The sequence below is a fragment of the Bos grunniens genome, chromosome 8 (genome assembly GCF_055505025.1).
Source record: "Bos grunniens cultivar Pamir isolate PY7600 chromosome 8, Bosgru_T2T1.0, whole genome shotgun sequence".
Lineage (NCBI taxonomy): Eukaryota > Metazoa > Chordata > Mammalia > Artiodactyla > Bovidae > Bos > Bos grunniens.
In genome coordinates, this window is record NC_141172.1 from 69,929,502 (window position 1) to 69,999,903 (window position 70,402).

The 70,402-nt window shown below is 49.4% G+C and overlaps 3 protein-coding genes and 1 long non-coding RNA gene across 17 annotated transcripts in view; all 4 read right to left on the minus strand.

The window, feature by feature from the left end:
• Window positions 1-2,998: 2,998 nt before the first annotated feature.
• On the minus strand, window positions 2,999-3,542 carry LOC147367375 (uncharacterized). Its single transcript, XR_015170042.1, has 2 exons — window positions 3,455-3,542; window positions 2,999-3,333 (listed from the first exon to the last, which is right to left on the minus strand). It is a non-coding gene; the product is annotated as an uncharacterized LOC147367375 (long non-coding RNA).
• A 6,374-nt stretch (window positions 3,543-9,916) lies between these two features.
• LOC147367376 (liprin-alpha-1-like) lies at window positions 9,917-27,543 on the minus strand. Its single transcript, XM_086416438.1, has 9 exons — window positions 27,418-27,543; window positions 25,356-25,502; window positions 23,830-23,964; window positions 22,556-22,639; window positions 20,613-20,836; window positions 18,565-18,796; window positions 14,188-14,339; window positions 13,165-13,340; window positions 9,917-11,878 (listed from the first exon to the last, which is right to left on the minus strand). The coding sequence occupies exons 1-9, from the start codon at window positions 27,541-27,543 to the stop codon at window positions 11,817-11,819; spliced, it is 1,338 nt and encodes a 445-aa protein (XP_086272564.1). The 3' UTR covers window positions 9,917-11,816.
• A 47-nt stretch (window positions 27,544-27,590) lies between these two features.
• LOC147367377 (liprin-alpha-1-like) lies at window positions 27,591-31,332 on the minus strand. Its single transcript, XM_086416430.1, has 3 exons — window positions 29,673-31,332; window positions 29,037-29,201; window positions 27,591-27,944 (listed from the first exon to the last, which is right to left on the minus strand). Exons 1-3 carry the CDS (start codon window positions 29,697-29,699, stop codon window positions 27,591-27,593), a joined length of 546 nt encoding a protein of 181 aa, XP_086272556.1. The 5' UTR covers window positions 29,700-31,332.
• A 28,830-nt stretch (window positions 31,333-60,162) lies between these two features.
• The window catches only part of LOC147367378 (tumor necrosis factor receptor superfamily member 10A-like), a 38,821-nt gene continuing 28,581 nt past the window's right edge, over window positions 60,163-70,402 (minus strand). For 2 of the 14 annotated variants that reach the window (XM_086416370.1, XM_086416363.1), the window contains exons 3-10: window positions 69,949-70,062; window positions 68,845-68,956; window positions 67,946-68,019; window positions 67,770-67,862; window positions 67,228-67,328; window positions 66,684-66,744; window positions 65,421-65,487; window positions 60,163-63,537 (exon numbers count right to left, since the gene is read on the minus strand). In XM_086416370.1, coding sequence (XP_086272496.1) covers window positions 65,471-65,487; window positions 66,684-66,744; window positions 67,228-67,328; window positions 67,770-67,862; window positions 67,946-68,019; window positions 68,845-68,956; window positions 69,949-70,062 — 572 coding nt within the window. In that variant the 3' untranslated portion in view covers window positions 60,163-63,537; window positions 65,421-65,470. Of the gene's footprint in view, window positions 63,538-65,420; window positions 65,616-66,683; window positions 66,745-67,220; window positions 67,329-67,769; window positions 68,020-68,844; window positions 68,957-69,297; window positions 69,549-69,948; window positions 70,063-70,402 lie in introns of those variants that run through there. The other 12 variants (XM_086416371.1, XM_086416365.1, XM_086416364.1 and 9 more) reach the window with 9 other exon arrangements.

The following is a 70,402-nucleotide window of genomic DNA, read 5'->3' on the forward strand; positions in this document are numbered from 1 at the left end:
GCCCGATCACACGTACAGACTCATTCTCTGATTTCCAGGACACAACAGTAAACATCAGTTCATGTTCAACAGGCCAAAAGAGAACAGCCATTGTGTGGTTATCTACTGTTGCACAGTGAACCACCCAGAACTTAGTGGCTGATAACAGCCACCCATTATCTCTCAGGCTGTGGGTCGGGGGGCTGATTGGGGCCTGATGTGTGGTTGATCTCCAGTGGGGACACTCCTGCATCCACAGTCAGCTGGTGGGTTAGCTGAGGTTGGCTGCTCAAGGGTAGCCATGGTTCATGATGGACAAGCTGGCTATTGGCAGGGATAATGATGGGAGTCTTGTCCTCCAGCAGGCTGGCCTGGGCTAGTTCATAGGGAAGTGGCCAGAGAGCAATGCTCTAAATGCCCTGGAAGCTTATCACTTTGCCTCTTTCTGTTGGCCAAGCCAAGTCACAAGGCCAGCCCAGAAGCTGTAGAAATATGCCATGCCTCTTGACAGGAAATGTTGCAAAGTAATGTGGCAAAGGGGGCAGTTACAGGCCAGGGCAGGAGAATCATGGCCTCCTACAATCTACTCCACGTGTGGTCTTCTTGACTTGATGCTGAAGAAGAGACTGGATAGAATGCAACATCTTCCCGCTGTTGTTATTGTTGTTCTGTTGCTAAGTCATGTCTTACTCTTTGCAACCCCATGAACTGCAGCACCCCAGGCTTCCCTGTCCTTCACTATCTCCTGGAGTTTGCTCAAACTCATGTCCATTGAGTCTGTGATGCAACCTGACCATCTCATCCTCTGTCTCCCACTTCACTGGATAGAACTGAACATCTTCCTGCTAAAAACTCTTTAAAAGCAAAACGGACAGCTTTGAAACAGAGTTAGAAACATCTATTTCAAGCCAAGGGCCAAACATCACACTGAATAGTGATGTGTTACAAGTGGTCTCATTAAAGTCAGGGACAAGTCAAGGATGTTGTGATCACCTCTGCTAATTATCAATGCTCTGAAAGTTCTAGAATGTGCTATCAGACAAGAAAAGTCAATAATAATGTAGTTGCTGAAAGAGGGAAATAAAATAGCCACTGATTGAAGATGATATGATGGCCTACCTGAAAAACTCAAAAGTATCAGCTGAAATATGGTGATAATAGAACAGCTCTGTCAGGGAGTCAGATGCTAACAACTCTCCAGAGTTATTGTTGGCAAAAGAATCAGTGTACCTGCTGGAAACTGCAGCGGAGAAAGGATGCAGTCCAAAAAAGGAAGGTGCTGGGAGAAATAGAAATACCCTATGATTAAACTTAAGAGGAATAAAATACCAATATGCACAAAAACGTAAAGTTCTCCTGAGGAATGAAGGATGGGAGGAAGGGATCGGGGGAGGGAGGAAGGAAGTTTGTAAAGATGGATGGATGGATAAATGAACAGATGGATGGATGGATGGATGGATAAATGAACAGATGATTGGACGGATTAATGAGTGGATGGGTAGATGGATGGATGGGTGGTTGGATAGATGCATGGACAGATGGGTGGTTGGATAGATGGATGGATTGATAGACAGATGGAGGATGGATGGATGAGTGGATGTAAGGATTAGTGAGTAGACAGATGGATGGACAGATGACTGGCTGACTGGATGGACAGATGGATGGATGGATGGGTGGATGGATGGATGGATAAATTACTGAGTGGATGGATGGACGGATGAATTACTGAGTGGATGGATGGATGAATTACTGAGTGGATGCATGGATGGATTAGTGAGTGGATGGATGGATGAACAGATGGCTGGCTGGCTGGCTGGCTGGAAGTGTGGATGAACGGAGGATGGAATGAATAAAGCAGATGTTTACACTTCAATTCTAGAAACATATTCTACACAATTGAGTAGGAGCTGGGCAATGATTGTTTTCTCCAAAACAGTGACAAGTGTTTGGAAAACGGCCTAAATGCTCATCAGTGAGGGGTGAGGTACAATCTGTGGACATCCCACAAGGAACAGCCCTCACCCTCCTTCCTGCCACCTTCCCCATCCCCAGGAGCTCATCAGGGGTTCTGCCCATGCCCCACCCTGAACCCCATCCTCACGGGGGGTGCTGCTTGAGTTCACCATCTGTTAAACTCAACTCATAAGAAGCTCCCTTTACTGAGATACTTTAATAAAACCTCCGGGGAGCCCTCAGCACCTTCATTTCTAAAAAGGTGGCTCTGGTGAACCCTCTGGGGCACAGAGAGCAGAGCAGGTACGCTGGGAACAAGCGCATCAGTGCAGGGTGAGTTGACCACCCTCACGCTCACACTTAGAAACAAGGAAGACAAACGGACGAGAAAGCCTTCACGCTTTTTGTGTAAAATAACTGTGAGCCTGAGTCAGGCTCCACCTGCTCCTCAGGGCAGGTACATCTGGGAGGTCACGTCTCCTCACCAGAGTTCCTCTCCAGAGTGGACACACCGAGCATGGGGACTGAGCTGTGTCCTGAGTCTGCACTCGAGAAATGAGGAGCTGGCCGGCCCTGAGCTCCTGGCAACAATCCACGTTTCCACCAGATTCGTTTTAATTTTTCCAACTAGGAGGACCCTCTTACAGGACTTTCAAGGACTTCCCACGTGGAGGAAACTTGGATGAGCACAATACGACTTGGTGTGACCTGGCAGATGTACAGACTCTTAAAACCCTGAAAGCCCAGGGTCTACAGCTCCCAAAAAGGAATCTGCCGAATAGGACAGGCCTGACAAGTCAAATGAGGGAAAAACAATGCAGCCTGGGGGCTAAGCCTTTTCTCTTTCACTTTCTTGACATTTATATTTACATTTCTTTTAATACATTTTCAAAAACTTCCTTTCTTTTTACACTTTTCACATTTTCAAAAGTCCCTTTTTTATGTTTTCAAAAACTCCCATTTCTCTATTACACTGCCACTGCAGCCCAGCTGTTACAAAAATAATCTGTCTGAAGTATTCAATCATCTATCTTTTAACAGCACAACTGCCGCAAATGAAAAGCTGTCATGGTTTTGAATGCTAGAACTTTATTTAAGCTGGAACAGTGGACATCTGTATAGAAAACCCCGCAAGCGACACAAACGGGGCGGGGAGGGGGGTGGCGAACTCTCCCTAGGGAAGGAGGGAGGTGCACCGTTCTGGACCTGGACGTGGGAGGGGCGGAGGGGCCGGTCAGGGACATGATCTCCTGGATCGCCAGGCGCAGCTTCAGCAGGTGCGGCGGGTTGCTGATGCCGATCTCACGCTGGATCTCCGTGTTACAGGGCAGACATGATGACACCGCTCTTCACGTTGGCTCGGCAAGCAGCCACCTACCAGGCCGGCATCCCGACCCAGACCTGGGTACGGGAGACAAGAGGCAGGAGGTTATGCGTGGCTGTGGAGGGACTGACACACCCGGCCCAGGAAGGGGGTGCGGGTGCGGGTGCGGGTGGGGGGGGGGGGGGTGCGCATACACACCTCCAGCCAGACCACAACAGTTGGCCCGTCCCACTGTGCAAAGGCACGCCTTGTCTCCCGGCTTCCTCCAGCAACTCATGCCTACAAGTAAGGAAACATTCAAAATTCAAGAATCACTACTACACACGGGTATAAAACAAGTTAACCTAAGTATTTATTCTCTTTATAAATTTGCAAAAGTGAAATAGTATGCATCTCATCATTTTCCTTTAATCTTCTAAACCATCTACTTAATGAGAGTTCAGACATATTACAAAGAACACCTGAGTCATGAAATGCTGAATGAGTCCCCACAATTCCTTATAGAATCACCTCCTTCCCTATGAAAGAGTTATTGCCAACCTTAAAGGATTCAGAAGTCGGCACATCCAAGGGAGGAGGGTAGTCAAGGAAAAACATCCACTCTTCCCTTTCTAAAGAGTGAGGACAGATACATAGAAGAGGAAACCACACTGGGGTCTAAGCAGAGGAACCTGTCCCTGAGAGAGCTTCAGGGATGCACAGCATTTCACAACAGACACACAAAGAGCAGCGCAGACTTTCAACACAGAACACTCTAACACAGCAAGCAAGGAGAGGGCTGGATGGGGGCTGTTTCTATCCTGCACAGCTGTTCAGCTAATTAGCTATGTGCTAAATTAAGATACTGGTCATTCTTTTTTGACTAGGCCGCTGTGTGGCTTGCGGGACCCTAGTTCTCCAACCAGGGATCAAACCCCAGGCCCCATGCAGTGGAAGTGCAGAGTCCTAGCTATTGCACTGCTAGGGAATTCCCTAAAGATACACAGTGGCTTTTCAATACACTCAAATGGTGTTAGACTTTACTTAAGATTGTGAAGTCTATGTATGGTTAAAGTTCGAAATGTTTCACATCAAATTTCAAGTAACTGTTCCTTTAAGTCAACCTTAGGTTTCCTAGAATAGTAAATATTCTATTTTCTAGGAATAATTATACCAGAAAACACAACAGGTATCTTAATAGCTCAAGAAGTGAAAGTGAAAGTGAATTCACTCAGTCGTGCCCAACTTTTTGCAACCCCATGGACTGTAGCCTAGCAGGCTCCTCCACCCATGGAATTTTCCAGGCAAGAGTACTAGAATGGGTTAGTTACCATTTCCTTCTCCAGGGGATCTTGGATCTCCCAGGGATCAAACCCAGGTTTGCCACATTGGTAAAGGCAGATGCTTTACCATCTGAGCTACCAGGGAAGCCCCTTAATAGCTCAGGGAGAGTTTTTAAAAAAGGCAAACTTTTTAAATTCCCATATCCCAGGGGAACAAGGCATGTATCACGTGCCTGGAGTTCTCGTCCCAACCACAACCACCATCCAGAAGCAAATGGAAGACTCGCTTGGCTTCTGCTGGGGTTTATTTCCTTCCTCGGCTATAAGATATTGCATCACTCTGCTGTCACTGGCTCACTCTCATCTGAAACCTAGCTTTACAGAGACAGCTTCAGAGACGAGCCTGGGGGGCTGCCTGCTCTGTGGAACGCTGTGATGACCCTGCTCGGGCTGCCCCGCGGGGCTACTTAGCTCAGACCTCCTCTTCCCCTTCGAGGGTCAAATTCGAGACCCCAAATACAATTCGTTAAAACACTTGCTTAGCAGTAAACTGACGTGGCATGCTTCCTTGCCTTAAAATTAGAGTCACAGGAGAAAGGCATTCGGAAATACGGTGAATTCTATGGGGAACAGACATGCCCGAGAGAGGGCCACACCATCTGTGGATGACAACGGGCACTTTAAAGCAGGACATGAGCACCACGGTCAAGCTGTCTTTCCTAACAAGATGGCTGTGTGAGCTTCTTCCCATCAAATGCTACACACGTGGCACCACCCAGACAACAGGTGTGGCCTTGTTTTCCGAGACTGACCGTCCGCACAGCCCAGCACCTCCTACGAGGGTTCGCTGGGCTCCCCTTCACCAACACCACGTCCCACTCCTGCAGCGCTGTTCAGCTCAGAGCCTGGAGCTGGGGACGAGCCCCATGGGGAGGCTTCAGGACACACACAGCTCAGCACACCTGCTGACTCGGCTTCCCCTGCGAGCTGGCGCGTGACAGTATCCACCAAGGGGAAGAGGAAAGACAGCATTTAGAGCAGGAGGTATGTGATGCCTGAGGGGAGTCCCCGCACACCCAGGACACTGCAATGACCAACAGGGATGCGGACGGTCCCGCGGCCTCGGCCTCCCCTCCTCACGGAGTGCGTCCAGCACCTGGTGACCCCGCAGTACTCTCCCTGGGAGTTTCCACGCAACGTGAAAATCTGAGATTCACCAACCCTCAAAAATGCTCTGAAAGTGGATGCACTGGTGCTGGTGCCAGCTGGCAAAGTCGATCAGGTCCCGAGAACGTGCACGGCGGGGCTAAGAAAGAAACTAAAGCAAGAGACTACAACAAAGATGGGGTCGAGAGGTTCAGACACGTCTCCACGAAGGGACGCAGTCTGACACCAACTTTATTCAGCATCTTATATTTATACGAAAAGCGTGAGAAAGACAAGACAGTTGACATTTTTTCTTGGTTGTCCAATACATCTTACAAAAAGTCACAAGAAATCTTGAGAGCATGGGAATGGCACCCTGTTATTATTTCTTACACCAGATAACATTTCCCTGTGCTGAGAAGTTTGCACCGAACTCCAGGTGTCTGCAGTAAATAAGCGCCTAATCTCTGGGGTGGCGGGACAGAGAGCTATGTTTGCAAGCAAACCCTCAAGGACTGAGGCAGCTCCCAGAGCTGTGTCCTTCGGACAAAGGACCCCGTTCTCACGGGCAGCTCCCCGCACATTGGATGCGTAAATTTAGCAATTAAAAGAATATCTTTGAGACAAATTGGGGCTTAATAGAAAGAAAATATTTTTGAGAAACAAACTGATTCTCACATCTATAATGCCACAAATGTTAAACTATATTCAAGTGATTTTTTTCTGGAATACTAAAACATTTTTTCACGTTTTATAGATAAGGCATTTTCCCTGTATTCAATGTTGTCTCTGGATGACTGACAGAACTAAGATTACCCTCTGTGGTCAGAAAATCTTCGTACTTTGAATTGTTCTCTATGAAGCCACCAGAACATCCTAGAGTTTGGCACGCATAGCAACAGAGCAAAGAACAACCCACTTGTGCATGCACACACACACACACAGAGTTAGACATCCACCTTAACACCAGATCCAGAGAAACCTGCCTACCAGAAAACACACACATGCACACACACCCCCCTAGACACAGGCACCGAATCCACTGGGATTCCTTTAAAATTATCCTTCCATCACTTTCAAGACAAGAGGCACAGGGCTCCTGAAACTGACGACGAGGCGCACAAGCTCCTTACTTGCGGGCGTCCCTCAGGTCCTCGTGGCTGGCCGTGCACAGCACCCCATCTGCAGCCGGTCCAGCTGAAGGGACCGCAGAGAGGTGGGGGTCGAGGTTTCACATTTGATGGTGGTCTTGTCATCTCGTACCTCTTCCTGTAAAGCTGGCAGCTGAGGGAATGAGGTAAGTGTAAAACTGGGTAACAATAGACTGTGTCGAATATGTGAATCTGGAGCTCTGTGAATCTGGAGGTCTGTGTTTGCACACTTCCTCCTGCGCTCATGGGACCATGCAGCGTGGCGGGAACACAGAGGCTGGATTCTGCTACAGTCAGGACTTACTCCTGCTGAGCTTCAGGGTGAGTACAGGCCGGCCTGGTCCCGCAGGGGCATGGACGCCACACCCTAGGAGTGGAGGGTCAGCGGGTCTCCGGAGGTCGGCCCGGGAGAGCCCTCAGCAGCAGAGAACATGACCTTAGCACCTGGCTGCCGCCGGAGTAGTCAGAGCACGGCCCGAGTCTCCCTCGCGTCCCTGCACACGGGTGTCCCTCCCACAGCGGCAGTGCTGCTGGCCACGCCCTGTGTGCACGTTCTCAGAGGGAACAGGGCCCAGAGCATCAGGGTTCACGAGGCTGCCCTGCCCTGGGCCTCTCCGTCCGGAGGCCAGTGTTTAACACTGAAGTGCACCGGCATCTGGGGGTCGGCTGCCGCTGAGGGGCCACCTTCCCTTGCAGGTGCTGCTCTGGGTGGTCCTCTGGTGGGTCCGGCCCGGGAGCCCAGCCCTGCTCAAGCCGCTCTGAGAGCAGGAGGCTGTCTGCTCTGTCCTGTTCACGGCTCAGCTGGAAAGCTGGATTGGGTTTTAAGGTTTTTTACCAGCAGCTTTTAGCTATATGTCAGAATAAAGTCAGCCACAGAGTTCTATCCTTGATCTGCTTGGTCCTTCGTGTTTCTCTGAATTCTCAAAGCAGCTGAAGCCCAGAGTGGGGTTGGGGTGTGTCTGAAGGGGCAGGGGCTCGGGCACCAGCTGCTGTCCCAGGACTGACTCGTCTGTTTGTTTCCAGTTTACCTGCACTAATTCTGCAGGTGATTATACAGCATCCAGAATACGACAAAGACTACATTTTGAACTCAATGCAATCTTTAATCTGTTAATACTTGTTATATGGACCCTAAGATATTTTATTACTGAGTTTTTAATTAGTGAAAAATTCATGAATACCATAGAGAAAATATTTTAAAATTTAATGTTTCTTTTATTTATGTAAACTTATGACTTCATTTATATACTTACTTTTTCTTGTATATCTGGGCTATGAATCTCCTTTCAGATCAGTTCATGTTCTGATACCTGATTTTAGTCTTTCAAATGTATGTACTGTAATGCTTGTCTGTATAAATCCTATGAACAAATATAGGGCTTTTGTAAATGATGCATTTATTGTAATTATTCTTGTTTAATTTTTAAATGTTAAACCATGAGAGAAGGGGTTTTACTGCGATTGTAAAATCATCATGACACGGTGTGCATTATCCTTCCAGAATGTAACCAAGCTGTCCAACAATCACTCTGAAATGAGCAAACTTAATTTCAACCAATTGTTGTATTTTAACGACTGACCTAAACTGTACTTTTTTTCTAGGAAGAAATGCTTTTTGTCTGCAGTGTGAAGCGATTTAAAAGTACTGGGTGTTAAATGTGAGCTTCTAATGAAATTTGGGCTGAAAGGATGACTAGAAAACAACTATGAAAATCTCTCCGGTAACCTAGTCTCTGTGGCCCTGGATCCCTCGCCTCCGGTGAGACTCTTCGAGGATCAACCGCGGTGCCCTGCACCCGCTGTGGAGCCATTGAGCTGAACACTGAGGGCACCACATCCGGGACAGACAGACAGCATAGTGCAGCTCTGACAAAGGCCTTATTTTTCTTATGTAAATCGTCTTTTTACATCTGTTTGTAAACATGTTTAAAGAATGGACCTAGGCGTACATTTTTAGATTTTGATGACATAGCCATTTTGAATAGTATAAGTAGCAAATGTAACTTTTACTTTTTCAGCAGCACATTAAAAAAGCTAGTAAGAGATGCGTTCAGATCATGGTGCCTTATGCAGCTGATATCTCGGTAGTCTCTCTACATGTGGGTTCTGCCTTTAATTTCCTTGTACAATTCATTGTTACCATTCTGTTTTTCTATTAATCTTTTGTGATCTTCCTGAATATGTGACAAAGTATGTACAGTCTACTTTTGAACTATTTTTATCACAGTATTATTTATTGCTTTCTTTCAATAAAGTCAGAGCTTCCCTGGTGGCTCAGAGGATAAAGCGTCTGCCTGCAATGCCGGAGACCTATGTTCGATCCCTGGGTTGGGAAGATCCCCTGGAGAAGGAAATGGCAACCCACTCCACCATTCTTGCCTGGAGAATCCCATGGACAGAGGAGCCTGGCGGGCTACAGTCCACGGGGTCGCAAAGAGTCGGACACGACTGAGCGACTTCACTGCACTCACTGCTTCAATAAAGTACTGGAGCAAAATTTCCCACTGCCAGTAAAGAGTGACGAGGGTAAGCTGTACTCTCAATGAGAACAGACCAGAGCTGGTAATGGGAGCCCGTGTCATCACACGGACATTCTGTTAAGAGAAAACAGATGGATACAATGGAAAGGCTAGAAGGCAGAAGTATAGGTGTCCCCAAAGGACGACCGACTAGGTGTTCGTACCTTGGCTCCGGAGACAAGAGGCTTCATCACTTCAGCATCTGCGGGGACAAGGCCCCTCTGCTGCTGAGGCCTGGGCAGCGGGCCCAGGGTGGGAACAAAGTGCAGGTGTCAAGGCTCACCGTGGATCCCAGGGCGGGGTGGCCGAGGGCAACCCTGATGCGGACCCGAATGATGCACTAGGGAGTGTGCGTGTGCATGCTTGTGTGTGGGAGCTTTTTATGTTATTTTAGTCAAGTCTTTATTATTCATATATCCATAGAGACAAGAATGTAGCAAAGGGAGGTGGGAAGGAGATTCAAGAGGGAGGGGACATTTGAACACCTATGGCTAATTCATGTTGATGTATGGCAGAAATCAAATCTATATTGCACAGAATTATGTTTCAGAAAAAAAGAACATAGCAAGGTGGTCAGAAAAGTATGAAAAAAAGATTTCTCATATTTATAATCACAACTCTGCGTACATCTGGGAGCAGGCTGCCCACCATCATCACACCTTCCCGCCAGCATCAGACGTTTACCCCAAGCATCAGGCCATAGTCCAGCATCAGACCCTCCCCAAGCATCAGGCCCTCCCCAGCATCAGGCCCTCCTCCAGCATCAGGCCCTAGTCCAGGATCAGGACCTCCCCCAGCATCAGGCCTCAGTCCAGCATCAGGTCCTCCCCCAGCATCAGGCCCATAGTCCAGCATCAGGCCCTCCTCCAGCATCAGGGCCTCCCCCAGCATCAGGCCCATAGTCCAGCATCAGGACCTCCTCCAGCATCAGGCCCTAGTCCAGCATCAGGCCCTCCCCCAGCATCAGGCCTCAGTCCAACATCAGGGCCTCCCCCAGAATCAGACCCTAGTCTAGCATCAGATGTTCCTGCCCCAGCATCAGGGCCCTCCTCCAGCATCAGGTCCTCCCCCAGCATCAGGCCCATAGTCCAGCATCAGGGCCTCCCCCAGCATCAGGCCTTAGTCCAGCACCAGACCTTCCCCAACCATCAGACCCTAGTCCACCATCAGGCCCTCCTCCAGCATCAGGCCCTAGTCCAGCATGAGGTCCTCCCCCAGCATCAGGTCCTCCTGCAGCATCAGGCCCTCCCCCAGCATCAGGTCCTCCTCCAGCATCAGGTCCTCCCCCAGCATCAGGCCCTCCCCCAGCATCAGGTCCTCCCCCAGCATCAGGCCCTCCCCCAGCATCAGGCCCTCCCCCAGCATCAGGCCCTCCCCCAGTATCAGGCCCTCGCCCAGCATCAGGTCCTCCTCCAGCATCAGGCCCTCCTCCAGCATCAGGCCCTCCTCCAGCATCAGGGCCTCCCCCAGCATCAGGCCCTCCCCCAGCATCAGGTCCTCCTCCAGCATCAGGTCCTCCCCCAGCATCAAGCCCTCCCCCAGCATCAGGCCCATAGTCCAGCATCAGGCCCTCCTCCAGCATCAGGCCCTCCCCCAGCATCAGGCCCTCCTCCAGCATCAGGCCCTCCTCCAGCATCAGGCCCTAGTCCAGCATCAGGCCCTCCTCCAGCATCAGGCGTGGCAGCCCCACTTGTCTGACACTCCTGAGCACACTTAGGCAGCCCCAGAGCAGCAGGACAATAGCTCTTGCAGGAGGTGCATCTTTAGCAATCACCTGCGGAGCAGCAGTAGCAGCTGGGGTCTGTTTCAGGCCAAGGAGAGGCAAAGGAGAGGCACTTGTGCCGAGGCAGCGGTGGGTGTGGGCACGTATCAAAGCTCTGCTTCCTCCCCGAGGGGGCTTTGCTCTCCAGCTCTCTCACGTGGTCACTCGAGGGCCCCAGGGCTGTGTCCTTCCAGATTCACGGTCTCCTTAATATCTCAAGCCCAAGTCCTGAGTTGCATCCCAGTCCGGTGTGGCAGAGGGCTGGGAACACACAAGCTCAAGGGCTGAAAGGATCCCAGGGGAACAGTCGGGCCCCAGTGGGTGGCAGAGCAGGGGATGAGGGTGGCCGCCCACAGAGGGCCCCGCAGCAGCACTGGAAAGAGAGCAGGGGTGCCTTAGCTCACTTGGGGACGTTGCCCGGCCTCAGCGCCCAGATGTTACTGCCAGCAGCTCTGGGGATGCAGAAAGCCCGGCGAGTGACACCACTCCACTCGGGCCGTGTGAGTGGGCACTGCCTACCATGGCCTCAGTTTTCATTCCGGTTCCAACTGTCCCTCCAAGGGCTCCTCTTCCGAATGGCACATTTTCTTGATGTGGGTGAACGCGTCCCTGCTTGTTTCTGTCAGCACTGTTGTCGGTCATCGTGTGTTTTCCTCTTTACAATCTGTGCTTGCTGCTCTTCCAGTTTAACTTAGGAGCAGCCCTTACTTTCTGCATTTCCTAGTTGTCAGCGTTCACTGGGGCTTTCCAGGTGGTTCTAGCGGTAAAGATCCTGCCTGCCACTGCAAGAGATAACGAGAGATGTGGGTTCGATCCCCCTGGAGGAGGGCATGGCAACCCACTCCAGTCTTCTTGCCTGGAGAATCCCATGGACAGAGGAGCTAGTGGGCTACAGTCCCTGGGGTCACAGAGAGTCAGACACGACTGAAGCAGTTCAGCACACACTCAGGTTTTAGTTCAGTCGCTCAGTTGTGTCCGACTCTTTGCCACTCCGCGGACTGCAGCACTCCAGGCTTTCCTGTAATTCACTATCTCCTGGAGTTTGCTCAAACTCATGTCCATCGAATCAGCGATGCCATAGAACCATCTCATTCTTGTTGCATCCACCAGAGAGGTGGCTGGGGCTCGGCGAAGTGCATGGTCCCACTGCATGGGTGTGAACCTGCCCTCACCACTCCCTAACCGCATGACCATCACTGTCTCCTCCTCTGTAAATCGGGAGGTGGCAGCACCTGTTTGGTAAGGGGCACACACAGCATCTGGTATATAATCAATGCACCATCCATCTCAGCGTTATATTTAGTAATAATAAGGATAGCATTTAATAATCTGCTCCTTTTTCTCTCTTCTCACTTAACTGTACTCCAGACCACATCTGTTTTACTTACCCTTATAAATCCCACACCCAGCACAAACAAGACACTCAACAAATCTCTGGCTGAAGAGGCAGGAACATATCCTGTCCTTAAGGAGATGAAGCCGAGTGAGATGGGGGCCTGATGATAACACTGTGTGATGAGGAGACGCCAGGAGGACCTTCGTGGCTGTGGGATGGAGTAGGGGGCATGGGCAGAATCCGTGATGAGCTCCTGGGGATGGGGAAAGTGGCAGGAAGGAGAGGTGCTGTTCCTTGTGGGGTGTCCACAGATTTTACCTCACCCTTCACTGATGAGCACTTAGGCCATTTCCAAACACTTGTCACTGTTCTGGAGGAAACAATCATTGCCCAGCTCCTACTCATTCGTAGAGTATGTTTCTAGCACTGCAGTATAAACATCTGCAATATTCGTTCCATGCTCTGTTCATCCACCCATCTGGCCAGCCATCTGTTCATCCATCCATCCACTCACTAATCCATCCATCCTTTAACTCTTAATTCCTCCATCCATCCACACATCCGTTCATCAACTGATCCGATCATCTTGGACCCTAAAGAAAACAGATGCCTCCTCTGCTCCTCCCAGGAGGACACCCAGCGTGAGTGACAGGGGCCTCATGGGGACAGCGGGAGAGACACAGAAGGGACATGCATGCAGACCCTCCTCCCTCTGAACGGTGAAGCACCCACCTGGTCCTAGCACCTCCTTGCCGGGGTGTCCAGGCCGGCCCTTCTCCTTCTTGCCAAACAAACGGCCGATGGAGGACTTGATGCCCTTCTTCTTTGGGGCTTTCTGAGGTGAGTCCTGGCTGCTGCTGCTGCTGCTGCTGGGCTTGCCCCCGGGGCCGTCCTGAGAGCCTGTCGAGCTTTGGGGAGAGAAAACAACCTTTAACCGGCACCCTTGTGCAAACACACACCCCTCCACAAGACCTACTGATAGAACTGGCCACCCAGCAACACCCGCGCCTCAACCTCGCAGCAGACAGTGGAGTCTCCTTCACCAACCACACTCCACACGAGCAATGCAGGCTTCCGGCCACAAACAATGGCCCCGGGAAGCTGAGATTCTCTGCCTGGAGCTCTCCCCTGAGGAGGGCTTCACTCCAGACGAGCTGGTGCAGAGGGCTCTCCAACCCTCTCTCAGGGTCGCTGCTCGGCAGGTGACGACCCTCCCAGAGAAGGCGAGCTCCCCTGCTCTGGGCAGTTCCCCCCGCTTCCCACAGGGTGACCGTCCCCGGCCGTGGCAGGAGAGTGACGGTCACCGTGCAGGGCTGCTGGTCAGGTGACCACATGTGCCCTCCATCGAGTGCTGCCTGGCTCACAACGGGAGCTCAGCAGGTGGGGGTCTGAATGAGGACAGGGTCAGTCACAGGAGGTGACAGACAGTCTCCTGAGAGGAGACCCCTGAGAAAAAGGGAGGGACCCTCAAGAGCAAATCCAAGAGGCACGGAGCCGTAACCATCAGGAATGCACCCAGGCCGGGCACAGCTCTAGCAAGAGCAGGAAGAAATCTCCCACAGGAGTCCATACGTAGAGACGGATGTTTTCTAAAATCACTGAGCTCACTGAGCTCTTCTACCCCAGCACCTGAAGTTCACCACTAAACACAGGCACCGAATCCAGTGGGATTCCTTTACAATCATCCCTGCAACTCTTTGAAGACAAGAGGCGCAGGGCTCCTGAGACTGACGACGAGGCGCGCAGGCCCCTTACTTGCGGGCGTCCCTGATGTCCTCGTAGCTGGCTCTGTGCGGTGACCCCCTGTCCAGCCGGTCTAGCCGAAGGAACCGCAGCAAGGCGGGGGTCGAGGCTTCACATTTGATGGCGGTCTTGTCATCTTCTACCTCTTCCGGTAAAGGTGGCAGCTGAGGGAGTGAGGTAAGTGTGAAATTGGCTAACGATAGACTGTGTCGAAAAAGGCAATCACACAGGCTTTACATTATAACCAGAAACTTACTGGAAAACATAGTAGCGATGCTATCCGCCAAGTACAAAAAAATGTGTTGTTCTAGCTTAATGCCATCTTAAAGGACTGTCTTGTTCAAGAGAAGCGGGGCCGTGGGGCAGCGAGAACACCCTACTGAGTGCACAGATCCTGGCCTGGAGCCTCCCTGCAGCCAGGCTCCACTCTCCCTTGAATCCAGCGACCAGATGGCCCTGCCAGGCAGGACAGCGGAGCCACGCCAGCACTGTGAACCCTGCATGGCATGAACTGCCCTGATGAAAGGACTGTGTTCATCGCCAGATGCTGCTCAGGAGCACCACTAGCAACAGTAAGAAACCTCTCAGCAAAGGCGTCCAGACCTTTCTATTTGAAGGAGAAAAGGAAACAGCTTGTACCACCACCCAAGATCATGTTTAGTGATGATGCAGGTTACTGAACCCATGACAACAAGTGAAGTATAGAAAAGGTACCTAACCCCTGCATGCGAACACCATGTGTCTGGCTTGTCTTTCTCAGAAACATACAGACTGGGGGCTACACAATGAAGTGCTTACACGCAGTTTGAGTGTAATTTGCTCACTGTGGTTTACATAAAGTAAACTGCTGCTGCTAAGTCACTTCAGTCGTGTCCGACTCTGTGGGACCCCATAGACGGCAGCCCACCAGGCTCCCCCGTCCCTGGGATTCTCCAGGCAAGAACATTGGAGTGGGTTGCCATTTCCTTCTCCAATGCATGAAAGTGAAAAGTGAAAGTGAAGTCGCTCAGTCGTGTCCGGCTCGTAGCGAACCCATGGACTCGTCCTAGGTCTTCACTAAGAACTGATTTGTTTCAACCTAGAGGGGTGGGATGGGGAGGGAGACGGGAGGGAGGTTCAAAAGGGAAGGGATGTATGTGTACCTATGGATGGTTCATGTTGAGGTTTGACAGAAAAGAACAAAGTTCTGTAAAGCAATTATCCTTCAATTAAAAAATAAACTAATTAAAAAAAAATGATCTCGCCTGGACTCCCAGCTTTTCCGCTGGTCCTGGGTCTGAAGACAGGAAAGACAGTGGTGGCAACAGTGTGGGGAACAGATTAACCCCTTCGGGGTCCAGACAGGTCTCACTATACATTTGCTACTGGGTGTGCGAGCCTGGGCACGGTGTCCGGCCTCTCTAAGCCTTAGTGTCCATGTCTGCTGAATGGGGATAACAGCAGCCTGGACCTCACCTGGGTGTCTGTGGGATTAGATGACAGACTCGGAAAGCATTTGACACGGTGCCTGGCGCACAGAGTCTCCTGCACACTGCTACCCACCATCATTAAATTGGCTTCCTCCAAATCTAACATCTATGGCTCTGAGTCAGTCATTTGTTTTAAAAAAACTCTAAGCGGAGATTCCATGGTAGTCCAGACATTAGGACTTGGCACTTTCACTGCCGGGACACCGGTCTGATCCCTGGTTGGGGAACTAAGATCCCATAAGCTGTGCAGCATGGCCAAAAAAATAAGTAAAGAAAATTTTAAAAATAATAAATAATACTATGTCTACTATAAATAAGCATGAGATGATTAGAAGGCAAACAAGTGGGATAGAGGCAAACTGTTACAATCGTCCCAACGAATGACCTATTTCCAACAGAACCATCAACATATTTTAAGTGGTGGGTGAGTTTCATTACTTCCATTAAAATGTCAGTTCTTCACCAGTACATAACCACACAGTGTTCATTCACATAAAATGATAAGGACTCTCTAATACTTCACAGAGAAACAAAGGCATGCTAAATTACTAAATAGTTTACCTTTCAACAATGCTTCCTTAAATCACTAGGCTGATAGATGCATGCAAAGAAAGGAAGAGAAACCAGATGTATTGTGACTTTGAAGCTAAAACTTCAAGAATCGGCATAGACAAACACAGTATAGCCAAAACGATGGCAAACATAGAAGTGAGATGAAGATTTAGAGAACGTGTAACTAGAAACAGAACATTTTTTTTGACCACAGAAGTGAAATAAGCTATTCAAGATTTACTAGAGAAACACTATAAATTATTACTCAGGAAGATACAGTTCTATTACAACATCATGATTTATTAAAGCACAGCATTCTCTACAATAAAGGGCCTTAACAGTTGTCTATTCTCAGCCAAACGTCTCTATAAGTTAGTTTCTCTTAATAAAAAAGATGTTATACTTTTTTTTTTTTTAGATGTTATACTTTAAAATAGTGATTTAACTGATGAGGAAGTTACCATAATACCTATTTTAACACTGAACAAATCTAACCACCTATTGGATATTAATGTAAAATGCTTACCTAGAATTTGATGTAAAATTTCTCAAAATAAATTTATTAAAGTAGGTTCCCTGTGAAAATATGTAAGAATGGAAGCTAGCATAATAGCAGGTGCAGTCTTTACATTTTATTCACCATAGAAGATAGTTTTTTAAAGAGTCTAGTAGAAACATTAACTGTGCAAAAGCTGATGAGATTTATAGTCTTAAATACCAGCACCAAAATAGAAAGGATATTGTGTCAAAAGTCCATTAATTCTACACTTAAGGAGATCATTTCTATAGGTAAGGATAATCTCATTTATGAATTACACATGATATGTAGTTGAGGATCCATCTACATTATGCTTGTAAATGCATAGTGATAGGCTAATTCAAACTTACTGCTCTGGGGGGAAAACACCATTTAATGAGACATGAAGACAAAGCACAAACCCGACTAAGTGCACCCACAACACTGCTATGACCAGAGCAGGTGGGAGGACGGGGAAGGGGGGATGGATGGGTAAACTACAGCCTGGGGGGCAAGGGGACCAGTGGTGGGAAGCTGGGGTCTGGATTGACAACCACTAAGCAGACAACAGGATGAGCCAGCAAATCAAAACCAATGATGAAAGCAGACACACCATCAGAGAACTCCAACAACAGGACAAAATATACAGAACTGTTCTTTTACAAATACTCGGAAGGAAATCAAGCATGAAACCACAGAGAAATCGTCAAAGAATTTTAAATATCAACTAATTAGCCAAAGATGCAAATTAGAAAAACAGTGTCTTCAAAGACCACAAAATGGACTAGTTACCACTTCACATGTCGCTAAAATGATTCACAGTTAATTTAATTATATGCTGACTAACAATGCAGCTAACATGAAATGGGTGGTAACAACAAAAAAAGGGATAATACAAGTGCAGTGACAAAGCAGAGTGCTGTAAACATGATTTCATGGGGTAAACAGCAATGCACTCCCAAAACCTAAGCTAAACATGGAAGAAAGCTGGAACACGTGCTTTAGAACTGCACACTCTGTCACCAAAAGCCCTAGGTCGTCATCCTGTTTTCAGACTCGGAAGAGTGAAGAAGCCCGACCTCTTCCCTGGGGCCCTGGGGCACCGGGCTTTTAACCTGGTTTCACACGCAGAGCTGGCCTGAGCGCGCGGCCAGGCCCATCAGCAAGACCAGTGTAGATTCTTGGTTTGGTTCCCGCCGCATGCCCTGCGCCCTGCAGCCAGGCATCCCCAGTGGGAAATGTGCCACCCGGTTTCCACGTGCAGTGAGAGCTGCCTACGGTTACTCTCACGAAGCGGTCTGCTCCCTGAGAACAGCAACTTCCTGCAGCTGCTGTGTCCAGCACAGGCCAGGCCCAGCGTTACAGAGGCAGGCTCTGGCTGAGTTCATGATGACGTGCTAAGCCGGTGGTCCAAATATCAAGACTAATTTGTCGCTGTGCGATTATGGAATGGTGGTCCAAATATCAAGACTAATTTGTCGCTGTGCGATTATGGAATGATTTCGCTCAGTTGTGTCCGACTCTTTGCGACCCCATGGACAGTGGCCTACCAGGGTCCCCGGTCCATGGGATTTTCCAGGCAAGAATACTGGAGTGGGCTGCCATTTCCTTCTCCAGGGTATCTTCCCAACCCAGGGATCGAACCCGGGTCTCCTGCATTGCAGACAGATGTTTTACCGTCTGAGCCACTAGGGAAGCCCGATGAAAGACTAGGCAGTTTTAAAAATCTTAGACCTCTGAGCGTAGCAAATGTACCTGACTTTCTTCTGGGTAAAAAGAGAAAAAACAAACAAACAAAAGAAAAGTAGTGTGCTCGGGGAGGGACGCGGCAGGGAGGAGGCCGACACATACCAGAGTCATGATGCCCAGCTTGTCTACCTTCCGCGCCGGGCTGTGCCGCCTCCTTCGGGGCTTGGAGCGCCCTCTGCTGGGCGGGCAGGAGCCGGCATGCGAGGAGGTGGCATTCAGGTTGAGGGAGTTCAAGGATTTAAAACGACGAAGGTTGCTTGAGCTCCCCGTGCCCACCCTGTTCTCAATCCCCTCCGCCCGCTGCTCCGTGTTCTCCTTCTTTTCTTGGATCAACCTAAAATAGAAGAAAATCATCACCTGCCTTTGTCAGCAGAGGAATGTGTCTGGACAACAAATTTGGGCTTGCATTCTGTGTCACGATTAGCAAATTCCACGAACAGTTGCTCAATTAACATCTCAGCAAAAAGGTTCAACTTTCCCTCTTTGGAATATTCTCAAACTTAGAATAATTTATCATTGAGTCTTACAAAGTGGCCCCTGATCATTCACGTTTGATTTGACTTATTTACTCTACCATTCTGATGGGGTCTGGGTGGCGACTCTCTCCGTGTAAGGAGATACCTCAAGTTGACAACCTTTACCTTCCCTGCTCTCAGGGCAGAGATGCACGTCAGTGCCTCAAGTCTTTTCCATTGGGAATCAGGAACTCTGTATAACCAAAACAGCGATTCACGAGCAAGCTAGAGTTTCTAAACACGAGTCTCCAGACCAGATGAAGTGCTGAGGTGATCTTTTAATTTTTTTTTTAAGGTTGTATATGTACAAACGCATCACTTGGAGTTTTCCACCAGCTTTGTGTGAGTTTCTGGATTCATGTCAATGTGCTGCATTAACCTAGAATTCAGTTACTGCTCTTCTCCCCTAATGTGTCATGGATGATTTTATATACAGGTTAAATACATGATTATGCAAATAAAATGCTTTTCAAATTAAAATACAAGATCCTTACAGGTAGTAAACTCTCCAGTTTCACTTCTACTTATACATCTTGAAAGTTTTTCAGTGTTGACAAGTTGATGGACAGAATTTACCATTTACATCAAGTCAACTTGTTGCATAAGGAAAAATCACTTTTACCTGACAACTTGCTGTAAAAATAAAAATATTAATATATAACCATTCCAAATTTCCTATGGGGATGCAAAAGACAGTCTTTCTGAGCTTGTCTGTGCTCAAACACGGCCCATAAAGCAGTCTGTCTCGGCGTCAAAAGTGCAGGTAGCACATCTGTGTTTGCTGGTTGTGGCGTTCACCCCTGCCTTTTGCCCGAGCCCCCGCACTCGACTGGCAGGAACGGGCACCTCGGCCAGGGCTGACGGGACGAGAACAATCTGAGCAGCAGCTCTGCCAGGCCCTGTGCAGGGCCACCGGCCTGCGGCCACTCTGAACGTGGACTCGGGACAGGAGGCACAGGTGCGTGGGTGTGGCACCAGGCAGGCCTCGCGGCCCCCAGCCACCCGGCTGCACCCAGACCCAAGGCCCCCTGCTCACCATGAGGCGGGCCTTTGGGTTCTATCCTGTTTTGTAAACTGTTAGAACTGCCAAGACTGTGTCTAAAGAAAACATTTTATATATACTGATGAGATGAGAAAAACTCAAACACATGTCCTGAGAGTGACATACAGTAACATATCACTATCTTACAACAAGCCAATCTTCACACTGTATTAAGTTAAAAAGGAAATGCAGATCCGAGTGGGAATTTGCCAACCCCAGAACCCCAGCTTTTCTGTTCCAGGTGGCTTTTCACCAGAACGTGGGAGGCTCCGAGGGACACATGAGGACGAACGCTCAGTGCCAGAGGGTGCACGGGCCGCAGGGGACACCACCTCGGCACCTCACCCACCTTGGGGCCCAGAGCTGAGGGGGGGACACCCCACAAACGACCCTCCACAGAGTGCTGACACCACACGTTGGACAGAATGCCCTGGCTGACTGAGCTCTATAATCAAGGGCAATCTCAGAACGGAAACTTCTTGAAGCAGACCTGAAGTCAGTTTTCTTACTATGGAACACTCAGACTTCTCTAAGCAGAAGACAGCTCTTCAGAGAAACTGAGTTTCCGGGGAGTTGGGCTCAGGCACACCCACCGGATCTCTTCGTTGATCTTGTCCAGCTGCTCCTGAATCATCACAGCCAGAGTCTCGGCATCGGCCTGCCCGCTGGGCGACAGCAGAGCGGCCGAGCTGAAGAGGGTGACCCCGTCGCCTTCGCCGTCAGACGTGCCTTCGTCACTCTCGAACGCCTGGGCCACGTTGGCTAGCACGCTGGCTTGCCGCCCGTGCTCCCGGTCCTGATCCTTCAGGGGCTGCACCTGGGCACGAGAGGACCACGTCTCGTCAGCGACATTCTGGGCAGCTCAAGTCTGTCAGGAACTGAACACAATTTTACATGGAAGCCCTGACTTTGGACAAATGGGCCATGCTTATGAGACACTGCCATCTCTTAAGCGAGCAGAACTGAAGAAACGGGCAGGAGGAGAATCCAGTTCCTAGATGGCCCGGTGACACTCAGGTCTTAGTGTGGACGGAAGGCAATCCTATGAGGTTATTCACAAGGGTGGGCTCTTGGAGTCAGAGACAAAAACCGAACATTAAAAAAATACATCCATGCTTCCGTCAGCCAGGCTGAAGGAAAATTAGAAAAAAATCCTTCAGCTCCACAGCCGCTGGGTCCCCCTCAGCGGTCATCACTGGTACTAGTTCACCGGGAAGTGCCGTCCTCGCGGGTTCCCAGCCCTCCGTTTCCCAGGCTGGTCTGAACACGCACAGACAGGAGTGAGCAGGGGCAGCCAGGGGACGGGAGGGCCAGCCCCTCTGCGGCTCTCCTCTCGGGGCACAGGCCCTCGGGCTGTTCTGGGGATGGCCCCTCACACCGCGAGGGCGGCTCTGTCATCTGAGACGCACGGGAGAGTGCCTGCTGGGCCCCGTGCCGCCCTCCCGCTCTCACACCTCACACCCTTCTCTCCACAAGTCTCCCCCCACTGCCCCACTCTCACCCAGGTCCTGCCTTGATTTCCCAGACATGACTTCAAAGCAACTGAGGGGCAGCCTCGAGGTGCTGGCCTGCCAGCTCCCTATCCCCCGTGGCCAGTACCCTCGCCCTCTGTCTTTGTCACGACCCCTCCCCAGGGCTCGGCCACCCCTTTTTGAGCCCACGGAAATAAAACCTGTCACAGCTTCCCCAATAAGGCATCGGCATTCCAATATTTTTAAAGCAAAACAAAACTTGACTTTGAATTGGCTTAGTCATAAACAGCATCCCAATCTCAACAGCCTCTGAGTAGCAGTTCTGAAAGTAAGGAAGTGCATCCCTGATTGGGAGAACTTGACCTCTCTGCCTCAGCAGGGAGGGAGCCTCACTGCAGGTCTCATGATGGGAGTCAGAACCACAGCCCCCTGGGAGCCTGAGTGTGAGGCTCTGCAGTCAGCCCCAAGAACACAGGTATGGTGGAGACAATACTGACACTTGAGGCTGGACCTGGGATCCCCACTCCATTTCCTGAATGGTCTGTATCACCGTGTGGCCAACCCTTCTGGGAAACCTCTCTCAGGACTCTCTGATGTGAGCTCCCACCATGCCCCATTCCTGACGGGACTTCTGTCACAACGGAACTACGGTTCTCCTCCTGCATAGGAGCAGCCATCCTACACACACACACACACACCATGTCTGGACCAGCAGTCGGGCATGTGGGACTCCAGCGACACGTCTGAGGCAAACACCTCCACACCTGGGCACCAATGAGCCTCGGGCTGGCATCCTCGGGTTTGTCTGAGGGGCACTGGTAAGGTCCAACTGTATCCTGAGCAGCTCCCCAGCCTGGCTGTTCAGAGCAACAAGCAGCCTCTTTGAACGTGGGGGCCCCCTGGCCCCAGCCTACGGGCGACCACATCTGGCCCTGCTCCCGAGGTTGGGTGCCTGGATCAGCAGACAGGGCTACACACACACACTCGATGGCAGAGACGGGACCGGCGGCCCCCGCCCAAGCCGCGTCTCTGGCCCAGACGCGGCTCCCCATCAGCACACGCACCCACAGCAGCTCCTTGTTCTTCTCCTCCAGTTGGGCCTGCATCTGGCGCAGCCTCTCTTTGATGTTAAGGTGTCTCTCTTCCACCTGTTGGCCAAGAACAGCGTCAGCTCCTCTCGCAACGACCCTGTCCTGACGCAAGCGGGCTATGCTCTGTGCAGACCACTGGCCCCGGGTTCGTGGGGGGCACGCCCGCACGCCAGCTCAAGCAGCCAGCGCGGCTTCGCGTGTGACACGTGGGTGACGGAGGGTGCTGGTGACCGGCTCGTGAGAGGAGACGTGCTCGTCCCCGCCCCGGGCCCCACACCCGCCGCCGCTGCACCCCCTCCTCAGACTGTCTGTGCTGAGCCAGCGCGGGCAGGGCAGTGGCAAGCACGGGACTCACAAGAGCACACGTTCTACCTTCCTAAGCTGGGAGATAAGTTCCAACAGTTTAGCCTCCTTAGTGACAGAGCTTCCGGAAGACCAAAGTTCAGACTACAAGGCCGACCCAGGACAGACAGCAGAGATGTCAGGGGAGAGAAGAAACCAACCCTTGAGAGGAAGATCACAGGCAGAAGGGTGCCCCCTGGCGGCTGTTAGTGACCCTGCTCTGGTTGGGTTTGCGAGCACCGGACACCACCGGCCTCCCGCGACTGGCCGGCCCCTCAGCCGCTCACTGAGCTCCCAGCAACGCTCCGGACAGCCGCGCCCGCACGGGCCCACCTCTCCATGCCCAGCCAGTACCCACCTACAGTGCGGGGCCACACCTTTCCCATCAGAGGGACGAGGTGGCTGGCTGGCTATGGGGACCATGCCCCCAGCAGCGCCACGTCTCCGGGACGCCTCTCAGCCGCGGGCTCCCGGGGACTGCAAGCTGGGAGTGGGGCCCCGGGTCTGCATCGTGCCCCGCTGTGACTTACTCAACAATGTATGAATAAAGACAAAACTGTGTTCATTACAGAGCTATTTTGGCCATCTCTTAAACGAGAATGGGATTTTTCTAGCTCTCTATCCTGCTAGGCTTTGAGTTGCGGACTGAACTCTGAGCAGCAGTGACTCGGAGCTGAAGTATCCTGGGGACACACAGAACACGGGACAAAACTGGAGGGAAATTAACGGAACGATGACACGGGAGCTGGGACTGTCTGACACTCAGGGCGCGCTCCCATCGCAGCCGGGCAGCACGCCCCCCGCGTCTGCGCTCCTTTGTGGACTGAGCAGCACGGGGAGGGGCACGGTGGGACAGCATGGAACAGGCCCTCCCCCGCCCGCCCCCCAGGGACCCAGAGCAGCACCTTGGAGAGCGCGGCCACCAGCTGAGCCAGCTCAGCCTCCACTTCAGGCAGCGTCTCCGCCCTCAGCAGCGTCTGCTGCAGCTTCTGCTCCTCCAGCTCCAGGTGCTCCTGCAATGGTCGGTTTTCATCCTCCTCCTACAAAGGGAGAGCAGAGCATCCAAACAGACCAAGTGGTGTAGCCTCTGCTGTTTTTAGTAAGCTGAGACAAAACCTAAATGCACGTGTCTACTGGATTAGTTCTGTTTCGCGAGCTGCGTCACGGTAATTTTTCTCTCAGTGTTCCTGGGCTTGGTCTCAGTGGGCAGAACACCTCCTGCCAGAGTATTTGCTTTTCCTAAACGTCCCCAAAGAAGTCTTAAAAAAAAAAAGTTCTTATATATTAAAGAAGATCAGTTATCTGTAGAAGCGTATTCATTCTTATTGACAAGTTAAGGGAATAAGGGTTCAGTACTGACCCTTCTTAAAACATCACCAGAATCATCATTTGAAGGGAACCCTACCGACCGCAGATGGCCGCGGGCTTGTAAGCCAAAACATGGCTTTCATCTCCTCTGAAGCAAAGATCTGATCAGAGTGTGCCTGGTGAAATGCCAGTCAACTAATATTTGTAAATGCACGATTATTCTTTTAACAGATCTTCTTACTCTGAAAAACTTTCAATGTAGAACATTTAGACAGATTCTTTTTTGAAAAGGAAAAAAAATTAAATTATCTATACGCTCGGGTTCCTGAGAGGTTAGCATTTGTTTCTAAGCAGCTTTCTTATGTTTTCTCTGTATGTATTACTCTATGTACATACATAAACAATATGATATGCTTTAAAACCCTCAGAAAACAAAAGCATATGGTACGTGGTATTTTCTGATCTGCCTTTTACAGCCATTATTTTGTATATCGTAATGTTCTTAATTAGCATTCCACATCATAAATTTCAATGGCTTTCTAGTATTCTATTTTTGTGGTGGGGCCAATGATACACTTTGTCACACACCAGATTGACTCACTTTGTTTTGGAGAAGCCAGATTTGGTTTTCCTGGGTAAGTCCTGATTATCTGAGATGACATGGGAATAGGAGCGAGTAAAGCTCACCCAACCATAGGAAGTACCAACCCTAATCAGACTGGAGCTCTAACCCTGCCTTTTGACCCCAGTTCCCAACAGGCAGCCAGCTGCCATGAAGTTCCCTGCTGCTCTCTGCTCTTTCAGAAAAAATGCTAACAAGCCAACAGATTCAAGTAAAACAAAAGTGTCAGGAGTGGAATTCCACAACATGGTTAAACCAAATCCCAAATCATTCAAACCTGTAAGTTGCAGTCACCCTCAATTTTTAAACATTGGATTTCCCTTCAGTACAGTTGATTTATCATGATGTACATCCACACTTTTGAACACAGTATTTTCGGGTCATAAGAACTTTACACTGGGACTTGATTTCCAACATGGGAGTCACATGAAAAGGTCTTTACCTTCCTTCTTCAGTATTCACTACTATAAAAGTCAGACACAGGTCAGTAAAGGCCATTACCTGTTGATGCAGAGAATCCTTATTTGTGATTTCCTTTTCAGGTTTATCATCAAGGTCATGCACAGAGGAGGCTTCGCGCTGTGCGGCGAGGTAGCGTTTCTCAAGTGTCGTGATTCTCTTCTCCACGCCCTCCTTCTGGGCCATGGCCTACACCGGGCATTACAGAGGAGAAAAGTAAGTCATTATCGTGGAATACTCCAGCACACTTAAGAGTAAAAAAGCTGGACTAAATCCTAAGTTTCAAATCAAACATAAAATTAGCATCCTCAAAATTAAACTCCTAGACATGGCAGTTTTCTTAGACGTGAGCAAAAACGCGCCTACCTCAAATGTCACATTTGCCACGATGGCACCCATCTGTCTTAATGTCTGTCTGGCCACTCGATTTACCAAGCTTCTTTTCTACATAATAAACCCAAACAGCAAACAAAAAGTACACTAAACTACCCTGTCATTGCAAGAATTCCAGGAGGGAAGGGATCTGGCATGAAATGAGGACCTCTGTCTCCTACACCATACAGGCGGGCTTGACCCAGAACACAGAGGGACCTTCAACAGATCCAACAGGGAGCTCTGAGGCTCATTTCCTCGGGTAAAAGTTGGAAAAAATCTCATGCAATTTCCTCAAAATTAAAGTAAGAACATCAGTGAGTGGAAACAGAAGTCAAAGTGTAACACAACTGGAAGCAGCCTGCTCAAGCCTAGTTCTTCTAAAGCAGAGTTACACCACATGTCTGAAATGCTCACACCAGGACCAGAACTTGCTGCTGGTGCAACTCCCGCCTGCCAGCTCAAAATCCATTTCAGGTCCCTCCGTAGTCACTAAGTAACCAGTGTTGTCCTAACATTAAAAGTGAAAGGTCTTAAAAACGCTTTTTCCAGAATTCTCTACATATTAAACTCTGCCACCTAATCTCCTCCTATTGCCAGAGTAATGTGAACAGGTTATACAAATATGTGCAAATACTTCTGTTTTGAGTTCTCACACAGAATTACTCACACCAAGCTACTAAACAAGTACACCTGCTGGAACACATGTTGGAGGGGTTCTCTCTGAGACGGTCTCACGGTAGAGGGGTGGGGCAGGGTGGGCACTGTCTGCCTGTGTACAAAGGAAAGCTGAGGCTCACAGGAGGAGGCCTGAGCTCCCAGCACACTTCTGTTTTCACACTGACTGTTAGGTAGTTTCTCATAAATCATGACACCCGCAGACATGACCACCAGAAACATCATGATTCTACATGGTTACACAGCACGGGCCTGAGGATCTGAGGGTGAGCAAAGGCCACTCGTCTTGTCTGACCACCGGTGTCACTGTCACACATCCCTTCAAGGAGCAGAACCTTAGAAAACTAAAGAAGATGGCCAGGCAAGCTGCCTCAGCAGAGCCCACACAGCATGCTCCCATCTCTCCGAGAGAACGGGCTCCACAGACGTCACCAGACTCGCCTGAGTGAATCAGAAGGAAATTTCAGCATCATCGGGAATACATTCAACAGGCAGGTAGGGGGATGAACTGGGAGACTGGGGTTGACAATACACTACTGATACTGTGCATAAAGTCAACAGTGAGTAAGGGCCTACTGTACAGCACAGGGAGCTCTACTCAGTGCTCTGTGGTGAAGTTAATGGGTAGGAAATCTAAAAAAGACGGAGATATGTGTGTGTACATATATATATATATATATGATTGATTCACTTTGCTGTACAGCAGAAATTGACACAGCAGTGTAAAGCAACTATACTCAAATCAATGAATGAACGGATGAATGAATTTTTAAAAAGGAACACACTAGGCCCCCTAGAACTTGTAGAAATGAGCAGTCCACACCCAGGGTGCAGCACAGCGCTAGGGCTGCCCTTATGTTGGTCCACTGCAATGGACCGTCTGGACCAGGCCTCTTCTACCCCGAGACCTCGACGCAGAGGCAGGGAGGCCACCAGCCGTGGTCTCGCCAGAGCTCTGCTCTTGCTCACGCAGCCATCCCAAGGCTGAGACCACCGGGAGAACAAGGGACCCACATTCCACCTCAGGACAACAAACACGTCCACCGTCACTCACTTCTCGGACGTCCCGCTGTAGTTTCACGTTTACTTCCTCGGACCTGAGGAGATCCTTCCTGGCCGTGTCCAAGTCCTCCTCCAGGTCTGTCACCTGCGCAGAGAGGGCTGCCAGGAGCTCCTTCATCTGGCTCTGATCTCGCAACTGGTTGTTTATGATTTCCTGGAGCTGGATCACCCGAGCCAGAGAGCCGTCGCGGGTTCTCTAAGGGGGAAAGGAAGCCTTAGACAGCCTTGTTTTGGGAGGGAGGGAACACAGCACTTCCGGGCAACCGGTGAGGTCAAAACTGCCTTCTGTGCTCTGGAGCTCACACGACCCTCACAGTCGCACAGAACTACATGGTGCTTTGGTGACAGGTCCCAACAGCCCCGCACAGACTGGATGGTAAGACGAGAACCAGACAGAGAGTGAGACCGAGGACTTGCCTTTCCATTGGCACTTGGCATGTTTTCTTGCTTGGGATTTACATCAAGCACCCCATCCATCAGTATCTTTTCCGGGTTTTTCTTCTCTTTAAGAATCATCAGCTAAAACCAAAAGTTTGAATCAGAATAAAGAAATTAGTAAAGACAGCAAAACTCCATTTGGAAAAACTCAACTCAAAACTGAAAATACAGCATAAAAAGAAAATACATGGTGATGCTATCCATCCCAAAGAGAACCAGGTGATCAGAGTCAGAATTTGTCTTCTACTGGACAAAGGGGTACTTAAGAGATCCTGCAGCTCTGAGCCACAAGTCTAGTTTACTAGTCATTAAAATAACCCAAGTGGGAGGGTCCTCAATCAGAAAGATAAATAACATCTGACGTCCACTACAGCCTTCATACTTTTTTAAATGAAAGGATACAAATGACAAACCCTTCACTGAAATTACACGATGACTGATCAAACTCCTCTCTTTGTGTGTGGCACCTAATTCTTCTTCTAACAAACTACACCTTTCAAGTGCGCCTCGTAATCACTCTCAACTGAAATAAAAGGGGCCGAGTCACTGTGTGTTGAAGTGTGTATATACTTTAGTGCACTTCTTAGTGTACACTCACCCCAACACACGGCTGCTGTAACGGAAGACATTTAATGCATCTCATTGACCTTAATGTCAAGAAGATCTGCTTATTAACAGCTTTAAATTCTAAGTTAGAGAGGAAAAAACATGTTCCTAAACTAATTCTATTACCTAGTTTTTAATTGCAAATTGATATACAGAATATAATAAATCTTGAGACATTTATGCCAACTAATACTTTTTACCTGGGGCTTCCCAGGTGGATCAGTGGTAAAGAATCCGCCTGCCAATGCAAGAGGGCAGGTTCGATCCTTGGGTCGGGAAGATCCCCTGGAGTAGAAGATGGCCACCCACTCCAGTATTCTTGCCTGGGAAGTCCCAGGGAGAGAGGAGCGTGGTGGGCTACAGTCCACAGGGTCGCAAAGACTTGGACATGACTGAGCATGTACACAGGCAACACTTTTTAACCATATAAAATTCTGACTTCTTACAGAAAAAATGTATTTACAAGAATTCAAGAAGCTCAAAAGTCAACTAGTTACATAAATACATGCATCATCCACCTAACAAGGCAGCAAGTGTACAAATCCAGGACGGCCGGGTGGCTGGTACCTTCTCGTCCAGGGCCTTGTGGTGCTCAAACAGTGATTTCAGTGCCTTGAGCACTTCCACCTCGCTCTTCATGCCGGCTGGGGACCGCGCCTGCTGCTTGCCCATCGTCATCCGGAGCGATGGCACATATTGGGAAACCAGGCATTCCAGGTGTTCTAGCAGCAGCTGCAGGGCAGGGCCAAAGGAGCACCTTCAACCTCATACTTGAATTCAGGGCCGATAACTCCTCTCAGCCTCACGCTAACACCAAAACCATGCTAAGGCAAGTCAGAATCCTGCCAGTTCAGTCTAAAGTTAGAGTGGACTTCCCCAGTGGCCTAGTACTTAAGACTCCACACTTCTGCAGGGGTCCTGAGTTTTAATCCCTGTTCGGGGAACTAAGACCTCACACACACTGTAGCATGGACAAAAATGTAAGTTAAGAGAACTCCCTCCTCAAATGTACTAAAATTATATTAGCTCTCATCATAAATTTGAAGCAAAGTATGAGAACCCCGATCGGATCCACCCCGGTCTGCTCAGTGGGAAGATGTGAAAAATGACTTGAAAACAAGCCAGAGTTTAAAGACAGCAACACGGAACCCAGTGGTGACCCCCGCGGGGCAACTGTCAACACGTGAGAATCCCCCTACTGACCCTGGTGTTGTTCCTTTCGGCTCTCATTTCGGCTATCTCTTTTTCTCTTGCTAGAAGCTGCTCTCGGCATGCACTGAGTTCTTCCGTAGGGGATGCCAACTCCTAGAAAACAGTTAAATGAGTAAGTAACTAAATTCAAACACAAATTAAAAAGAGAGCGAGACTGAAGACTGACCCTGTCAAGTCTCTCCAGGCTCCACACAGAGGGTCTCCCTGCCCCTCCGGAGAAGAGGGGTCCGCTGACCCCAAGACCACACAGACCACCACAACTCAGACTGGCCTTTAGCCTCCACCTTGACCTGGCAGGCATGCGGCAGGGGAGAACCCGGAATCCAAGCCTGCCTTCTCAAGACCCAGGGAAGTCTGAGAAACTTTCCTAAACATAAACCTAACAACAAAGTGGACAAAGAGGTTCTTAAACGACACACAGACCAGTGACCTAGAACCACTGGGGAGAGGGCAGAAGAAAGGGAAGATCTACAAGGCCACCAGGCTTTGGAGTGTTCCTCTGGGAAAAAGGCTGATGGCACCCCACAGCCATCTGTTAGGCTGACTCTACTGAAGTCACCCAGTCATTCAATAAACTGGTTAAAAGGTTAAATTCATGTTTTATGTATTTTATCACAATTTTCGTGCACGCGGTGCCATCCACGTGGTGAACTTGCTCAAACTGAACCACACGGCATCTTTCATCCTTCTCTTTTTCTTCGCACACATAAAAAAATCCTGGGCTGCATATCCCCTACTACACACTGAGTATTCAGCACCTAGAACACTGCCCAACACTTGTAAGAGGCATGTAGTAGACATGTGAAGCTATGAGGGTATATGTTATACATGTAAGCAGTAGGTAGCCATCATTAAAATACTGGACACACTGTTCTGTGTTTTGTAAGATGGGAGACGATAAGGGGCTTAGCATTTCTGCTTCAAGGACTGACTCTATAGCTCAATCCACATGCCCCAGAGACTCCTCCAGCCAGTGTATCCCTTCTTTGGAAGAAGGGAGACGTTAAGGGGCTTAGCCTTTCTGCTTCAAGGACTGACTCTATAGCTCAATCCACGTGCCCCAGTGACTCCTCCAGCCAGCGTTTCCCTTCTGGTGGGGCCCCCGGCCATCCTCCACGCAGCACCTGCACAACCACTTACAAGGTCAACCTGCTGGGGTCGATCCTGCCCAGAAGGGCAAAACGCCCTGGCTGGCAGGGACCCCCGGCAGGGCCCACAGCCATGCTAACAAAATGAAACACAGCCCCAGTGCTTCACCGGGTAAGGGCCAATCCGACGGGCCCAGCCCCTGGCTGCTCTCATGTCAGTCCACTCCGCTTCCAGAACTTGGGCCGAGGCCGAGGTCTTCCTTGTCTTGGCCTTCGCCTTGGGGTTGCAGCACTGGAAAAGTGCCCATAGGCGGGCCCTTCTGCGACCCATCCTCGCGGATGGGGGCAGTCCCCCACTCGGGGGCAACTGCTGTTTCACGGTTAGATAGCTCAGCACCGGAGCTATCACCACTGATCTCACACTACGACCACCACTATTCACACTACGACCACTGCTCTCACACACACCGCTCTCAGACACCGCTCTCACACACCACTCTCGCACACAACGCTCTCACACACCACTCTCACACACACCACTTTCACACTATGACCATCAGCACTGCTGTCTCTAGAAGAAATGGCACGAAGGCTCTGCCTTCAGCATGTCTCCCAGGAGCCCGGAACCTGGAACCCACTCAGTCACAAGGGCTCCATGGTGACAGGGGGGCTGGGCTCAAGCCCACCATCAGGGGTGCAGAGAGGGGGGAGGGGCTGCCAAAAAGATGTCAGGTGAGTGTGGTGTGTGGGAGAAGGAAAGCCATGCCCACAGCTCAGGCCCACCGTCAAACATAACCCTGCAAGGATACTGGTTCACAGTCGAACCAAATAGTATAAACTGCTTCAGAAAGCACCACCACTAGGAATGAGCACGTCTTCTAAGTGGGCTTCTGCCTCCTTCACCCCCCAAACAAGCCTCCAGTGAGGCTACTGAAAGGGCACCCCTGAACTCAAGGGTGTCCCCAGAACCCACTCAGTTGAGGAGGACTCACCGCGCTAGCTGCCCCTCACTCTCACCCTGAGCTCGGTCCTCCCTGACTGACTCCCTCACTCAAGCTCAGCAAGGGCTTGACCAACCTTGCTCCAGGCACTTAAAATGAACCCACAGTGGGTATAGGAGTTCCGTCCATCTGCTGCAAACTCACCCTCTTAACTTCGACCCTGGGATGCCAGACAACTCTGCCCCATGGGGGCTGCACGGTGGAGGTTCAGGGGTGTCCCTGCCTCGAGCCGCGACAGCCAGCGCCTCCCAGACCCCGCCAGGTGCTGCCCCTCCCTCCGCGCCCGAGTCTCCCACCCCCTCTCCTGGCCCCACTCCCAGCCTCGCGGCTCTCCTCGCACCAGGGCACAGGCCACACTGCTCATGGCTCAGCCGGACCCTCTGCTGTCACTTGAGGACCTCGGTCCCCAGGGTGCTTGGGGCCCTATATCCACCCATCTCAGCAATTACAGAATCTGGGAGGGACAGAGTACAGTTTGGGGTCCCACCCGCAGTTCACCCTGAACACATTCTCTTTTTCTTTCGCTTTATCTGCTGGAGTTCTCTGAGATGTCTTTTTAAAACCTCAACTGTTGCTTTCAAAAAGACTGTAAAATCATTGTGCTCAACTTTAAGAATAAAATCTTCATTTTCAACCTTAAAGTCAAACTGGAGGGAAGACTAAAAGCAGTCATTTTTACAAACTGAAAAAGAAAACACACACGTAACCACGTCACAGAATACAGTTCACGCAACCCCTGGCTCTTCAGCCTTCTCCTCGACCACCAGCAGCCCGTCATCGCAAGGCCTGCCCTGGGCCGTCAGGGGCAGAGGAAGAGGGCAGACCGGCTCCTCTGTCCCCAGGCCGCATGGGCCGCTTGCTCCACCTTCTTCCCAAGTTCAAGTGGCGCTGACACAGCCCGGGGAAGCTGGGGATTCTGATCAGAAACACAACCGTGGGTACTAAGCGAGGACCTCTGGTTCTTGTTTTCCCCAGTATCAAAGATGATCAATATAATTACTGTGAATTTTACATGTGGCTTCAGATGAGAGAAGACACCCAGGGCCTCCCCACTTGCAGTTACAGACACAGGCAGCTTGTGGGTCAGCCTACCAAGAGCTACAGAAGCTAAATACATTTTAAAAAGAGGTCCTTAAGCAGCCACAATCCAAGATTTCAAAAAAGCCCAGCGAGGGAGCTGGACACTGAGAGGGCCACTCCTTCCCTTGGGGCATCTGAACAAAGCTGACTCTGGGAAGAAAAGGCAGGGAAAAAGTCAAGCAGAGGGTACTGGCTAACACAGCTCTGGATGGTTCCTTGGGCTGGGAAGACAAAACTTCGAGCTCAGGCCTGACAAGTCAGTCCGGATGTTAGAGACTAAGCTCCCCAAGAAAAGGGAGGCACAGAAAACATACCCAACACTCTGCCCAAACCGGCTGATCACTGAGTATCAATCACCTCGTGGTGCTTGGGAGACAGATGGTGGGCTTCAGGACTGGGCGAGAAGGGGGTGGGGGAGGCCACGGCAAGCACCCCAGGCTTCCAGACGGACACGCTGGAGGGCTCCTCCCTGCGGTCAGGGGGAAGGTGGGTGAAGGCTGCTGAGACTCAGCTTACAAGGACACCCCAGCCTCAAGTCACTCAGGCCCTGAGTGAACAGACAGCTCTGTCCCCACTAGAGGTCTGCCTCAGAGGAACCTCTGGAGAAGACAGCATCACCAGAAACTCTAGGGTTTTCCATAGATAATGTCCAACATGCAACCAAAAAAAAGCAAAAAGGGTGTAACAACAAACAGGAAAGAGAAAAAGAACTGAAACAGATCCAGAGGTATCAGATGTATATCAGCACATCAGAGGTATGCTAGAGGTATCAGATGCAAACTTCACCAGTTCAAAAATATACTTGACAAAAGGAAAAACGTCTGAGAATCAAAACCGATTCTAGAACTTTCAAATAACAGTGACTGAATTTAAGAACTCAGTCTCTGGGCTTAACATCAAATTGGACGTAGCTGCAGAGAGGATCAGTGAACTGAAGGATAGATAGGTTAAAAATATATATATAAGAAGGAAAAAAGTATAGAATATATCGAAGGAGCCTGTTGTTAAACTACATTGTTAAAAACTATAAATGGGGCCCCTCACAGTGGAGAAAAGACAGAAAGGGGAATAAGAAATGCTTCCAGGGGCTGAAACTAAAGAGCCTCTTAATGAAAGTGAAAGAGGAGAGTGAAAAAGCTGGCATAAAACTCAACATTCAAAAAATGAAGATCATGGCATCCAGCCCCATCTGCTGCTGCTGCTACTGCTGCAAGTCGCTTCAGTCATGCCCGACTCTGTGCGACCCCATAGACGGCAGCCCAGCAGGCTTCCCTGTCTCTGGTATTCTCCAGGCAAGAACACCGGAGTGGGTTGCCATTTCCTTCTCCAATGCATGAAAGTGAAAAGTGAAAGTGAAGTCACTCAGTCGTGTCCGACTCTTAGAGACCCCAGGGACTGTAGCCCACCAGGCTCCTCTGTCCATGGGATTCTTCAGGCAAGAGTACTGGAGTGGGGTGCCATTGCCTTCTCCATGGATTATAAGAACATTAAAGATACACACACACAGAGTTAACTGTGTGAGGCGATGCATATGTTGGGCAATCATTCCATGATTCTATGGGCATCAAGTCATCACAATGTAGACCTGAAATACACAAAAACTGTATCTGTCAGTGACCCCTTAGTGAAGCTAGGGTTCTAAAATCAGGGCCTGGCACCTTATAGCTGGCAGGTATGGGAACTCGGGTTCATGTGCAGGCTGTACACACTCTTAATCACAGGTGAGAACTGAAACAACCTAACAACTCTCCATTTTTCTTTTTCTGTTTTTCTCTGTTCCGCTTGCCATTTGTGTTTAACAGATTCCCAGTATGGAGTGAGCAGTGTCAATGCAGCAATAATGTTCCCCATCTAAGGCAGGAGCATGTAACACCAGCAGACTTCCCAATTGCCCCGAGAGTAACTGGGGTGCTGCATCACAAAAAAAAGCAAAGAAACACAACATTCCCCGAGACAGAGCTGCCCGACGGCAGTGGGGACTACGGTCCACCAGATGTCCCAAGGGAACTTCCAGGGGCTAGGAGCCCATGCTGGGCACCCCCAGCTTGAGGCCACACTTGCCTTTCCACGATTCTGAAGGTCCTAGCAGAAGAAAGCCAGGCCATGGAAGGGGGATGGTGTGGCTGGCCCATGGGACTCAGGGCAGGACTGACTTGGGTCTGTGCTGGGCTCCACATCCAGTCACCACTCTTGGAGTGTACAAAGTTCTTGGGATCATTGTAGGTTTCTGGCAGAAAGCAATGCAGCCGAAGTCACTTAGGATAGTTTTTAAGGAAAAAACCTCACTGAAGATTCACTCAGTGCCAGCCTTGGCCCCTACTGAGGTGCAGACTCCTGGTCATCCAAGGCTGTGCCCACAGCCCACCAGGGCAAGGGGAGCCTCCCGGACACTGGGTAACACATGGCGTTCTTCCCCCACTTTGAGTGAAGGGCTGCACCCCCGTGGATGAACCTGGCTCACCCCTCCACCTCTGATGCTGAGGCCCCCGTGACTCCCACGACCAGAGGATTCAGCCTCTCCCAGGGCCTCCGTGTCACTGCACAGGCCTTGTCCATGTGGCCCCAGCAGGCAGGGTGAGTCCTGTGCAGAGCCTCCCAGCTTGTTGGCCTCGCTGCACACACTGGGGCCGTGCACGAGCACCTCGTGTCCACTGAACGAGTGGATGAGGGCCTCTAACAATGACAGTGATGATGACGAGGAGGAAGAGGTGAAGGGGCTAAGATCCAAGTGTCAGTCCTTGATTCAGGCATCTGTGCGTATTAACGCATTTAACCTCATGACAAGGTTGTGTGTCTCTGTGTGTGGGGCGGGGGGCCAGTCCTGCCACTGTTCTCACCTTGGAGCCGGCAAGTTCACTCTCAGTATCCAGGGGTGGCTGCAGCCACTGGCCACAGACTGGACAGCTTTAACACAAACTCATTCACCCCCAGGTCTGGAGTCAGAAACCTGTGATCAAGGTGTGGGCAGGGCTCAGCTCCCTCCAGAGGCTCCAGGGGAGGGTCCCTCCGGCCTGGTCCAGCTCTTGGGGGACCCCAGGCCTCCCTGGGCTTGTGGCCACATCACCCCGACCTCTGCATCCATCTGCATCCACCCCTGGGTGGCTCTGTGCTTCAAATCATTCCCTCTTCTCTTCCAAGCATATCCGTCATTGGATTTAGGGTCCTCATGCGTCCCGGGTGATCTGGTGCAGTGATCAGTAACTTACTTCCTGCCGAGACTTTTCATGGGAATAAGGTCACCTTTGCGGGCTACAGAAGGATGGATGGTTTCGGGGCCACCACTCAGCCCACCATACTGGTCATGAAGCCCCCGGGCAGAGCCTCACTGGGCTTGGTGCAGGGAGCTTCAAAGAAGCAGGGCTCCAGGACTTCGGTCCTAAGGCTGCCTCAAGAAGAGAGTTAGGATCAGGACACTCAGGCACAGGGACCAAATGAGCAGGGCTCCAAGGTGTGCTGGGGGTGTGGGGCTCACCTGCAGGGAGCCTGGAGCCTGACATGACGGCCTGGGGCCGGGGGACACAGTGCATGGTTTGGGAATGGACACATCCCAGCACGGACGAAGGGAGGCAGGCATGGCCACTCAGGCCAGGCGAGCCCAGATCTTCCTGCTGCCCTCAAGGGGCAGGTCAGATGGGCACAGGAGGGAGCCGTGGTTTAAACGACCTGGGTCGGAGTCCCGGTCTGCTGCTGTGTTGTCTCTGGCGAGTGACTCAGCCTCTCGGAGACCACCTATTTCTCCTCTGCAAATCTTTGCCATTCGTGACTTGCTTCACAGTTGGGGGGAGATCTTGGTGCTCTCAGCAACCCCGCCCACCCCGTGGCTGGGGCTATGCCACCTCTCCACGACCTTGAGGCCGCTAAGACTATCCCTGCACAGACTCTCTTTGCAAAGAAGCTGGAAGCTGCTTCCCCTACCATAGGAAGCCCTGTGGCACCGAGACAAGAAGCAGCAATGCCTCTAGCCTGGGGGCTCCTGGTGCGGGGATGACCACATGGGGCCCTGGGAATGACCGTGGACGGCCCCACACGGCCAACCCCGTCTTTCCTGTTACAGCTCCCGTTTCTTTCTGTGTGCTCTGTTCAGCCACATGCAAAGACCCAAAATATATTCCTCCGAGTCCATGGAGATTTCTCTCGACACTAGTCACGAAGCAGTGCCCAGGCCACATCCCTGGGAAAACACGCTCAGCTGTTTACGTCAGCGACAGGGTCCCTCCCAGAAAAACATCTGGCAGGATCGGGACAGGGTCGTGGGACTCAGTGGACACATGGGATGTCCTCGTTCTTACACATATAGGATGTTTTAAACCCTGGTGCCTAGCCTGACAGCAGTCTGCTCCCGGCAGGAAGAAACAATAAGATGCTGGTCCCCTCTCCCAGCTGGAAGCCCCAGACCTGTGGCTTCTGTACGGACTGGCCCCTCTGGTGGCGAGTCTGGAGGCCACAGAACCGCAGGGGCCTCGAGCCTTGGCGTGGGCATGAGGAGGGCCAAGGGGCTCGGGGAGGGGACAGGGTCAGGCCCTTGCAATGGACCGCCACCAAATGCTGGACCAAGACAAGAAATAACAAACGCCACACCTTAAAGTTCCTAAAGAGCCAAGAAGGCCCAGAAGAGTGACCAGGACTGTGCCGTCTGAGGTGGGGGAGGGGAGGGGGGAGGCTCGCCCAGCGCAGTCTGGACGGGGTTAAACCTCTGCTCCTGGCTCAACTCACTGGAACAGCGACCTCACCACAGTCGTTCCCGGCACTTTCCTTTTAGAAGGAAGAAGGCGACCACAGGGCAAGCAAAAACGTCCCCGTGGGGGATTCCTGGTGGTCTAGGATGCCAAGGTTCCCTCTTCGTCCCCACGATTGCCTGAGCCGGCGTGTTGTGCGTCACGGTCACCCGTCTCTGCTGAAGGGCAGCCACCTAGGTTGTTGGAAGGTTGGCCTCAGTGAGGCCGAGCCTGGGGTCCCTAGCTGCCCCCAGAGGGCTCCTAGGCAGCACACCTCCCCAGCCCACCCTGACCCCACAGCTGCCGCCCACCCCAGAGGGCCCCGTCACTGCCATCAGGGAATTAGGGGTGCCGAGTCTCAGGCCCGGGAAGAGCCGTCCTTGGGAACTTTGAAGACAAGACTCTTACAACATGTCCAGAATTCACTTTATAACTTTGCCATTTCCTTCCTCAGTTTATAACAAGTACACTTCCACAAAACCAAGAGAGGCCCAAAGGAAGCCAGGTGGGGTGTATAAAAGCCTCAGCACTTAAGACTCAAGAGATTTAAAAATGTTATGGCCAAAGAAATGAATGTGTAATGGTGGAATTATGAATAGAGATATGAATAGCTTTGGGACTAGACAATGGCCCCTGAAACCTCACTGTAGGAGAGGCTCATGGCATAGGCATTAAGCCTGGGGGTAGGAGTGAGATGGGGGCTGAAGACCACGTTTTATTGTTGTTCAGTCACTAAGTCACATCCAACTCTTGGAGACCCCATGGACTGCAACACACCAGGCTTCCCTGTACTTCACCACCTCCCAGAGCTCACTCAAACTCATGTCCATGGACTCAGTGATGCCATCCAACCATCTCATCCTCTGACACCCCCTTTTCCTCCTGCCCTCAATCTTTCCCAGCATCAGGGTCTTACAGCTCTTCACACCAGTTGGTCCAAAGTATTGGAGCTTCAGGTTCAGCATCAGTCCTTCCAATGAATATTCAGGGTTGATTTCCTTTAGGATTGACTGGTTTGATGTCCTTGCAGTCCAAGGGACTCTCAAGAGTCTTTTCCAACTCCAAAGTTCAAAAGCATCAATTATTTGGTGCTCAGCCCTCTCTATATTCCAGTTCTCATGGTTCAGGGTGAAGAGCCTTGACATGAGGACCCAGCACCCAGGTTCAAGTGTTGGCTCTACCCGTCGGGCCCAGTGGCCTTGATCTCCTTGCCCCACCTCTCAGAGCCTCAGTTCCTTCCCTCAGTAAAGGGATCTGATCCCTGTACCACAAGCCAGGTCAGGATGCCCACAGAAGGTGGGGTGGAGATGGTGCTTTGCATCCAGGCTGACAAGTCCCCGAGAACATCTGTTGCTGCATTATCCTTACATACGGAGTTGTTGAAATTAGACTTGAGGTGCCTCCAAGTCGAGAACCCCCACCCCAATGTCCAGGCTATGAGGAGGGACTCCTACCCCCCAACTCCATGCTCATCACCACACAGCCATGTCTAGGAACTGGCTCGGACACCAGCTCATGCCCACAAGGCCTCAGCTGGAAACTGCAAGAAACATCCCCCCTCCCCTGTCCCATGTCCATGGCAACCCTCCCCATGCCCCAGCAGATGAACGCCCCTCCATTCTAAGATGCAAAATCCAAGGTCCCAAGTGGGGAATCCACTTGCCTGAGGCTACTCAGCCCCCAGGAAGTGGCCAGGCTGGGTCTGGACCCACACACGTGGCCTCAGAGGGGCTGTGGGTGGTCTGAGTCTCCCTGGGAGCTGAGGTACCCTCACTGCCTGACCAGCCATCCTGGAGTCTGGTGTGGAGGCGGCTCCCATCCTCCAGCAGGCAGTTGCTCGCTTGCTTTTAAAAAACAATATCCACGAAGACGGGAAACAGATACCGCCACGGCCCACACCAGCTCCGGGGAGGAATGAGGAGAAACTACAGCCTGCCAGCCCTGGGGTGCGGTGGCGAACCCTGAACGGCAGCTTGAAAGCAAACTGACCTTGTAGGGTCACATGTCTGCGGCCTTAACAATTCTGCCAAATCCAGAGTCAAGTTCAACATCAGGGAGGTGCGGGCCTCGGTCACCCCCAGTACACAGCCGGGAGTTTCCTGTGTGGCCTTTTCGGCAATTACCAGTGAACATAAATAATGCTCTGGCTTTGAGTTTGCGCTTGAAAAATGCTGATGGGTTTCAGTTACAAGGAAACATGTTGGCCACAAGCTGCTCTTGTCCGTTTCCTGGGAAACCTGGCTGCTAACCCCACCGCCATCGGAGGGACAGAGCAGTGGGGGCTGGGCGGAAGAGGCGCTTCTGCAGAAGGCAGGCCTGGGCCTCCTGCCTCCAGGACCTTTCCCCACCAGTTCCATCCTGTCTACTGTCCAAGGGGTCTCTGACATGACACCTCTCCTGGACCTTCATGTGTGAAACTGACTTTGGGGGCCGTCTTCTGGATAAAGGTGTCAGATCCTAATTTGACAATGAGGGCCCCTCTTGTGGGTGGCTGGGGAAGCAATGTTTAAGCTGAGTTCCTCTGGGCCCATGGTGCCTGGCGGAGGGTGGGGGGCAAGTGGATCACCTGTGGTCACAGCCAGTCGGCCAGGCTCAGCCTCCATCTGTCCTATATGCAAAGTTATGAGCACGTTTCTTCCAGACCCACCACGTTCCCCTCCACTGGGTTCCTGGCCCGGGCGCCCAGTGTTGTGTAGAGGTCTCTGTCTGGGGTACCTCTGGGGCACTGGACAGGGGATCGGGGACTTGCGTGGACACTGTAGAGGGGGGCCTTCCTTGGGGAAGTTTCTGACAGCTCCTGGGAAACAGGCCTGCACGCTCCTCGCACCTCTAAGCATGGACCAGGGTCATCAGTTTATACACCCTGGGAGCAGGTGAGAAGCGCACTGTGGGGCACTCCTAGACCTGCTAAAAGTCAGAACCTGCATCTTGACGACCTCAGGGGCTTCCGTGCACACCCTGGAACCCTACACCAAGGCAGCCAGGCCGAGGCTTGGTCCCCGCCAGACCACCTGCCCTTCTCAGCCCTCCAACCACACACTGTGCCTCCCTCACCCATGGCTGTACTCGAGGGGTCCCATGTGACCTCCCCCGATTCCTGGGATAACCGCTCGTGTGTAAAGGCTCAGCTTTGTGGCGGGGTGAATGATGCCCTCCAAAAGAGACACCCACATCCCAACTCCCCATATTTGCCAGGGGGCCTTTTTTTGGAAATGGGGTCTTTGCCGATGAAATCAAGTTAGATAAGGTTACAGTGGATTAGGTGGGCCTTATGCAGGATGATGGGTGTCTTTATAAGAAGAGGAGAGACACACAGAGAGAAGGAGGCTGTGTGAGGAGGAAGCAGAGGCTGGGGGGATGTGGCCACAAACCCAGGAACACCTGGAGCCCCAGAAACTGGAAGAGTTGGGAGTGATGCTCGTCCAGAGCCCAGGTCAGGAGGCCCAGTCCTGCTGACCCTTGACTTAGACTTCTGGCCCCCAGAACTGGGAGAGAATCAATTAGTATTGTTTTAAGCCTTCCTGCCACCCCACTTTGTGGTCGTCGGTATCAGAAGCCCCACCTGGGACACTCAATGTTCTGTGTCCCTAAGATCCACCAATTGACCACTACCTCATCCAGGCCAGTCTTCCCCCGGTCATCATGGGATGTCTTCTCAACAATAAACCTCCTGACTCAGGAGAAAGGCTCACGCTGCACATAGAGGCCCCATCTGTGTGGGGCTCGAAGCCCATGTTGCCTCGGAGCGGCTCAGCCTCACACACCTGCTGGCCCAGGGGGAGCAAAGGGGGTCACACACCTCTGAGCCTCTGTGACCTCCACACCCTGCCCAGTCAGAACTGCAGACGACCGGGCCAGCAGACATTTCAGGAGGGCAGACTTGCTTATCTGCCCCCATTCCTCTTGCTTCACTGTCCTTTTGCATCTCCCTACCCCTGCTCCTGGGCTTCCCTAGGGCCTCCCTTGGGGCTAGCGGGTAAAGAATCTGCCTGCAATGCAGGAGACCTGGGTTCGATCCCTGCATTGCGAAGATCCCCTGGTGAAGGGAAAGACTACCCACTCCAGTATTCTGGCCTGGAGAATTCCATTGACTGTGTGTAGTCCATGGGGTCTCCAAGAGTTAGACACGACCGAGCAACTTTCATTTCATTCATCCCTGCTCCTGGTCCAGCCTGTCCAGCTGGCCCTCATGTTTGGGCCCAGGGGACACTGGTGACATCTGGGGACATTTTCAGTTGCATTTATGAATGCTGCAAGATCTTAAATGCCAACAACACCAAGGCTGAGAAATCCCACTTTAAGACTCTTCATCTTTTGGGGGTCATTGTTTGAGGATCCAGTGGAATCCGTGGATTTCTTTCTCCCTGGGGAAGCACGCATAAGCCCCAAGTTTGTCTCACAGTGGGCAAGGTCATGTGGCTGGGCTCTCTCCGAGGCTATCTTGTTCCCCAAACCCTCTCACTTCTTGGAATCAGAGCACACCCGGGAATGAGTCATCCTGGACATCTCTCCGCTAATCGGGCTGGTGTGGACCCGCACACACCGCGCACGCTGCCTGTGCCCAGCCGGCCCCTGAAGAGACTCTGGTCTCCAGCAGGGGCAGGCAACAGGCTTCCTGGGGCCTGACTCATCTCATGGGAAAGCTCAGGATTGCAGGGGCCATGGAAAAATCGGTAATGATCTGAAGACACCACAGGAAGATGGCTCATGCTCAGCTCCAGCTTTTTGAAATCTTAAACCATTTAGTTTATGCCACGATAACAGTTTCACCTAAAAAGGGCCCAATCAGGGACTTCCTTGGTGGTCCAGCGGTTAACACTCTGCCTTCCAATGCAGGGAGTGTGGGTACAATCCCTGGCTGGGGAACTAAGATCACCGCATGCCTTGAGATGTGGCCCCAAAGTTTTTTTTAAAAAAGGTCCATCAACCGCTGAAAAACTTTTAAGGCTACAGAACCAAATCATCACTGAAATTTGGGGTCACTGTGATCTTGTGATTTGTATTAATAATAAGAAATACATTTTTGGCCTTTGTCCCCCGGTCCTGGCACAGAGCTCCTAAAACTCTGGGAATTACCTAAGTGGGGAGAGCAGACAAGGTGTCTCTTGTTAGATGAATGAGGTGACTTTTCAAAGAGGGCCTGCTTGCCAAAGAGGGGTGCTGCTTGCCAGGGTAACTAAGCACATGGTTAGAGGATTGGAACTTTCAGTCCCTCCCCTGCCCCGCCCACCATGTCTGGGAAAGCCAGAAGGGCTTCTGCTTGAAGCAATCACCAACAGCCAGTGATTTAATCAATTGTGCTTGTGTGATGACTCCTCCATAAAAACCCCCAAACAGAGTCTGGGCAGCTTCTGGGTTGATGAACACATGCAAATTTGGGGAAAGTGAGGCTCAGAGAGTGTGAAGTTCCATGCCTCCCACACACACACCTTGTCCTGTGTATGTGTGGAGGGATATATATGGAGGGATACCCCTCCATCTGCTGTTTCTGAGTTTATTACCTTTTGCAATAAGGCTGTGATCTACTAGGCAACATGTTTCTCTGAGTTCCGTGACCACTCGACAAATTAATAGAACCCAAAGTCATTAGAACCTCTGAACGGGTAGCCGGTGGGTCAGAGGGCAGGTGACAACCTGGGCTTGCAAATGATGGTTGGAGTGGGGGGAAGGTCTTGTAGGGCTGGGCCTTTAACCTGTGGGGTCTGAAACTACCCCCAGATAGGCAGTGTCCACACTGAGTTAAGTTGCAGGACCCCCAGCTGCTGTCACAGAAGTGTTGGGTGGTGCTGGGGAAACAATGCATGCATGTTGGAACTGGAAGAAGCCTTGTCACTGATTAGTACAACGCGATCTTTCCTGGTGGCCATAACCAATGTCTTTATGCTTGATGTTTATTTCAAAGTCAGAAGTTTTAAAGAAGGTATGTGTGGTGAAGGATTTAAATGGACTTGGAAAGGCTATTCTTTCTCCTTTGTGAGCATGGCCATTCCATTATCATATGAGCAATAATGATATGACTGAATATTCACATCACCAGTGAGAATGACCCGAGTGCCAGACTCTAAGTTAAGTACTTTAGGATAACCCAGTGATGTACTGACTTGTTTCCCAGGTGGTTCAGCAGAAAAGAACCCGCCAGCCAATGCAGGAAACGCAGGAGACCTGGGTTCAATCCCTGGGTGGGGAAGATCCCCTGGAGGAGGAAATGGCAACCCATTTCAGTATTCTTGCCTGAAAAATTCCATGGATAGAGGATCTTGGATGCTACAGTCCACAGGGCTGCAAAGAGTTGGACACGAATGAGCAACTGAACATGCACACAGTTGTGCAAATACTGTTGGTATCTCTGTTTGACAAATGGTGAAACTTCATGGCTGTTGGTGTTCAGTCATCCGATTTTGTCTGATTCTTTGCGACCCCATGGACTATACACTCCAAGGAATTCTCTAGGCCAGAATACTGGAGTGGGTAGTGTTTCCCTTCTCCGGGGATTTTTCTGACTCCCCACATATTGTAAGACTAAACTTGAGAATTCTTGTTTTTTATTTCATTTCAAATAGCCTTTGGGTATTTGAAAGGACAGTGTAGGTACTTTCAAGATGTCTTCTGCAAAACAAAGCCCTTTTGGCAAATATGGTCATGATATCCAGGTCAGTGCTGCTGTTGTAAGTGTCACATCTCAGCCAGAAGGCAGATCCGAAGCTCTTCCTCTGGCAGAAACAAATTCACAAAATAAGCCAGGAAAGAGAGCTGGAAAAACAAACCACACCAACAACTGGAAAAGCATTCCTCATGAGACAAAGCTAGAGAACAACCCAACATCCTTGTGGCCCCAAAACCCTCTTGGCAATGAATGTTCAGGAAGGAAGAGATGAAACATACCAAGTTCTAAGGAGAGGCAATGACCACGGCCAGTGTAGTTTAGAGACGGCCTGACTGCTCAGATGTAGACACACACCAATGTAAACCCTTTGCAGACAGGAGTGATGGTCATCACCATAGTGTTTACTCTGGTGACAACCTGCCCTGGGCACCACATAAGGGAGCAGACCTGATGCTCCTCCTCTGCCCCCACACCATTCACTCATGAAGGCAGCTCAGGTGCTATCGTGCCCTGCCTGCCTGTCTGGCTTGACCATAAGCTGTGACCACCTCCAGGAAAGGATGCTGCCTTCTCTTCTCTCTGCACCATGAACCTGCACACAGGGGGCCTTCAGAACCTCAGGAGATTCACCACATCCCCACTATAGCCAGAACCCTCCCCAGGCATTAAAACAGCTGTGGAGTCACTTTGGCCCAAGCCTTGGTTACGGATCCCTGGAACCTACTACTGCCTCTACAGCGTGAATAATCAGGTCCTTTATACACAGATTCCCGGCTGTGAGATCTGAGCTTTGGATTCATTGTCAGCTCTGTCCCTCCTGTGGCAGCCAGGTGGGCCGTGATGTAAACAAAGGAGCTCATGAGCTGAGTTTCAAGGGAGGCATTGAAAGGACAGTGATGGATGTAACCTGTTACAAACTGAGGGAGGGTCCCTACATGTCTCAGAAAAGGCCTCTGGTGTGCAGGTGTGGAGGAGGGCCCCCACACTGCAAAGGAAAGAGAGGTACTCAGGGGCAAAGGCTCGTGGCCTCTCCTGTAGCAGCTCCAGTTGGTAGCTCGTGCACAGTGGGCAGCCAATGTGGTCACATGAGTGTGACTCTTATTCCCTCACAAAGCCAGAGAAAGGGGGCAGGGTGTGGGAGTACCTGGAGGGTGTGGTGGGGTGGATGAAGGGAGGTATCCTTCCTCTCTTCAGTGCAAATTGCTTTTGTGAGTCTCAGAGCTGCCAGAAGGCACTTAGCAAGTCAGGTCCCCACAGTATCCAGTGTGGGCTGGGTGCCTTAGCCCCTGTCAGGCCACACCATATGGCTTCCCTGAGTTCTAACAGCAGGATCTGGGGATTTTGTCTAGGTACACACTTCCTTGCTGTAGCTGTGTTACCTGTTACCCCCTTCTTTGAGCCCCAGTTTTGTCCTCTAGAAAAAAGACATCGATTGCTACCTTAGCAGGTTGCTACCTTAATCCCGTGAAGATTAATTAGGGTAATTCTACAATGAATAGCTGGCCTTAAGAGATACTGGGCTTCCCTGATAGCTCAGCTGGTAAAGACTCCTCCTGCCATGCAGGAGTCCCCGGTCTGATTCCTGGGTTGGGAATCCTGATCCACTGCAGAAGGGACAGGCTACCCACTCCAGTATTCTGGCTTTTCTTGTGGCTCAGCTGGTAAAGACTCTGCCTGCAATGTGGGAGACCTGGGTTCAATCCCTGGACTGGGAAGATCCCCTGGAGAAGGGAAAGGCTACCCACGCCAGTACTCTGGCCTGGAGAATTCCATGAACTGTATAGCCTATGGGGTCACAAGAGTCTTACACGAATGAGGGACTTTCACTTCACTTTCAAGAGATATGACCTGAATCCAGATTAAACTGGAGTCTCCAAGTGTCACCTGGCGTTTCTTCCCTGAAGCCAGCCAAAACCCACACAGTTGCATTTCCAGGGTCTCCACTTAGCCAGCTGGACAGAAAACCCAGCGCGGTTCAAACAAGCTGACAGACAAGCAGGAGAGGACTCACAGGCAGATGGCTTCCCTCCGCTTTCAGGTGGAGCTCCGGGACCACAGGAGGAACCGGCACTCTCAACCCCTGGGCTCAGCAGAGGCCTCATTCTCAGGCCAGCAGCTCTGCCCTGATGGGCTCAGGAAGGCCACCAACCGCCCCAGGCTGACCTCACGCTCCTCCCACTGCTGTAGCCTGACCTCACCCAGCCCCACCCCTTCTGGCAGAAGGCCAGCTCCTCTTCCCTTGATTCCCGCCTGAGGCCCGGCCCTGGGCCCCGATTGGTCATCGCACCAGTCCTGAGCCAATCACGGTGGCCAGGGGGGAGAGAACACACCGATTGGCCAGGGCCAGGTCATGTGACCATACTCTTCAGGACACATTTGAGCTGCTCTCCCTGTGTCAGCGGTGGAGACAGTGCGATACCCCCAGAGCAGGACTGAGAGTCCAGTCACTGTGTCCATGTGCTCAGTGTCCTGGGACGTGCCTGCGCATCCTCTCTACACACCACTTCGTCCTCTGCACGCACAATATTCATGACACACCTCTTCCCTTCCCAAGTGCCGTTTCACGCGCCCACATTAAAGGGAGCAGGTCCTCCTGTTGGAAGATAGGTTTGGAGATCCTCTCTTAACCTCTGGCCTTGTTTCTTCTGTCATGTTAGAATAATTTCTTCAATCTAAAACCCCCCACAAGCACCACCACATGCTGCTTTGCGTATTCAGGATTCTTAGCTGTTGTGAGTCGAGGGCATGGCCCACGGGCCTCCCAAAGGGAATGAGTTTTGTCCAAGGAAGCACCTGAGAGGCGAAATCAGTGAATCACTTTGCTGTACACCTTAAACAAACAAATTATTGTAAGTCAACAATACCTCAACTGAAAGAAAAGATATTCCTTCATCAAAAATTGTTCGGAATTTTGTAAAGTTTTTCTTTCAATTGTTGGTTCTTCAGTTCAGTTCAGTTCAGTCGCCCAGTCGTGTCCGACTCTTTGCGACCCCATGAATCACAGGACGCCAGGCCTCTCTGTCCATCACCATCTCCCGGAGTTCACTCAAGCTCACATGCATCGAGTCCGTGATGCCATCCAGCCATCTCATCCTCTGTTGTCCCCTTCTCCTTCTGCCCTCAATCCCTCCCAGCATCAGGGTCTTTTCTAATGAGTCAACTCTTCGCATGAGGTGACCAAAGTACTGGAGTTTCAGCTTTAGCATCATCCCTTCCAAAGAACACCCAGGGGTGATCTCCTTTAGAATGGACTGGTTGGATCTCCTTGCAGTCCAAGGGACTCTCAAGAGTCTTCTCCAACACCACAGTTCCAAAGCATCAATTCTTCAGCGCTCAACTTTCTTTACAGTCCAATTCTCACATCCATACATGACCACTGGAAAAACCATAGCCTTGACTAGACGGACGTTGTTGGCTAAGTAATGTCTCTGCTTTTCAATATGCTATCTCCTGCTGCTGCTAAGTCGCTTCAGTCGTATCCGACTCTGTGCGACCCCATAGACGGCAGCCCACCAGGCTCCCCATCCCTGGGATTCTCCAGGCAAGAACACTGGAGTGGGTTGCCATTTCCTTCTCCAATGCATGAAAGTGGAAAGTGAAAGTGAATTCGCTCAGTCGTGTCCAACTCTTAGCGACCCCAAGGACTGCAGCCTACCAGGCTCCCCCATCCATGGGATTTTCCAGGTGAGAGTACTGGAGTGGGGTGCCATTGCCTTCTCCGATATGCTGTCTAGGTGGTCATAACTTTTCTTCCAAGGAGTAAGCGTCTTTTAATTTCATGGCTGCAATCACGATTTGCAGTGATTTTGGATCCCCAAAAAATAAAGTCTGACACTGTTTCCCCATCTATTTCCCATGAAGTGATGGGACCAGATGCCATGTTGGTTCTTAGTATGTGTCTAATTGGTTTGGTGGTGTTTTGTGAGGTAGGGATCCAACTTACTTTTCCACATGGATACCAAATTGTCCCAATGGGACAATTCCTTTGTCCTTTCTCCTGGAAATGTCCTTTCTGGGTTTACATATTAAGAAGCTTTTTAAAAAATGCCAAGTATCAATAACTTCAGAATTTTTTTAATTTGTAGAGCACCACAGAGGCATATTTCCATTTCTGTGTCTTCTCTTTGCATTTCACCATTGCCAGTTTCTAGTATACACAAGTACCCTCAGAGGGTTCTCCGTAGTGAACCGTGTATGTTTCTGTGAGAACAGAGAATGTGAGCATGGAGGAGGGTCTGAGTCCATAGTGACCATGTAACTAGGCTCAGCAACCCCAATATTAAGTCTGGCTGAGACTTCCTAAGGCAAGGTCTGTGTTTCTTCCTCTCCGTGTCTGGATACGCAGAACAATGTTGGTGGATTGGGACTTGGGTCTCTGGGTCCAGCAGTGTAGAGATACACGCATAGCCTGCTTTTCCATTATATTTTCCTCCTGTGGGCTCTGCTGAGCTGGTGTGGAGATATTTCTGCTAACAGCTTGAGAGGTAGTCAATCCTTCTGCTTCTCATCCCCTGCCTCATCTGTACTTCTGTCATTTTTTTTTATATAGCTAATTTTCAATGTTGTTAGTCCTTGTGTCATTCTGACACTCAGGCACCTGTGGTTTAATAGACCTCCAGCTCCTGAGAGCTTTTTGCCTGGTGGAGACATGGAGAACTCAGGTAGCAGCACCACATCACACTGGAGCCTGGAACAGAGAGAAGGTTCTTGCCAGGAAGGCTCCGTCCCTGCTGTGGAGTGTTTGGAGTTATCACTTCTGATTGTGCATCCCCCAGGCCCTCAGTGCAGGCCCCACTCTGAGATCTGGAAAGGAGGTGGCTTCTCTCATCGACACAGAACTAGTATATTTTTTGTCCTCGTCCTTGTCCAGTCCCGTTTGGTTCCCAGGCTCTACCCTTGACCCTCACCCACAGGATCAGGAGAGCCCACTTCTAGAGGAGTTTCATACAAGGAGAGGCTCCTGGAGACACTCCAACCCCCAGGCCTAAATAAGCATTTCCTTGGAGTTTCACAGCCCTGGGAGGAGATACTGGGTTTGTGTCCATTTTACAGTTGAACATGTTGAGCCTCAGATCATTGTGCAATTTGCCCTGGGTCACTCTGCAGGTCAGCAGGTGAGCTGGGATTTGAACCCAGACTCTATGTCTTGGAGCCCATGACTGTACAGGTGTTTTTGCCCCTTGGTTAAATTTATTTCAGTATTTTTTTTTTTGGATGCATTTGTATATGGGACTGTTTTGTTCTCTCTCTGATGGTTCATATCTTGCTATATTGCTGAGTTTATTAGTTTTAATAGTTGTTACTGGTGGAGTTTTTAGGGTTTCATATAAATCCTGTCGTAATCGAATAGTGACAGTGTAACTTCATCTGTTCCTTTAATCTGATGCCTTTAATTTCCTTTTCTCGCCTAGTTCCTCTGGGTAGGACACTTCCACTACTATGTTGAACAAGACTGGTGAGAGTGGACATCCTTGTTCTTTCCTGATCTTTTAGGAAAATCCCTGTTGGCTCAGATGGTAAAGCGTCTGCCTACAATGTGGGAGACCCAGGTTCGATCCCTGGGCTGGGAAGATCCCCTGGAGAAGAAAATGGCCACCCATCCAGTACTCTTGCCTGGAAAATCCCTGGTAGGGGGGTCGCCAAGAGTCGGGCACAACCGACGGACTTCACTTTCACTTTTCACCTCTTTGCCACTGAGCTGGATATTAGCTGTGGGCTTGTCTTATGTACCCTTTAGCATGTTCCATGTATAACCACTGTATTGAGAGATTGTATCAAAATTGATGTTACCCTTTGTCGAAAGCTTTTTCTGCAATTATTGCGAAGATCATGTGATTTTACTCTTAATTTTGCTCATATTGTGTACCACAGTGATTGATGTGCAGATAATAAATCATGCTTAAAGGCACAGAATGACTTACATTTGATCATAGTGTATGATTCTTTAATGTATTCATCAATTTGGTTTGCTAATATTCTTTTGAGGATTTTTACATCCGTGTCCACCAGGGTCAGGGTTCTCTGGTGGTTCATATAGTAAAGAATCTGCCTGCAATCCAGGAGACCTGGGTTTGACCCCTAGGCCAGGAAGATCCCCTCAAGAAAGGAATGGCTACCCACTCCAATATTCTTGCCTGGGAAATTCTCTGGACAGAGGACCTGGTGGGCTACAGTCCATGGGTCACAAATAACTGGACATGACTGAGTGATTCACACTTACAAGACTGCTTCTTGACATTCTTAATATCTAAATTTAAGATTTTATCTCAGTCAAAAATTGCAGTCAAAGGCAAAATGTCAAAAGTCCAAGAGTCCTTAGAAATAAATGACAATAAGGCATAACAGATGAAAGCAAGAAGGACTCCGCATAATTTACTTTTCCTAAGAATTTTAGATCTTCAGAGGAATTCTCATTAAGCTGAATTAAAATGCAAGCTTTATTTTAAAATGGAAACCTTTTTTGGTATTATGTTTCTATGTTGAGACTGAAATTTCATTATTTATGTATGATATCTTAAACAATACTTTGTGGCTATTAAAATCATATTTTCAAAACCTTTAATGACATTTCTAAGCACTTATAGTGGAAAAATAACTAGGAATAGAAGATGATCCCATACAGCTTTAGATGACAGTACAGATGTGTTGAATGATAGTTTTCAGATTGTATTTATTTATTTTTAATCGAAGAATAACTGCTTTACAATGTTTGGTTGGTTTTCCTCATACAACAACACAAATAAGCCATAAGGATATTATCCACTCTTTGGTGAGCCTGCCTCCCACTTCCCGCTATCCCACCCTCTAGGTCGTCACAGAGCTCCATGATGGGCTCCTCGTATTACATAGCAACTTCCCACTAGCTAGCTATTTTGCATATGGTGGTGGCTATGTTTCAATGCTACTCTCTCAATTCGTCCCACCCTCTCCTTCTCCAGCTGAGTTCACGAGTCCTTCCTCTACATCTGTGTATCTATTCAGTTCAGTTCAGTTCATTTCACTGGCTCAGTCGTGTCTGACTCTATGCAACCCCATGAACCACAGCACGCCAGACCTCCCTGTCCATCACTAACTCCTGGAGTTTACCCAAACTCATGTCCTTTGAGTTGGTGATGCCATCTAACCATCTCATCCTCTGTCGTCCCCTTCTCCTGCCTTCAATCTTTCCCAGCCTCAGGATCTTTTCAAATGAGTCAGCTCTTCACATCACATAGCCAAAATATTGGAGTTTCAGTTTCAACATCAGTCCTTCCAATGAACACCCAGGACTGATTTCCTTTAGGATGGACTGGTTGGATCTCTTGCAGTTCAAGGGACTCTCAAGAGTCTTCTCCAACACCACAGTTCAAAAGCGTCAATTCTGTGCTCAGCATTTTTTATAGTCCGACTCTTACATCCATACATAACTACTAGAAAAACCTAGTCAAGGCTATGGTTTTTTTAGTGGTCATGTATGGATGTGAGAATTGGACTGTGAAGAAAGCTGAGGGCTGAAGAATTGATGCTTTTGAACTGTGGTGTTGGAGAAGACTCTTGAGAGTCCCTTTGGCTTCAAGGAGATCCAACCAGTCCATCCTAAAGGAGGTCAGTCCTGGGTGTTCATTGAAGGGACTGATGCTGAAGCTGAAACTCCAATATTGTGGCCACCTCATGCAAAGAGTTGACTCACTGGAAAAGTCTCTGGTGCTGGGAGGGATTGGGGGCAAGAGGAGAAGGGGACGACAGAGGATGAGATGGCTGGATGGCATCACGGACTCAAAGGACATGAGTTTGGGTGAACTCGGAGAGTTGGTGATGGACAGGGAGGTCTGGCATGCTGCGATTCATGGGGTCACAAAGAGTCGGACATGACTGAGCGACTGAACTGAACTGAATGTGCTGAGAGTGCTATGTCTAGATGATGGAAAAACAGTGAGGCTTCTATATATATGTATCATTTTAATCTTCTGCAGCAAATATGTCTAACAAAACATATAATAAATATTATTTTTAAATATACAATGTTTGACCCTGTTTATAAGAGAGGCCTTTTTAATATGATAAAATTTACTTTAGTGTAATTATTTCTCCCAGCAAACCAAATGCTTGTAAGCAAGCATTTCCTTGAACAATGCTAATTGTTTTTTAGACATGAACTAATCTTTTTTTTATTTTTTCATGTATTTATTTATTTTTGGCTGCACTGGATCTTATTGCTATGCTCAGGCTTTCTCTAGATACAATGCACGGGCTTCTCATTGGTGTGGATTCTCTTGTTTTGGAGCATGGGCTGCAGAGCGTGTGGGCTTCAGTAGTTATGGCACACCGGCGTAGTTGCCCCATGGCAGGTGGGATATCCCTGGACCAAGGACAGAACCTGTCTCCCCTGCATTGGCAGGTGAATGCTTAACCACAGGCCCAACATCAAAGTCCTAAAAAAAAAAATTTTTTTTTGAAAGGGGAATTCCAGGCAGTTTCTACATTTGCAGTAATCACAGTGATTCAACAGTAACAGAGTGAATTTATTCAATGGTCCCATACACTGAGCATCCAATGTCCATGACTTTAATCCTCATTTGTTGCTGTTGTTCCATCACTCAGTTGTGTCCGACTCTGTTACCCCATGCACGGCAGCATGCCAGGCTTCCCTGTCCTTCACTATCTCCCAGAGTCTGCTCAAACTCATGTCCACTGAGTCGGTGATGCCATCCAAGCATCTCATCCTCTGTCACTCCCTTCTCCTCCTGCCCTCAATCTTTCCCAGCATCAGGGTCTTTTCCAATGAGTCAGTTCTTCCCATCAGTTGGCCAAAATCCTTGTTGTCCAAAGGACTCTCATGAGTCTTCTCCAGTACCTCAAATGATCTAGAAAAATAATTAGTATGAAATTATTGCCATTTTAACCATCTCCTGAACGTGCCTTGCTTTATTTTAGAAAACTCATTTCCAGATTTCCTGCTTCTGCTTAGAAGAAGTAAGAGAGCAGGCTGACCAAGAAATGCATCCTGGCCCAGGTCTCTAGCTAGGAACTGGGGTTTGTGTTGTGGGGTGGGAAGGTGGAGCTCTGCAGAGCCTTTGTGTAACTGTGGCTTTATTAGGGTAGTCACGGGTCTAGAACAAGCTTGACTTTCGGCCAAAGCACCTCATGTGATTTTCAACGATTATAAAAGGAAATGAAAGGGAATAAGATGTAGTGTTCTGGTGCTATACTCTGTTTTTTAAAAGCAGGATGGTTATGCAGAGTCTTTGAGCACAGCAAAAAGGTTTTCTTATTTATTTTTTTCCTCCTCCTATTTATAGCCAGATCAAATTCTTGAGAAATCTAGGTAAGGGGCCGAAGTTGAGGTTAATTGGTGTTAAATCCAGGAGAATTGGAGGAAGCCAGGAAGATGGAAGAAGAAGTGGATGGGGCCGCAATCAGTAAAACCGGCTGGCACCCTCCTCCTGCAGCACACCCCTCTGAAGTGTAACCCACGGTGCTTTGTCTTCAGTCAGTCCCTCCCGCTGGCCCCACGAGGCCAGGAGAGCGACTCAGCTTTGCCCACTGAGCACAGGGGTGGTTGGCCCAGTTAATCTGCCCTGTGTTAAGAAATTGGGCCTGCAGCCCAGCACATGGGGCGCCAGACCCATCCATTCTGCGTGTTTTGGCAAAAGTGGCTGAGGATGACAGTCCAACAAATACCAAAGCTGCTTCTGATTCCAGACTCACTCCTGAGTGCATTTTCTTTTAAAGTATAATCAGGCTCCCTCCTGATTGCACTTTGTCTCAGATTGCATAATAAACATGCTTTTGTTTAAAAAATTGTTTTGCATTGTCACTTCTGAGCTATGTTGATGATATCGTATCTGAAATAGCAACAGAGTTTGGTTTTTTGTTTTTATTTGCACTCAAGCAGGGTTCTCTCTTCAAAGAAGTCAGAAGAATGACCTGAGAAGTGTCATGCTTTTGGAGGCCAACGCTAAGGTGAAGGATATTGCAATATCCAGGGAGAGGATACTTCTAAAAGATGAACTTCAATAAGATACTTTTGAGCATATTTTCCATGGGGTTGTAGTAGATGAAAAGGATCCAAATATGGAGAAGAAATGGCAACCCACTCCAGTATTCTTGCCTGGGAAATCTCATGAACAGAGGAGCCTGGTGGCCTACAGTCCATGGCATCAAAAAGGGACAGACACAACTTAGCAGCTGAACAACAACAATACACAATCAGGCAGATTGTGATTTGGGGAAACACTGCTTGATGGAAATGTAGAATAAAATGTAGAGTGAGGTGACCTAGCAATATGGAGCATAGCATTTTGGAAGAAATTAAAAGTGTATAGAATAATAGTTGCAAATATTCAAACAACAAAGTCTGTGGCTAAAGGAAAAAAAGAAAAAGATCCAAATAAAAAAAGCAAGTATTTGTAAAAACAGTTAAAGATCAAGCTTCTGAAATTCAGGTGACAATGATACTCACTGAGAGTTGTAAGCTATGAGGTCTTCATCACAGAAATCTTCTTCCTATCAGCAGGGTGTGTATAGAAGGAGAAAAGCCCATGGGGATATTGGCTTACATGAATTCGGAGAAGGCGATGGCACCCCACTCCAGTACTCTTGCCTGGAAAATCCCATGGATGGAGGAGCCTGGTAGGCTGCAGTCCATGGGGTCGCTAAGAGTCAGACACGACTGAGAGACTTCACTTTCACTTTTCACTTTCATGCATTGGAGAAGAAAATGGCAACCCACTCCAGTGTTCTTGCCTGGAGAATCCCCGGGATGGGGAGCCTGGTGGCTGCCGTCTATGGGGTCCCACAGAGTCAGACACGACTTAAGTGACTTAGCTGTAGCAATAGATTGGTTTTACGGCAGTGTCAATTAGTAGAGGCCCATAATCCACAGGTGGTTTCTCAACAAGACTTGGTTCACATGACTGTTCAGATTGCCTGAGGAATGAGCTATCTGTCCAGCAGGGGAGTCATCCACCAAGATGTGGCTGTCGGGAACTGTATCGCTGAGGACACACTTCAAGTTAAGATCGCAGACAATGCCGTCTCCAGAGACTTGTTCCCCATGGACTATGTCATTGCCTGGGGGACAATGAAAACAGGCGGGTTTGGTGGACGGCCCTTGAAAGTCTGGTTAATAATGAGTTCTCCAGTGCCAGTGACCTGTGGGCCTTCAGAGTGATGCTGTGGGAGCTAGCTTTTGACTCTGGGCCAAATGCCCTACGTGGACATGGACCCCTTTGACATGGCTGCGTGCCCTAAAAGACGGTTACCTCGCTGTCCTGAGGACCTGTTTGCTGTGATGGCTTGCTGCTGGCCCTTCGATCTGGAAGGGAGAGCCCAGTTCTAGCAGCTGGTCATGTATAGCCACCTCTGCCATGTCCTGATGATAACAGATGAGTCACTAATTGCACCCCATGTTCAGCAATATATCTTGAAAGAAAAAGATCAAAGAATTTGTTCACCTGCCTTAAAACCACCACAGGTAAATACTATTAATAATCTTGTTTTTTCCTCTTAACATTTTTAAACACTTTTTTTTCAACATTTTTTCATTTCCTTAATTATTTTGCTACAATGTTACTTTTGATAACTCCCTAACATACTGTATGGGTCTAACACCAGTAATTTAACCAGGATCCCACTGGGAACATTTTAATTATTTTGAAGTTTTTGACAATTGAATAATACTACAAAAACATTTTGTCACATAAATGTCTATATGTGTGTTAGACACTCAGTTGTGTCCAACTCTTTACAACCCATGAACACTAGGTTGCCAGGCTCCTCTGTCCAGGGGATTCTCCAGACAAGAACATTGGAATGGGTTGCCATTCCCTTCTCTAGGGGATCTTCCCAACCCAGGGATTGAACCCAGGTCTCCTGCATTGCAGGCAGATTCCTCACCATCTGAGCCAGCGGGGAAGCCCAAATGTCTCTATAATCCATGATTATTTAACAAGGCTAATAGGTAGACTAAAATGGTCATTAGTGTGGATATGGTTTCAGCAACTCAGAGAATGGAGCAAAAGCCAAGTGCTTATTAAGACATTGTCTGGACACTCTCCAGGGAGGGAGGGGTGGAAATCCTGGGAAGTGGTTTGCATCAGGAAGATTCCAGACTCCTGTGGGATCGTAGCATAATGGAGGACAGAGAGAGCTGTCAAAGCCAGAGACCTTTTGCTGTGATTCAGCAGGGAGAGCATGAGGTGTGCCCTAGGGGACAGAAAAGACAAAAGAAACCAGAGGAAGAGCAGTCAAGTGCTGAGACATGGTAAAACCTGAGTCTGAGGAGTCAAGAAAAAAGAGGCAAAGATGACTCAGGACCCAGGAAAGGGATGGGTGAAAAGTCACTTCATGTTCTTGTGGAAATCTATTCCAAAAACTGAGTGTTGTATTTTCTATTTGTCCAACTCAAACTATTGGGGGATGTAAAAAAAAATCTTTAAAAGTTTATATGTATTTAATGAAATTCCATAGACTGAATGTTTAACATCCAGGCAGAGAGACTGTGTGCACCCTGTTTATCTTTAGTACTGGGGACAAATTTCTGGCCTTTAATCCTATTATCTTCAATTTATAAAATGGACATGACATTTTTCAGACTTGCTTAAAGTTTAAGTTTTTTGAGCAAAGATTGTGGGCAACTTTGCTTAAAGGCTGTTTGGTTAACAGGACTTTTCAGGTGGTGCTAGTGGTAAAGGACCCTCCCTGTCAATGCAGGAGACCTAAGAGATGCTGGTTCCATCTCTGGGCCAAGACGATCCTCTGGAAGAGAGCATGGCAACCCACTCCAGTATTCTTGCCTGGCGAATCCCATGAACAAAGAAGCCTGGTGGGCTAAGGTCCATAAGGTTGCAAAGAGTTAGACATGACTGAAGCGACTTAGCATGCAACACGCCTTAGAAGAGAGAGGTTGGCTACTGCCCTGTAGGGACTAGAGGTTGTCCCCTGCCGATCAGGGCCATGTACTCATATTCTAGGCTTCTTTCCTCCAAAAGAGACTTTGTTTCTATTCCAGAAGAAAATACAGGATCTTTCTTACTGAGGAGGAGAGCAGGAGTAGATGTGTCAGCCATCTATTTAAGCTCTGAGTTTCACAACCTGGAATTGATGCATAAACCCCACTGCACACACAGGTACACGTGCCTCTACCCTCTCCCGCTGTGGGGAACCAGGGCTACGTTTACTTGGCAACGAAACAGTCTGATCCTTGATCCAGAGATCTCATGACGGGATGGTGTGTGCACAGTTGGCTAGCATGTATGTTTGTATGCATACACATACACTTGTATACTGGTATATACATGCTACCCAGGTATACATGCACACTCATAAAGACTCACATAAATAACTGTGGTAGGGTAACTCATTAACTCGCAAGTAGGATCTCAGACCTGTCAGAATTTCAGACAAAATACCGAGAAATGATCAACAGAAGCAGTGGGATGTCTCAAGATCAAGGTAAAAGGATGGTGACTTCCCCTCCCCCTGCCCCAGTCACTCACTTGCTCTGATGAAACAAGCCGCCATGTTTTGTTCAGCCCTGGCCTGCTGCGATTCATGGGGTCGCAAAGAGTCGGACACGACTGAGCGACTGAACTGAACTGATGGAGAGGTCCAGGCTTCCCTGGTGGCACTGGGGGTAATGAACCCGCTTGTCATTGCTAGAGACCTAAGAGATGCCAGTTCAATCCCTGAATCAGAAAGATCCCCTGGAGGAAGGCATGGCAACCCACTCCAGTATTCTTGCCTGGAGAATCCCATGGACAGAGGGAGCCTGATATAGGGTCGCAAAGGGTCTGACACAGCTGAAGCGACTTAGCAGGTACACACACACACATATGGAGAGGACTGGGTTCCCTGGTGGCTCAGCCGTGAAGAATCCGCCTGCCAATGCAGGAGACTTGGGTTTGATCCCTGGGTTGGGAAGATCTCCTGGAGAAAGAAATAGCAACCCACTCCAGTATTCTTGCCTGGAGAATTCCACGGACATAGGAGCCTGGTAGGCTACAGGCCATGGGGTTTCACAGAGCTGACATGACTGAGTGACGACTAAACAATCAATGGAGAGGCCCACATCACAAGGACAAAGGACAGCCTCCTGCCAACTGCCCCAAGAACTGAATCCAGCCCCACCTCATGTGTAAGCTTGGAAGCACGTCCTTTTCCATTCAGGCCTTGAAGGGACCACAGCCCCAGTCTGGTGAGACTCAGTATCAGAGAACCAACCTACACTGAACCATTAGAAATGGTGATGTAATAAAGGCTGTGACAAACCTAGATGCCATTTTAGAAAACAGAGACATCACTCTGCCAACAAATATCCGTCTGGTCAACACTCTAGTATTTCCAGTAGTCGTGTACGGATGTGAAAGTAGGACCATAAAGAAGGCTGAGCACCGAAGAACTGATGCTTTGTTTAACCGTGGTGTTGGAGAAGACTCATGAGAGTCCCTTGAACAGCAAGGAAATCAAACCAGTCAATCGTGAAGGAAATCAACCCTCAATATTCATTGGAAGGACTGATGCTGAAGCTGAAGCTCCAATAGTTTGGCCAACAGATGGGAAGAGCCAACTCACTTGAAAAGACTCTGATGCTGGGGAAGATTGAAGGCATGAAAAGAAGTGGTCGACAGGATGAGATGGTTGGATGGCATCATCGACTCAGTGGACATGAGTTAGAGCAAACTCTGCGAGATGGTGAAGGACAGGGAAGTCTGGCATGCTGCAATCCACGGGCTCAAGAAGAGTCGGACAAGACTGAGTGACTGAACAACAAGAATAAGACTGTAGTTCTAAAACACTAAGTTTTAGGTTAATGTCCACTAATACGTGCTCTTACCTAACCTGTAAAACTGCTCAGATGCATCCCATATGTGAAATGTTAGTCACTCAGTCATGTCCGACTCCTTGTGACCCCATGGACTGGGACTTGCCAGGCTCTTCTGTCCATGGGATTCTCCAGCCAAGAATACTGGAGTGGGTTGCCATTTCCTTCTCCAGGAGATCTTCCAGACCCTGGGATTGGACCCATGCCTCTGCATTGCAGGCAGACTCTTTATCATGTAAGCCACCAGGGAAGCTCAAGCCTGTTGATTATATAATATTGCCCCTAACACCCTCACCCCCCACCCCCCACCCCTCAGCTTCTCATAAAGTGTTAACAGACCTAAAAACAAATGGAGGCCAGGTCAGTCTTCTCCATTCAAGGACAACTTAGGTGATCTGATACAGGGGTCTCACACAGGCAACACTGCTTTTCAAGAATTTATTTTCAAGTAATTATAAATTCACCTCTTCCTCCTGATTTGTGATCTAAAATATTTTTCTTCCCACTCCTGATATAATATGTAATCGTTCACAGGCAGGAGTGGGGGCAGTCAGGGGGTGTCCAGCTCTGCACGAGCACCTGTGCTCTGGGAAAGGGGACAGGGCTGGGACCACGGGGCTCCCCCAGGAAATCTAGGTGGGTGGGGGATCCTATCCTAAGGTCCAGGGGAAGGGAGTTGTGTCTCCATGAGGTTGCAGGGCTGAGCCACCAGACCCACTGTGATGAGGATGCAGAAAGGACAGCAGGGACAGAAGGGGAAGGTGGCCCCAGAGTGGCAGGAGGCTCACAAGTGAGGGGCCACAGAAGAACCCCAGCAAGCAGGGCCCCACCAGCCCTTCCCAACAGCTCTGTCAGAGCCAGTCTGCACCTCCAGGGAGCCCAGCAGGCCCAGACAGGACTCAGAGACACCACAGAGGGGAGGCTGTGCAGGAGCCTGGCCAGGCTGGGGCCTCTCTCCCAGGGGAAGAGTGGGGAGGAGGTGGACAGAGGAGGGGCTGAATTCCAGTCCCCCAGGAATCTGGCATCTGGAAATCTTGAGTCAGAGCAGGAGACACACCCATGCAAGATGAGCCTGAGGCATAAAGGGGAGAAGGAAGGAGTGGGTCACACAGCAAGAACACACCCCTGTACCCTTCACTCAGAACTGCTCCAGAGAACCAGAGGATGGGGGAAAAACACACACATGCCTCTTTTTATATACAATTACATATTTAATTTGATCACAAATTCATACAATTGTATATTTATGGAAAACTATATAATTTCTAACATTTTGATAGTTCTTATACTTTTTATAACATTCCACATTTGTCAAATTGTATAAAACTATATATAAAATTATAATATTTGTATATAACATCACATATTTAATTTGGTCACAAAGTCATAAAATTGCATATTTATATAAAATTGCAAAATTTTTATGTAACTGCCATGTAATTTGGTCACAAATTCATCCAATTGCTTATTTATATAAAATTATAAAATTTGTATATAACATTGCATTTTTAATTCGGCCACAAATTCTTTAAATTGCAGGTTTATAGAAAATTGCAAAATTTGTATATAACACTGAATATTCAATTTTATTCAAAATCATAAAATTGCACGTTTACTAAAATTATAAAATTTGTATATGATATTGCATATTTATTATTTTTATTATTTTTGTATATTTAATGAATTTTTATTATCCAATTTTTAGATGAGATATATATAGTATTACGGTTGCTTTTTAAAAATTTTTTTAATTTAAATTTATTTATTTTAACTAGAGGCTAATTACTTTACAATACTGTATTGGTTTTGCCATACATCAACATGAATCCACCACGGGTGTACATGTGGAAATTGCATATTTAATTTGGTCACAAATTCAGTACTGAGGAGAAACCTGAACAGGCATCCAGTCTTCAAGTAACACTTTAAATTGTAACATTTGCATTGGCATACAGCAGTAATGCTTCCCGGATGGCTCAGCAGGCAAAGAACTCGCATGCAGTGCAGGAGACACAGGACACGCGGGTTCGATCCCTGGATCGGGAAGATCCCCTGGAGTAGGAAATGGCAACTCACTCCAGTATTCTTGCCTGGAGAATCCCATGGACAGGGGAGTCTGGCAGGCTTAGTTCACAGGGTCGCAAAGAGTCGGACACGACTGAGCGACTAAGCACCCACCGGAAAGCAACAAAGGAGTCAAGTTTCACTTTTCTTGAAGGTTCTCATTAGTAAAACACACAATAAATGTGTACAAATGAATATACATGACAAATACTGACAAGGCTGATACTCTAATGGGCACTCAAGGAAGTCTTCTGAGAAAGGGACAAGTGACCTGACACTTGACTATTTACTTTTTTAAACTGTTTTACAAATGCACATGCTTTTTGTAACATATAGGTGACAGTTTCAAATTTTATTGTATCTTATTTATTTATTTTAGCTGTGCAGACTTCACTGCAGCACACAGGCTCCTCTACTGTGATGTGCAGGCTCTACAGCACATGGGCTCAGTTGCGGAGCACATGCTTAGTTGTGGTGTGTGGGATCTCAGTTCCCAACCAGAGACTGAACCCGGGCTCCTTGCATTGGGAGTGCAGAGTCTTAACCACTGAACCGCCAGGGAAGTCCCAGGAATTCATTTCTATCTCCTCCTGGGGATGAAGGCAGAGTGTCCTGCACAGAAGGAACAGCAAAGACAGGAAACACCTGACTTCCAGGAGAGGGAGGGACATCAGGGCCAGAGGGATGTACCACCAAGACCACGGGGGTCGGCCCTTCTCAAAACACAAGAGAACTCCACACACTGTATCCATTTGTACCTACATTTTAGGCAATTCCAGTTTTGACCACACCAGTCACATCAACCTTGGGAAGACAACATACAAGCCTTGAGATGGACTAGACCAAAAACCTCCCTGAGAATTGCTTCTGCTATTAAATTATCCTGCAGTGATTGGAATACTATGGAGAAGGGTTTGGCAGAAGGTAAAAAAAAATAAATAAATAAATAAAATACAAAACCCTAATATAGCAGGCATTTTAGGTCAGTTCTCACAGTATTTAAGAATCATCATTTCTGTGTCTTTTCTGCAGAAGGTCAAAGCTTACAGAGGGGTTGAGATCCTTAATCAGCCAATTCAAACACAAAAAGGCAATTCTGGGCTCAGAGCACCAGTATCAAGGGGGGCCCATCTAGTGCGGAGCAAGCCAACACTGAACATAACCAAGGAGCCCATCCATTCTTCCTCCCAGAAACTATGGCAGATCCTTGTCCTCTCTTCCTTGAGCCCAGATGGAATGAAGGTCACTGATAAGAGCAGACGTGACACAGAAACTATCTGACACTCATATCTAACCCACGTCCCACCCTAACCTCCCAGATGAGCAGGAGGAAGCCCGGGGAATGACAGCCCAGTTCACGGTCACCAGACACAACACGGGGGTGCCAATTCTGCTCCCTCTCTGCTCACTTGTTAACATCTCTCTATGAAAAATACAAATATTCACCCAACTATAAAGTTGACATGTTTAAAGCCTGGACCCTGAAGAAGTCGCCAGGCAATCCCAAAGTGGTCAAATTCCCCCAGCAGTGGGCTTGCTCTCCTTTATTGCTGTTCTTGTTTTGTAGGTTTTTGTTTGTTTGTTTTTGCCTCATGGCTCGTGGGATCTTACTTTCTGACCAGGGATTGAACTCAGGGCTCTCAGGGCAGAGTCCTAACCACTGAACAGCCAGGGAATGCCCTCCTTTTGTATTTCTAGTTTATTTAGATTGCCAGTACTCAACCAGGTAGCCCACATAAACCTAGAAATTATATTTGCAAAATGTTTTTCTACACATACATATATATGCACAAACATAAAAGTACCAAGACATATAAGATGTTTGCACTTTAATGATGTATATTACAAGTTACGGGGCCTCCCTGGTGGCTCAGTTGGTAAGGAGTCTGCCTGCAGTGCAAGAGACCTAGGTTCCATCCCTGGGTAGGGAAGATCCCCTGGAGAAGGAAACGGCAACCCACTCCAGTACTCTTGCCTGGAGAAACCCCATGGACAGAAGAGCCTGGTGGGGACAGTCCATAGGGTCGCAAAGAGTTGGACATGACTCAGTGACTAACACCTTCATTATAAGTTACATCATTAAATGCATACATACTAACATGAATGACAAATTTCAAACAAATACAAATAAAAACTAGAAGTCTATTAGCAGTGTGTCCTGAACTGAAAGACTGAGGTCCTCAAACGGTCAGGGCACAGCAGAGCCTGTCTCACTTTCTTCATAAACATGTTAATACTTTCCTGAGTTCCGCAGGCACTCTTGAATTGTCTCATTTGTCAACCTTTGCCCCAGCATTTCCAAGGCATCCATCGGGGTGTTGACTGAGGTCCCCTGTCCCTTCTTGGTGACTGGCAGCATCACACAAGGCATGTGGAGAGACCCAGGCCTATTCTCTGGTCACAAGGATCTCATTTCATGTGAGGCCCAACTGCCTCAGGAGCGAATCACAGAAGTCACAAGGAAAAGATAGCTGCAAACTCACTGAAGAATAGCTTCAGGCCTAGGTTGGGGGAAAGTCACAGAGACAGAGTTGGAATGGGCTTTCACAAAGGCAAAGGACCCTCAATTCAGGCCTAGACTTCAGGATGGGAACCTGAGGAGCTCCCCCTGCTGGTAATCCTGCTGCTCTGCGCCCCTGACCTGCTTCCCAGCAGCAAACAAGCCACACAGGCACTGGGCATTGGACTTCGCCAGCACCCAGAGCAGTTGGGGGCAGTCCAGGTCAGCAGAGAGTCCTGCCCCAAGCAGGGGATGCGGGCCCATCTGGAAGAGGAGACTGCTGTCACAGAGGGAGAAGGCATCTGTGATATGAGACAGAGGGTGGGACAGCGAGGGGCAACAGACCTCAGAGGAGGGCACCTGCCTTTCTCAGGAGGGTGAGGCCTCCTGGCTGCCACCTCTGCACTGGGGACAAAGCAAAGGCCTGGAGGGAGGAAGGTCTCCGGCCTCACACCCCGCTCGGCCTCACTGCATGACACTGCGGTAGAGCTGGATGGGGACAGACTCCGAGCAAGAATTTAACCTTAAAATGGAGCAAACACCACCCGCCTCATGGACTGTGCTGCAGATTCAACGCTGTGTGTGTGAAATGCTGTGCACACCACCATCCACAGTACATAAGGAGGGCACCCAACACAAGTTTATATTCTCTAACAGTTACACTGAAAACATGAAAAATAACAATACTAGTTTTCATAAAATATGGTACTAACTCAAAGTATTCTAAAAAATTTCCTTTCAATATGTAATATAGATAGCTAATGGGAAGTGGCTTGATAACACAGAGAGCTCGATCCGGTGCTCTGTGATAACCTAAGGGAGGTGGGATGGGGGCGTTGGAAGGAGGCTCAAGAGGGAGGGGATATATGTGCACCTATGGCTGGTTCATGTTGCTGTACAGCAGAAATAAGCACAACATTGTGAAGCAATTATCCTCCAATTAAAAGTAAGTTAAGAATTTTTTCACTGCAATATGTAGTGTTAGCTGCTCAGTTGTGTGTCTGACTCTTTGTGACTTCATGGACTGTAGCCTGTCAGGCTCCTCTGTCCATGAGATTCTCCAGGTAGGAATACTGGAGTGGGTTGCCATTCCCTTCTCCAGGGGATCTTCCTGACCCAGAGACTGAACCCTGTTCTCTTGCATTACAGGCGAATTCTTTACCATCTGAGCCACCAGGGAAGCCCCTCAACATGTAATCAATATACAAAAAAAAAAAAAAACTGTTAACGAGACAAATTATAGTCATTTTTTCTACCAACTCCTTGAACTACAGTATCGAGTTATATACTACAGCTCATCAGATTTAGCCACAGTTCAGGCGCTCCACAGGGCTCCCAGGTGGCGCCAGTGGTAAAGAACCTGCTTGCTAATGCAGGAGATGTAAGATGTGGGTTCGATCCCTGGGTTGGAATGATCCCTGGAGGAGGGCATGGTAACCCACTCCGGTATTCTCGCCTGGAGAATCCCATGGACTAAGGAGCCTCACAGGCTACAGTCCATGGGGTTGCAAGGAGTCAGACATGATTAAAGAGACTTAGCATGCATGGACAGGTGCTCCACAGCCTCCCTGGGCCAGGGGGTGCCCTGCTGGACAGCACAACCTCTTGGATGTCTCAGAGTGGGTCAACCTGGCCCTGAGCAACCAGGGAGGAGAGAGGATGGTGGAGGAGGGAAGGACAGGGAGGTGTTAGGGGCCACTGTTAGAGGACAGAGGGGTGCAGGGTGGGAAAAAGAGGAGGGGGCAGGGAGGGAATTAGAGTCCCGATGGTTCATGGACAAGCCATCCCCTCTCTGAGTTGCCCTAACCGCTATGGAGACAGAAATTAGGACACAGTCCCTCCTCCCTCCACTCCTGATCCCCTGCCCAGGAAAAAAACACTCACTTTCAGTGGCGTCTGTTGGAACCAGCAGCCATCTTCTCCTCTGAGATCCTTCAGGGGCTGCTGGTTTCTGTAAAACACAATGGAGAGCAGCCTTGGTCTTAACCGGGGGTCCTAGGTTACAGAACTGAGCCTAGTAAACCTTGTTCTGAAATTCTGGCAGATGCAGCCATAAGCAAATCAAAACCAATGCAGGACCTTTGAGGGGAGCAGACAGAAGAGTCATTATTTTATATACAATTGTGTTCTTATAAACCTCTAATGGTTCAACAATAATACTTAAATGTGAATGTGTGGATGGATGAATGTTAAAAATTATGACAATAAATTCTATAATGAATTATGAGTTGGATAAACTCATCAGGTTATAGAACATTGTAATACAAAGATACAGCCTCAACAAGAAACGAGCAATTTACTGAAGAAAAACACACATGGAGTTGAGGTATTATAAAACTCTTAACTTAAAATGCTAACTCTTTTCATAAGAAAAATATAGAATAGCTAAAAGATCTCAATTCCTCCTAGATTAATTTATAAATTAAGGTAATACTCAAAAACCTCAAAACTATTGAAATGATACGACCCCAAACTGTAAACGTCTCTGTATGTGTATGTGTGTGTGTGTATCTGTGTATGTATACATATATTATATACATATGTTTAGTCACTCAGTCATGTCTGACTCTTTGCGACCCCATGGACTGTAGCCTGCTGGGCTCCTCTGTCCATGGGGATTCTCCAGGCAAGAATACTGGGGTGGGTTGCCATGCCCTCCTCATATATATATATATATATACACACACATATATACATAGTGAAAATACTTCAGTATGTTGACAAAGAAATTTTACTTCAAGTAGATTCAACAATACTTTTGAAATAAATGTGAAATTCCCACTATGATGAGGAACGGCTTAAAAGTATGTAACAGTCACACAGAAAAATATTATGTAGCTCTGACTCCATCACTCGGTCAGTCATGGGAGGAGTGATTACCCTTCGCCTGCCCTGTTCTAGACAGGGATGTGGTGACAAGACAGATGAGAAGTAGCATCAGAGCTGCCAGTGGACCAGAGCAGGGGGTGGGCTCCCTTCCCCTCCATGCCCTGGTCTCTCTCCAGAGCAGGGGGTGGGCTCCCTTCCCTCCATGCCCCGCTCTCCCTCCATCACCACCTCCCCAGAGAAGAGGAGACCTGACCCATTGCCTCTCCCTGTCTCTACCACAGTCCCAAGCAAGCAGAAGGGCCAGAGCCCCACACTCACCAACAGGCAGTCTGCTTGCTGCATCTCGGGACTGGGCATTGTCTTCTGTCAGCTTCTTTTCCTGCCAAGGGACCAGAATGGAAAGTCAATCTCCATTGGTCAGCCTGTTGTTGTGTGCATGGTCCAGAGCCCCAGACCTTCCTGGGGGACATAAGTGCCAGAAAAGGGCCTCGAAAAAGCAAGGCACTGACCCAGGAGTCACAAACCCACAAACCCCTAAGCTTCTAGGGGGAGACAGTGGGTTCTCCCTTCCCACCTACACCTCTGCTGTGCCCCCCAAGTGGGCATAGACTCAGCACATCTAGGCTCTGATGATGGCACCCAGACTCTGGTGTGATGCTAAGGGGAACTGAGCACCCCTGCCTGACACCCCCCACGCCCCAGGGCTACAGAGTGAGGGTGTTTCAAACAGTAAGGACAGGGCCAGCGCTGCCAACTAGCCTTAGGACAGCTCTCAGCAGGCCAGTCTCCCTCCTACATTCAGCCTAGAGCCCCCAGGCCAGTTCAGAGGGTCAGGGACAACAGCATAGGACAAACCAGAGACCATGTCCACCCTGGGCTTTGTTGTGATGCAGTTACTGAGGGTCTGAGGCCGCCAGATGCTGGAGAAACCGATCACCTTGTGCCAGCACTCATTAAAGGGACCTAGAAGAGAAGAGAAATCCACTGAGTGGTGGCGAGGGCACTCTTGCTGCACCTCCCTTCCTAGGGACAGGGTGCAGGTTGGGGGCTCAGACACTGAACAAAGAGCCCTGGGCCTGTGACTGCAAGCGGGACATTCTGAATCTGGAGAACCCTCAGGGAGAAGAGAGGGAAGAAAATGAAGTAAAATGAAACCCATGTAAAATTTCTGTGCAGTGCTACTGAACCACCCTCTTCTGCCTCCTCCCACCAGACTCGGCCAGGGGGAAGAGGGGACCGTCAGCTGAGTTGGGGGCCCGATGTGATCAGTTTTATAGGACCAGGTGAGGTGGGAGGAGGAGGGGTTTCTTGGGGAACAAGATCAGAGACAAGCCAGGAGGAATAGGAGGATTGGGGAGATGGAGGAGGGAGCCAGCACCTCCTCCTTCTCTTCTAGAACCTCACCTTTCAAGCAGCACCATACCATACATCCGATTGGGACAGCGGTGATTACAAGTCCAATTACAATTATTGCAATCATCAGCCTTGAAGGAGGGCCTGAGGAGGGAGAGGGAGTAATGGGTAGTCTCTGGCTCATGGTTGCTCTCCAGGAACTGGAGCTTCCCCATGGGCCGGGGTACCTGATTCTTGGTCCACACAATTGATGTTGCTCCAGGGGGTACAGTCCATAACCATGATCTTCCCATCAGGGCACCTGGGTACAGACACAGGAGGACCCATCAGGGACAGCTGGCTGGATGAGGAGAAAGAGGGGGCAGCTTCCCGTCCTGGGTCCCCTGACAAGACAGTGGAGGGGAGACAGGCTCTTGCTGTCTGCAGGGGAGGGTCCCCTTACTCCCCCTCCCTGGGCGGGAGAAGGATCCAGGATTGTGTACTGCGGCCCCCAGGCTCCTACTGAGTGTTCAGAGCTGTCCTTCAGGAGCTGGGCTTCCTCTGAAAGGCCCTCCTGGCCTCCCTGGGCTGCACGGGAAGCTCTGTGAGGGGCAAGGGGGGGCCTCGTCCAGGTCAAGGGTCAGAAGGGTGTGGGCACAAGTTTGACTCATCCTCCAGTCAAAGTTAATATGAGGCCCTCTCATCCACCTGTTGACTCTTACTACCAATCTCAGCCAATACTGGAGCGTCAGAGGATAGTGAATTACTATTGGCCCCCGAGTCCCCGAAGAGGAAAGATTCAGGTGCTACTGGGGAACAAGGGGCTGGGTGTGAGGCCTGTCAAGTTGGCTCCGGTTTTATAGGAACCTTGAAGGAGCACACACATGGCCTCCTCATGACTTCTGTCTGCTGTCAGCACTTCGGTCTTTCTAGGCCCCTCCCGAGGAGACGTGGGAAGGGGCCACTGGGAAAGCCGTGCAGGACAAACAGTGGTGGTAGGGAGCACTGCTGCAGGCTCAGGAGACCCCACAAGCACAACGAGCTCTGGGAGGTGGGAGGGGCTTCATGGAAGCAGGAGACAGAAGTGGGTACAAGGAAACTGGGGTCTCCTGTGGGTTGGAAGCCCCCCTAGGCTCCTGTGTCTCACCCGGTGCTGCATTTTTGACAGAATTCAGGTGCATCTTCTCCACGGAAAGTGCCAGGTTTGCACTGACACTCAGTGTCCTTGGTTGGGGTGCAGCGATTTTTTTCTTCTTCTCCTAGAGACCAAAGATAAGGTTTTGAGAGTGTGTTTCCCTCATATGTCTCTCAACCCTTCTTCACAACCCAGATCTCCATCCACTCAGTTCAAGAAGTAATTCGGAGGGCTTGCTGGGTGGTCCAGTGGTTAAGAATCCGCCTGTCAAAGCAGGGGACGCAGGTTCCATCCCTGGTCTGGGAAGATCCCATATGTTGTGGGGCAGCTAAGCCCGTGTGCCACAACTACTGATCCTGTGCTCTAGGGCCTGTGCACCACGATGAAAAGCAACAAGGAGTAGCCCCCCTCACCACAACTAGAGAAAGCCCTTGTTCCACAACAAAGACACAGAACAGCCAAAAATAAATGAATTAATCTTTTTTTAAGTAATTTTGTGGTCATTTTCTGTGGCAACACACATAGACCATCCATAGAACAGCCACTGTTCAGGCGTCACCAATAGAGGCATAAAAGGGACTGTGCATCATTACGGATTGCATCAGGGTTGGGAAGAGAAATGAGAGAGCCCAGAAAGAAGTGGGCTGGGGTGAGGTGTAATCTGAGACGCTGTGGATGGAGAGGAACCCTTGGATGATGTCTCAATGGGTGATGCCCTGCCGGAGAGGCAGAGGGACCTCAGGTCATGAAGGCTGAGAGAGGCTGAGACCCCAGAGCAGAGGGCATGGCGCCCGCAGGAGCCTGGCCCAGGATCAGACACATGACACAGCTCAAACCCAGCCCTGCCCCACTCCCCCAGGCCTTCTGCACTGTTACCATCCAGCTCCCTCCATCAAGGGACACGTTATTCTCCTCTTTCCAGCTGTGTTCTGAAAGACTTCCATACCAGTTGGCATGCGTTATGCAAATAACTTCTGTTTTCATTATTTTACTGACCTAAGACAAGATGAAAACCTAGCTGGGCTGGAAATCAGATCTCTGACTCCTCGTCCCATTTAATCCCATCTCATCACCCAGCACTCTAACTGCAGGCGTGGGGGACCACAGGTTCTGTACCTGATTTGCAAGTCGTGCAAAGTAAGCAAGAAGGGAGGGTGTTTGAATGATTGGTGTAGTCTATCCCATCGGTGCATGGGGCACAACCTCTAATGGCTTCTTCCATATAGAATCCTGGGAAGGAAGGGAAAAGCTGGTGAGTAAATCCCCGCAGGATACCCTGAGGCTGGCAGTGTGGCTGGGGAGGCCTCTTTTGGCCATCTGTGGAATCCACAAGGGGAACTCTTCTCAACCGGGCTTTCATCTTTTGATTCTTCATCTAACACATACCCTAGACCAGTACTGCCAACAGAAATATATTACAAGCCACGTATCCAAGTCACATTCATAGCTGGCACATTAAACAGTAAAAAGAAAGGTCAGGGGCTTCCCTGGTGGCTCAGTGGTAAAGAATCTGCCTGCCTATGCAGAATACATGGGTTGGATCCCTGGTCTGGGAAGATCCCACAGGCTG

Bases quoted from the DNA above. Each gene is read 5' to 3' on its own strand.
- LOC147367376 (XM_086416438.1), bottom strand. From the start codon at position 27,543: ATGAAGGAGCTCCTGGCAGCCCTCTCTGCGCAGGTGACAGACCTGGAG. The intron at 20,837-22,555 runs GTGCGTGTGCTG...TCTCGTGCCCAG, and splicing joins AGAACAAGGAGCTGCTGTGG to GTGCAGCCCCTGAAGGATCA. The intron at 18,797-20,612 runs GTGGGTGTGCCT...CTTCTATTTTAG, and splicing joins AAGATCAACGAAGAGATCCG to GTTGATCCAAGAAAAGAAGG.
- LOC147367377 (XM_086416430.1), bottom strand. From the start codon at position 29,699: ATGAGAGCCGAAAGGAACAACACCAGG. The intron at 29,202-29,672 runs GTCAGTAGGGGG...CCTGCCCTGCAG, and splicing joins CCGAAAGGAACAACACCAGG to CTGCTGCTAGAACACCTGGA. The intron at 27,945-29,036 runs GTACCAGCCACC...TTTTGGTTTTAG, and splicing joins ACAAGGCCCTGGACGAGAAG to CTGATGATTCTTAAAGAGAA.